The following is a 72,089-nucleotide window of genomic DNA, read 5'->3' on the forward strand; positions in this document are numbered from 1 at the left end:
TATCACCTTTCGGTAACATCTGTTAGATATCATACCGAGAGTGTTCAAGACGGTGAAGAAGCCCTCGGTTCCTAAAAGTTGAAGTCTCGGTCCCAAAGACGCAAAGGGGGAGATTGTTGGGGCTTATTGTGTTGCGTCTTAGGGCTTTTTGTATATATCCGGATTGGGCCTGTCCATCCATGATTTTCTATTAGGGTTAGACTATATATATGCATGCATGTATGCATTATGTTTTACACGTCTAATTAATTACGCTTGAGTTTTGTAACCCTAAACATCTCTACAGTTGAAGTTCTTAATCGAGCTCTTCTGAGGTGTTGAAGCATTAATCATACAACGTATTCGAGCCATATTCTTGTTCACTTTACGTACTTTCTTGTTTATGTATTTAGAATCAATCGATCCTGATAGAACTTTATTATAACAATAACAAACCACATGATTACCAACATGAATCCCCTCTCCAATCCCTTAGATCTTCGCTCCTGTCAGCTTAACGACCTTCCGACCGCCTTCTAGACCCTTAAAATAGCTTCTCTAAGGTTTCTTGTCGACCAAGGATCAATAAAAGTCGTAAATCCCTCTAAAAATCGTCCAGATGCTCGAAATATTTAGATTCCCGAAAATCTGATCACCATGACGTGGTAATGGCACCACGTGGTGGTCCTCGTGTATATCCTGTATCTCCAAGTCAGTCTCAATGATCACGAAGTTTCGATTTACCACGTCGTGGTGGTGTCACCACATCATGGTAATTGGGAATCAACATTTTCTAAAAACTGAAAAATCGTCTAAAATTGTGTTTAGTTTTCATATCATTTTGAATCTCGTCAATCGGAGTTACGATTCATGAGATATGGCCAAAACACTGATAAGGGGTCAAGCTCTCCAACAACATCCTTTTTGCGTCTTTTTAGCTCATTTCTCCTCTTTTTGCATTCCAGCTCCCATTTTAACTGCAATTGAACATTTCAAAGCGTATTAAGTATCTTTTAGTTCTTAATAACATAAACCTTAATATAAAATAATAAGAAAATGTCATAAATATATGCATAAAACAGACGTTATCAAACTACCCCACACTAGCCTTTTGCTTGCCCCCAAGCAAAACTGATTTTTAATTTACCAATATCACATAAAACAATCTATTTTAAACCTAACTATTATCCCAAGTCTGGAATGCATGTATTTGTGTCTATAATTCTTAAAAACTCCCCATTCCTAAATACTCACAATCATTATGAACCTTCACCCTTTGTTTATACGACACTCATTTTTGCAACCCTCCGAACCCATCCTCATAAATCTTTCTTAACCTCAAGGTATTTTGTTTAAGCTACCCAAACATACATAATATCTAGAAAAATTACAACTTTGATATCACATTGGAGCTCTTGGAACTCTTCACTTCTTTGATATTTTCTTTTTGATTTCTTTGAATTCACCACCTTTTTGTTTGATTTTTGGTATCTTAAACTTGTTTTGATTCATCAGAATTTTTGATCTTTTGATCTTCATACTTTGATAGCTCCCAAATTCTTACACTTTTTGGTAATTTCTCTCTTCTCTCTCTCTCTCTCTCTCTCTCTCTCTCTCTCTTTCTTTCTTTCTTTCTCTCTCTCTCTCTCTCTCTCTCTCTCTCTCTCTCTCTTTTAATATCTCACTTTTTTTTCACTCAAGTCCTACATGCTTAAGCAAGGGAGCTTAACTTCAACCTTTATTGGTTAGAGGTATTAGTCTAAGTGCAATGACTACATATACTCTCCTGGATAGATTTCAAGTATAGGCGGCAAAATGTGTTATGCCATATAAACTACCAAATTCTCTTTCATATCTCATGACTTTTCACTAGGAATAGGAAGCCACAATACACTATAACATGTGTTGGCTCGGGTAAACATTTGGACTTGCATCAGATCATCCCAGACAATATTAGCAATTTTTTTAATTATCACTAGATTTTCCTAAATTAAACTATTATTTCAAGTTTATAAATTTTTAAATTTTTCCTGATCTAGAAAATTTTAATTTTCCAATTTAAATTCCTTTTTCGACCCCTAACCCACATTTATTTCATACAATGCCCTCATTATATGCATGAAACTATAAAAAAAGTAAAAAGGGAGCAAAAGGAACAGACTCCCCTGGGGTAGTAGTGACAAGATCGAATGGGGCTGCTAGAAGTTGCTCCATAAAATTGTTGGAAGTCTGGAAACTGGAAGTGCTGCTTCTGAAGGTGTTGGATAATAAAAACAAGAATTCCAACTTCTGAAATGTGGTGCAAAGGATTTCAACTAATGCAATGTATAGTGACCACGACATGGGAAAGTGTCGACCATGTCGTGTCTTTGAATGAGGAAAAAATCGTATCGCGAATAATAGCATGTCCACGACATGGCAAGTAGTGGCCACATCGTGGTATCTAGAATGACAGCCTCCTCTCACCATGAAAAACTCCCCCACAACCTAGGAAAGTGGCAACCATGTCATGGCAACCGGGATGATACTTTTGCTTCGCGTCGAAATAAAACTCCATGGTGTAGGAACAACTCATCCATGTCATAGGAATCAATGTATAGTTAGAAATGCCACTCTTCTAAATAATAATCTCTCCAAATATCGACGTGCACCCCATACTTATTAAAAGTCGTGGCTCTCAATTGTAAACTTCAAACTCTCACACACTTTTTCCTCTCGTGACAAATCAAAATTTGACCCAAATTGTTGAAATTTTTGAAAGCATCCGAAGGGTAAAAATTCTACAAAGATCAAAATAACTAAAAAGGATATCACGATCACTCATCTTCGTTGAAATCAAGCTACAATTGTTGATTAAATCCCTTGCATGCAAGAGGTGGTTTGTGAAAACAAAATTTTTTGGGACCTGTCAGACTGTTTCCTTTGTTTTCTTTGCACAATTAACTAATAGGTAGAACAATAGTTGACCCAACTAGTCAATGGTAGCAAGAGTTCGATCCTCCACTTAACCACCTCGATACGCCTTGCTATACTATGTCCCGTGCATTGAGTTGGACAAATCACCAAAGTAGTAGACTAGAAAAGTCAAGAATTCCCTAATTATTGAAATCTGGAAACCCGTGCAAAAAGTAAAACCAAGCAATGCGTATGATCAAGAATTCCTACAAATAAGAACAAAAACTTTCCCGACAAGTGACATGATATCAATGAAAAAAAACTAAAAATTAAAAAAAAAACTAAATTAATTGAAAACTGTTACCCGACAACGACGCCAAAAACTTGGTGTGTGATTTATATATATATATATATATATATATATATATATATATATATATATATATATATATTGCTCAAGTTTTAAATTTATAAAACTGAATTTACCGCAACCAGACTAACACACACACTAGGCAGTGGACCTAATCGTGTAATAGTATAGCTGTGGTAAGAACATGCGTCGAACACTAGGGGAACGGTGGTGAATTAATTTGGAGTTTTTTTATTATAGGTTACACTAAACACACGAAAGCAATAAAGAAATGTTTTATTAAATACTTTAAATACCACTTAACATCAAATATTAATAAACTGATTGAAAGACAAATTTCTTTAGGTACTTAGATAAATCATCTCAAATTAATGGTTAACTACTAACATCATGGATATTTATTCATTATTCACCGATTCCTAATATGACTAGTGTCACGGTCATAACAACTAATCATTTGATTTCAACACAACTATTAATTCATTGATCAGGTGAACAAGCAATCATGCAAATCAATATTCAGTTCGTATTAAGCAAGATTTGATCTTATTTAACCCTAATTGTAATAAGAGTTAAATCATGTAGAGAATGGTCATTCTATTTATGCACACACATTAAAGTTCATTACTTTATCTCCTAACCGTAGGTTTTGGTCAAAACTCTAGTCATAATCACCAATGGTTACTGGACAACTATGATTTGAATTAACACATCTATATAGTCCTCTAAACTTTATTAATTCAACAATAGGAAACAAAGAAACAATCTTTAACACATATGAATCTTCAATCAAACTTGAAAAAATAAATTAACTAAGAATAATCAATCCAAATAGCAATTAAACCATAAGTACAAAGATTCATTCAATCATAAACATAAAGTAGAAGGTTTTAACACCTAAATAATAGAGTAAAAACATAATGGCAGCACAATGGAATGCTACCTTGGTAACGATAACAAACCAGATGATTACCGACATGAATCCCCTCTCCAATCCCTTAGATCTTCGCTCTTGTCAGCTTAACGACCTCCCGACCGCCTTCTAGACCCTCAAAACAGCTTCTTTAAGGTTTCCTGTCGACCAAGGATCATTAAAATTCGTAAATCCCCTCTAAAAATTGTCCAGATGCTCGAAATATATAGATTCCCAAAAATTTGATCACCATGACGTGGGAATGGCACCACGTTGTGGTCCTTGTGTATATCCAGTATTCTCAAAGTCAGTCTCAACGATTGCGAAGTATCGATTTACCACGTCGTGGTGGTGTCACCATGTCATGGTAATTAGGAATCAACATTCTCTCTGAACACAAAGACTGTCCAAAATTGTGTCTAGTTTTCATATCATTTTGAATCTCGTTAATCGGAGTTATGGTTCATAAGATATGGCCAAAACACTGATAAGGGGTCAAGCTCTCCAACAACATCCTTTTGCGTCTTTTTAGCTCCTTTCTCCTCCTTTTGCATTCCAACTCCCATTTTATCTGTAATTGAACATTTCAAAGTGTATTAAGTATCTTTTATTTCTTAATAAGATAAAAACATAGTATAAAATAATAAGAAAATGTCATAAATATATGCATAGAATAGACGTTATCAACTCATTACTTTGATCAAGTTTATCCCTTATGCATAATAATAAAAGTATTAATTACATTACTGATAAACTACTTACTGGAGAAATGTATAAAGATGGATTTATCGTCTTGGGTTGTTGGATTTCAGAAAGCTATATGCCAAAATGATCCCGCCCTCTGACTTTTCTTGATTGGCGGATCCTTACTTGATAACCTTGAAGTATATATAAAAAAACCTTCGAATATAGAGTTATTAATAAACTCAAACCCTCAATGAAGACACTTATACTTATAAACATAACATACAAAAAAATCCATAGGAACAGAAACTCAAGAGTTTAGGCCAAATACATTATCTAAGTTGGTACAGTACCACAGCCAAACCACAACTAGACTTAGCTTGCGCACCTAAGTTTTATTATTGTCTGACCGACGCACAGATATACTTTGATACTCTAGCTGGTAATCTAAATTATTGAGAATTATTTGGATTAGAGACATAGTTCTAATTCTCATATCCGACATATATTATGTAGGGCTTCACTGGAAATACCATTAATATCTATTATATACTTATAATTAAAGATTATTTTGTATATAAATCATCATGCTATTTCTCATAAACATCTATCATGTTTGATGTCTTATGAAGGATCACGGCAGACCTAGTAGATTGGACGACGATACCATGGGTAGAGGAGAATCAGATGGTGCCCCACTCGCCTAAGCCCAAGGATTCTCCTCTTCCTGAGCTTCCAGTACCACTATCTCCTTTGACCTCAGACGAGGAACCCTATGAGGAGGACGATCCCTCAGACCAAGCTGGAGATTTTGATGAGCCAGTTGATGTAGAGACTGAGCCTGTTGAGGAGGAGACTGAGTTGGTTGATGTGGTGACTGAGTCGGTTGATGAGGAGATAAACCTCATGGAGGATAAAGTTGATTACTCTGAGTGGGAGGATAAGGGGACCGAAGAAGAGAGAAATCCAACCAGAGAGCCTAAACCATCCATAGAGCAACAAGTTCCCCACCCTTACCAGCCTTTAAGATATACTGACATACTTATAATGGTCCTTCTGTCACATACACGCCACGAAAATCCATACCTATTCGTAAGCGGAAGCAAGGCACCCCACCACTAGCATCTCCAGTAGCCCCAAAAAGAGCACCTCCGACTCCGGCCTGGGTAACATAACTACGAGAACGGAGAGTAGAGGATGAAATACCATCCCAGTTTGAGGTCAGAGATTTATCACGAGCTCGACAACCCACTCCACCCCGTGAGACATCTTTTGGTCCTGTTATGCCTAACTTAGTTGCTCGCATAGCACGTCTCGGTCATCAAATTCGCATCATCACTAACGAACTAGAGATTATTGAGGGGAACTCTGCAAGTCCTTGCAATAGAATTCAAAGCTTAGAAGAGGATCGAAGTTTATATGAGGAAGCCATACAACTTATTTTTGATCATTTGGATTCTATCCAGATACAGCTGCTGACCCAGGAAACTCAAATTTTAGGAATGGAGCTTATGGCACATGTTATGGAGCATTGGGTGATTGCATCTGAGGCCAGAGCTTATACGGCTGAGATGAGAGCCGAATCTCTACAATAACAACTCACTCACCTAGTTATTGTACTAGGTACTTTTCTAGTTTTATGGTAGACTCACCTGGGCGGGTTGTGCCCAGGGATATTTTTGGGTTAGGGGTACAGGGAAAAGTTGGTTTATAGTAACCTTGATACCTACTTTTGGGTATCATATTTTATATGATAGTATAAAACTTTTCCAACCATAAACACACTAACTTTTGTGGTTCTTGTAACCAAATTTTGGGAAAAACCAATGTATATGTACAAAGAAATGTTTATATATGAAGCAAGTATTATTACCAAAACAATGTGTATATTAAATGTTGTAAGTTGACATTTGATCATAAACAACTTAGGAATTGGTAAAGATTCTGGAAATACTTACAACGAAATTCAATAAACATATATGATCAAACAAACTTATCCATTTGTTTCTTATAATATTTTATGAATAAGAACTATTTGAGTATTGTAAATTACACCATATTAATCTATAAAGGATTTTTACAAATTTACATTAACTCTTGCGAATGAAATAGTCATTATTAAACATATATGTATGACTTAGGAAAAAGTTTCAGATGACTAACACTTTCTTTGAAATAACTCTAATAGAACTAAAGAATGCCTCGAAGACGAGTTACCAGACGCAATCCTAGAACACCAACACTAACACCTACCCCGAATCCGGCCGGTAATGGACTCAGCGACTATTGAAACGTTGGTTGCTCAACGTGTCGCGTATGCTCTGGCTAACTATGAAGCCAACATGAACACTGGATTCGGAAGCGGTGATGGAAATAGAAATGGAGGTGGAAGTATGTAACATCCCGAGACAAGTACATCTCATTAACCCTTGTTTTATTGTAGTTATCAAGTTTGGCCCTTTATTTGAGAAAATGTGGTAGCTGAGTACGCGGGGCGTACGTGTGTGTGTGCTCAGCGTACTCATGTGCATGATTTGGACGCGAAGGCCACCTAGTACGCTGGGCGTACTAGGCTGAGAGTGAAAACCCTAATTGAAGGGTGTTTCCTTATTTAAGGAACATGATGGCCTCATTTTTGGCCACCATTTCCAACCCTCAACCGTCTCAAAAACCTAATTTTCGTCCTTTGAGCTTGAGTGTCCATTTGTGAGCTTCTAAGTGTTCTTTTGATATCCTTGGAGTGAAGAAGGTGCATTGAAAAGGATAGAGTTGGAGTCCAGGCTTTGGATCTGAGCTTTTCGGTGGTTGGAGCCTCAATTGAAGGTATAAAGCTCAAAGCTTTCTCATCCTTTTTGATTTGTGCATAATATGGTCCATTTTAGATTTTTTTGGTCCCAAAGTTTGAAGCTTTATGAGTTGTTAAACTCCAGAGCCTAATATCCGTCCCTTTGAGTGTTCTTAATGGAGTGGATTCATAAAAACGGAGTATTGGATGTTAAAACCACTCCATGTATGAGATATGAGCATTTTTTAGAGTAGAGAGTGAGAGTTTTGGTGTTTGGGACTTTATTAGCCATGCAAAGGCTTAAAATCACGAACTTTATGGAGTATGAGCCTTTAGGAAGTCCATATCTAAGAGTAGAGCTATGGTCTTAACGGGTTAAGACCAAGAGGGTGGAAAGAACAAGTCTGGGACGTACGCCGAGCATAATCCCAGTACGCGCAGTGTAGGGTCGAGGATCCCCGATGCATGCATGGCAGACGTAAAGGGGCTGTACTGTGACATCCCCAAAATCACGGCCAGAAAAGACCGATTTTGTTTATGCTTTATTTGAAAATCAAAGTAACATTTTAAATAAAAGTGTTGCGGAATTTGTCCCAAAACAAAATATGATAAAGATTTATCAAAAGCATTTCCATAGAAATGTATTTCATTAAAAGACTTGGGATGTCATGTTCGTACAGATCAAAAGCATAAACAGTACAATATAAGCCTTACTACATTATTTCATATCTACAGGCCTATATCCCTAATCCCTCGTCCAAACATCATATCTATGCTCAAGCGCCACAACCTGTAATACATAAAACTGAGTGGGTGAGGCTTGGGAGCCTGGTGAGCACATAGGGTTTTCAACCCACAATAAATAAGTTATTTATTTTCATCAATCAACGATAACCCGATTACCCGTTCTCGTTATCCTCACTTTACATCCCTAAACACCTATCATAAGGGACTTAGCCTAAGGATCATCATCGGGATGGACACTACTGCTAAGGGGATTCCTTAGCAATAAATGTCCTAAAGGCAACCATGTGGGGGATGGAGTACACACCAGTGAACACATCGTTCACAAACACCTACAGGTTGCGAGCCTGCTAGCGTTCCACTGGACTATCTAGAAGAGTCTGTGGTCGTCATCCATACTCCGCTAGATGACAGAATCAACAAAATCAACATCGAGGCGTCTCATCATTTTATCACACATCACCTATTACATCTACCCATATTTTACCCCAACATTTTTGTAGATAAAAAAAATACATATACAGTTCAAGTCATTGAAAACATGTATAACAATGTTCATCCTGCATAGATAGCAAGTATTTAGATAATATGCACACATAGCACGTAGTTTATATAAAATACTTCATATCTATGTGTAAGGTGAAAGTAACTATGCACTCACCTGAGTAGGTGGTGACTCAGCACTTGGACAGCACTTCGTTACTCTTAACACACTTTTCCTTCGGCAAAACCTAGTATCATTGCCACTAGGGTTTAGTTTAATATTCACCGCGACTAATTAGTAGTCTAGCTATTATTACTATTATATAAGCGTTAAATGATACTTATATAACTCATAATAATAGCCCAAGTATTTATTATAAGGTCCTAATAACATTACTATATTAAAACATAAGCTAAACTAAAGATAGGTTAGGCGTAGCTCACTTACAGCGGGTTTTCTTTGAAAACCGGGCTTCGCTGGTGCAGCGTTCCTGAGCCGAAAGGCTCTTTTCTCAGGACTTCGGGAGCCTCGGGGCTTCCTTCGGGTGCTAGACTCCGTCGGCAAATTTTCGACCAATTTTCTTTATATCCACGCGTAGGTAAAATCAAGATCTACAACTTTCATTTAGACTCCGTCGGCAAATTTTCGACCGATCTCAAATTTAACAGTAGGAGGCGTTTAGACTGTTAATTGACCGCGAAGAATTCGTAACTCCTTCATACGAACTCCGTTTTCGTCCATCTTTTTACCGTTGAGTTCCTATTAATGAGATCTTCAACTCTCATTTAGGTCGCGTAAGCCAAAAACCGCTCGAACTAAAATTCGAGTTTCGGGTCGTGCACTACTATGCCGAATCTTAGAAAAATCATAACTTCCTCATACGAATTCAGATTTGGGCGTTCATTTTATCGACGCTCTTAGTTTAACATATTCTACAACTTTTGTTTAGATTGCTAAGGCTAAATCTCGCTCTATCGTAAATTCACTATTTACACTTCCTGGTGCCGTGCCGGTTTTGCCGAAAAACTTCGACGAGCCATAACTTCTTCGTTATAACTCGGATTTCAGCGTTCTTTATATGTACGGAAACCTTGAGACATATTCTAAAACTTTATATAGAGATATCAGGCTTATCTCATACTTTAATTTTGAGGCTTATTTTTGTTCTTTATTTATAATTAAATTGTAAGCACATAAATACACATAATTCACATAATACTCAAATATTTCATCTTTATTACTTCAAGAAGAGTTACAATAGTTGACCTAGACTATTACATTGATAAATATGCTTAGCCCTGAAACCCGGGCGTTACATGTACGCCCAGCGTACATGTTGTAGTTGACTTTTGTTGACTTTTAGGGTTTGGTCAGCTTATGGTCTATAGAGGCCATGGAAGGGTAAAATGGTCTTTTATCCTTCTATGAGTTAGTAGAGGGTTTAACCTAGCTTCTTTGATGGTTTTTTACTAATTAGGGATGATTATCGTATGTGTTAGGTGGAGGCTAGACCGGTGATTCGTGTACGAGGTTTATTTGCTTGCTTACGAGGTGAGTCTTCTCACTATACTTACCACGAGTGGTACTGTGAGTGACCGGAGGGTCTTGTATGCTTTATTAGTATTGTGATATCTTGCATTATGTGATTGTGATTTATGCTGCGTATTGTTCTGAGCTTTATTGAGTTAGGACCGGAGGGTCTACCCGAGTTGTGGGACCAAAGAGTTCCACTGAGACACTTTGATCGGAGGGTCCTATATTTAGATATAGCCATGAGAGTCTAATGAGATGTTTGTGGTATTTTGGGGAACTCACTAAGCTTCGTGCTAACCGTGTTATGTGTTATGTGTTTCAGGTACTTCTCAGGATCACGGGAAGGCGCCGACTTGATTGTACACATGAGGCGGAGTCATGTTTTAAGGATCCTAGATTGTGTTTAAATAATTTATGAACATGTGTTTTTGATAAATTGTCATCTTGGAGATTTGTGAGCTATGTTTATGAGAATTATGTGATTTTTAAAATGAAATTTTTGTTTGAAAATTTACGGTGTTACAAGCTGGTATCAGAGCCTTGGTTCGAGGAATTTGGATGTACTCTCGGGTATGTCTAGACTCATACTGAGGATTTGATAATTTTTTTCAAAAGAAATTATTTTTATAAAATCAAGTAAGAGTTTTAAGAGAAAAACGAGTTGGAGCAGTGTGTACAATCAGCCAGAGCCTGAATGGTGATTTCCCAAAATGCTCTTACTTAATTGTATTATGAGATATATATGAGATGTTAGGGATGCATGCTAGATGATAGGCTAGGTATTTCATATTTAGGGCTAGAATTGTCTGATTTGTGATGCCTTAGCCTATGAGTTGCTACTATCTGTTAATTGCCTTAAGTATGTGTTGAGTAGGAGTATCTAGCAAGAATCAATTAGAAAGAGTTCCGAGTCGAAGGATAATCTAGGAGAGATACCTAGATGAGCATATGAGGGGTCTACTGAGAGAGTACTCTGTTGTTTATGAGAGATAGAGTATTTGCAAATTGGGATCCTAGGATGAGGACTTGGGGTGACTACAGGTTGGTGTGGAAGGTAGTATTGGTCCCGTACTTCTGAAAGCACCGGATATGTATGCAACCTAAGTAAGAATCCTTAGGTTGCTAAGGAGCAAGTAGGGACGGGTAATCGAGTGTGAGTATACTTGAGTTAGTCTCTGATGATTTTCGTGTTGTGTTTCAGAGACATCATGGTGGGTACACGCCACAACCTTGGGAGTAGTGGGACCCGTGATGAGGAGATCCGCATGATGATTCATTAGGAGGTGGCTGCAACCATTCGAGAGGCAATACCGAAGATGTTTGGGTCTATTAAGACCACCCTGATTGAGTCATTTGATGAGGGGTATGTTGCTGTTACGGAGGCTGCTGCTGTTGCAATCACCGCAACCATTGGCACTGCTAGGCCACAGGGAGGTGACTCATTGTTGCTACAGGAGTTCAGCAACACGAAGCCACCAGAGATTGATGGGACACCAGATCCGATTGTTGCAATGATATGGATCTCCGATATTGAGGGGTGTTTTTACACGTGTTCATGCCTCGAGCACCTGACAGTTCGGTTTGCACTGAACTAGCTTCGCTTGGGAGCTAAGGACCGGTGGAAGTTTGTGACAGCCAGCTTCACCCCTGCAGATCATGCTATAGTGACATGGGAGGGATTTACACAGTTGTTATGAGACGAGTATGTTCCCCCAATGGAGAGGGAATGGTTAGCCCAGGAGTTTCTGTCTCTCAAGCAAAAGACAAAAACTATGACTGAGACCACGAGGATGTTCCATGAGAGGGCGCTATTTTGCCCTGAGCATGTGTCTACTGAGCAGGCATGTGTGAGCCGATATTTAAGCATACTCAGGAGGGATGTACGGGAGTTCGTGGAGAAATTGTCATACCGGACATTGGATAAGGTCCATACCAATTCCACGATAAGGGAGATTGAGCTAGAGTTGCAGACCATAGAGGAGGAGGAGTCCTGGGGTGGAGACAAGAGACCGACATAGTCATAGCCAGCGACGAAGTGGGCAAAGCCCGCTGATACAAGAGCTGGGGTCCAAAAGGGCCGCACTTATGGTAAGTGCGGCAAGAGTCACGAGGGATCATGTCGGGTAGGGATTTGCTACAAATGTGGTAAAGAGGGGCACATGGCGAAGGATTTCCCTAATGGATTTGCAGTTTACTTTCACTACAACCAGACCATCCATCAGAAGACGAGTGCCCTCAGCTCATTCACAGATCAGTGCAGGGTTCTGCTCCTGCTGCTTTACATGCTCCTGATAGTCGGCCAGTGAAGGCCGAGGCACCGAGAGCTCGTGGGAGAGCTTTTCAGCTGACAACGGAGGAGGTCCACACAACACCTGTTGTCGTGGCTGGTATGTATTTTCTTATTTCTGTTATTTTGATACTTTTTATGCTTATACTGTGTTGTATATAGGTAATTTTCTTGTGACTTCTGTACCTTCTTTGGTGTTATTTGACTCGGGTGCGAGTTGATCCTTTGTGTCTTTAGCTTTTAATCGTCACATCAGTATCCGACGTGAGGCGTTGACTCGACTTCTGAGGGTTTCTATAGCCGACGAGCATGCGGCTTTTGCTACTGATGTATTCCGAGGATGTGTACTAGAGATTTTTGGTGTTTAGTTCCCGATAGACCTGGTACTGATCACGATGGGTGATGTCTATGTCATAGTGGGCATGGATTGGTTGAGTCGCTTTGGAGCTGTGATCGACTATGAGCGTCAGATGGTGACCATACGAGACCCTAGTGGGGGAGTGCTTGTTGGATTATTGTCTAAGTCCATAACTATATTTGGTATGTACTGTACCCGAGAGTAGCATGGTCCATTTGGGTTGCATATTACCAGGACAATTTGATAGGATCGACATTTGAGAAGAGGTTATTTATGATTTGTTAATATATTATAAGTTCTAATATATTAATATGAAATCAAATTATTTAATTAGTATTGATCAATAATTAGTTTGGAATTAATTTTGTGATCAAAAGAGACTAATTAAATAAACGGGGATTGATTTGGTAAATCATTCATTCTTATAAAGTGGGCTTATGATCCATAGTTCTTTATGTTGGACTAAACCCATGTGGTGACCCATGGATACTCCATGGAGGTTAAAACCCATGGAGCCTAAGGAATGTGGAATGTAATGCACATTAGGGTGGAACCCTAATTAAGCCACACTATATAAGAAGCCCCTTAGCCTAACAAATTGGGCACTAGTTCTTGAGAGATCATTGAGCCATTTTTGGTGTGAGGATATTCTCTCAAAAGTCGTACTTTATCCAAAGGTGTGTTGTGATACCATTTGAGGCATTCATACTATTGGTGCTAAGTTCTTAAAGGCCAAGGCTTTCAACTACAACAAAAGGTATGTCATCTAACTAAAATTTTGTAATATTAATACCCCATTGTATGCTAGTTAGGATGATGCTTTGGAAAATTGAAAGTTTGCATGTATATTAGAGAAAACATAGATCCAAAGCATCTAGGGTTGCATGTACACCATAGGAGTGTTAGAATGCTCAAAACCCTTCAGTGGTATCAGAGCCTAGGGTTGTTTTCCATTATACTTGATGTTTTATAAGGTTTCAAAGTAAAAAAATCAAATTTGTTTCCTTCTGCTCAGTGAACTTGCCGAGTCCACTGGGTGACTCGCCGAGTTGCATGCATTTTACCTTGGACTCGTCGAGTCCAGTAATGGGCTCGACGGGTTGGCCGTCCAGAAGTCAGATTTTCGAGTTTTAAGGCTGGAATTGGACTAGGATCATTACCCTAAATTGTTTTTGAACTTATAAACCTGTTTTGATGTGGTAATGATCACGTTTATCCAATATAAAAGATAATTGTCAAAGTTTCATGTTTTGTATTAGTTTAAATGGTTAGGCTAATTACATGAAATTTGTTTGATATGAATTGTCCTATCTTATGAGTTTAATTAGATCATAGGAAAATTGTTTGATTTTCTTGTTAGAATTTTTGATCTAATTGTTTTTGATGAAATCTATAACTTGTCCCTAAGTTATGGAAAGTGAAGATTCTCACTGTTAAATTTCATCTTAAATGGTTTTATGTCTTCCATAACTTGTCCTCAAGTTATGGAACATGAAGAGTCCTTTTCACAAATGTTTTATGAACTCCGTAACTTGTCCTCAAGTTACGGATTTTCAAGAGTCTTTTCATTAAAACCTATACTAAACTCATAAGTTATGGCAACCAAAAGTTTTGAATAGTTCAAAACTTGCCCTCAAGTTTTGGAATTTGAAAATTCTCACCTTTGAACGCTTTAATACCAAACCAAACCCCAGAGTTTTAAAAGTTAAAATTCTACCCTTATACTTTATATTATTATAAGCTTGATAGTTATATATATATATATCTATCTATCTCTCTCTCTCTCTCTATATATATATATATATATATATATATATATATATATATATATATATATATATATATATATATATATATATATATATATATAAGACAAGTCAGTCTTACCGTTAGTAGGCCTCATTCACGAAGCCGGTCTATAAGGGGGGTATAAGGTTACTGCCTATAAAATGGCAGTTTAATGGGTGTCCACTCTCACCCACCGCTTCCTTCATTGGTTGAGGGTCGTTAGCCGAACATGTAGGATAGGACATTAATTCTCATTATAAGTATAATGATAATTATAAAGTAACCAAACTTTTATTAAATTCTCAATCTTAGTTACTTTAGGAAAAATGTGAATATGGTGCTATTCTATAAAATTGCACTTTGTATCTTGTTAAGTCGCTAGTGGAGTGTGTGTGGTTAACCGGCGCACTAATCTGGATTGAAAGTGCGTAGCAAAGGGTACCTTGATGTTAAATCAGAATGGAGCGTGTGTGGTTAACCAGCACATTGATTAAGTGATTGTAACATTTGGTGTACCAAACTAATTTGCATGGTTATTCACACCTTGTTTGTGATCCTCGGCATCCCAGTCACAAACTTGAAGGGAACAATCGGGATTTAAACATGCCATTGAAAGTTTCAATGAATCTCAAAGGATCTAGGATTTTCAGTTAAACTAAAACCTAAAATTATTTTTTGTTTTTCATGATGGAAATTTGTAAATCATCATTTACCTACCTTCAAATATTCTACAATTGGATTACGACATCCCTCTTCCGAATTGTAAAATATTTTGTTGGGTCCTAGCCTTAATATTTCATTTGGGTGTTATATTAAGGACTTAAATCAACTAACTTGAATTTCTCCCATGTAGATGTCTAGTTCAGATAACTATGGTCTTCCCAAATCTTTTGGAATAAGCTTCCCTCTTGAAGATGATGTTCCACGATTAGATCATGGAATTGGAAATCATATTTCACTTCCTCCACCTCCTCCAATAATTTTCCCTGACCCATAAGCTAGAATACTTGAAAATTTCAAGGTCAATCAAGCCCTACTTGCAATGAAACATCAAGATGGAAGACTTGTGTGTACTCATGTCTTGGATGTGAAGTCACATATTGACAGGCTGAGAGTATCGGGTGTCATTGTCTCAAGGAAGTTGGTTGTTGAGTGGGTTCTTCAATCACTTCCTGAGTCATATAGTGACTTCATTAAGGACTACTATATGACAGACCATGACATGACCCTTATTGATCTTAACTATTTGCTTGTTGCTGTTGAATCAGAATTGATTTGGCGCACTGGAAAAGAAAATCTAATTGTAATATCTACATCTCAAACTTCCATGGGTATTGACAATGGAAACATTGGAAGTCCAGAAAAGATTTATTTTCCCAATGGAAAGGGATCGGCCATGGTCAACCTGGTTGAACAAAAGGTAAAGAGAAAGGTCAAGTCTGAGATAGTCCCATGTACCATTTTCAAAGAGTCTATATGTTTCTATTGCCAAGAGAAGGGGCATTAGTTGAGAAGCTGCCCCGACTACCTAAAAGATCTAAGAGAAGGTAGAATAATTTTTTTTACTCTGATTCAGGTAAGTCCACTATCTAACTATGTTAAGTTCCTAATTATTGATTCTTAATACAAGATGTGACAAGGTTGAAACTTGATGTTTTGTAGGATCATTAAAAGGAAGGAAGCTTAAAAGAAGAGTATATTGAATCTGGTCGCGAAGATGGATTTCAATCGCATGGTTCGATGATTGGATTTTTTAGCTGCTGCTTAAGAGTTATGATAGATTGCTTAGACATTTGTAATAACATAGTTTTCATTTGTAATTGCATTGTAAGGAAAAGTTTTTTCCGCATTTTATAAATAAATAAAATTTTGTTTTTTATTTTATATTATATCTCCTTACAATGGCATTTGTGAAAAAGTGATGTTTGTATGTTTCTATTGTAACGACCCATAATTCAGGACCAAAAATTTCGTTTTATTTAAGTTATTACATAAAACTATCAGTATAAAACAGTCATAATAATATCTCATGTCAAACCAGTGTCAATAATCAAGCATGTCATCATAAAATAATATCATAGTGTAATCTTAAAGATCTCATGTGCGGAAAACATAGTGTGATGCGTTGCGATCGAACGACTCCTTTCCTTTGAAAATGAAGTACCTAAAAACCATAAAAAAAAACCTATAAGCACGAAGCTTAGTCAGTTTTCCAGAGCATACCATACACACAATTCACATATCACATATCCTGTTAGCTATAAAAGCTACCTGTATCACATATCCTGCTAGCTATAGAAGCTACATATAACATATAAGTCATGCATACAAAAACCTATAAGAATGCCATGGGCCACCCCACATGGTCTTTACCTAGGACTGCCATGGGCTACCCCACATGGTCTTACATCCAATGCCATGGGCTACCCCACATTATCTTTACCTAGGACTGCCATGGGCTACTCCACATGGTCTTACATACAATGCCACGGGCTCCCCCCGGGGTCTTCATGCAAACATAAGATCACACATCATATAAAAGCACATAATAGCACATATACCATAAACACATAATGGGCCGGCCTTGGTGCCTTAGACCCATGGGTATGGTGAGAAGACTCACCTCACACTGCTGAAGTCCCGCGGATGAACTTCCAACTGCTGGTTGCAGATTCCCGAACTGCCAACATCAAACAATACCCAAATTAATAATTGGGTTCCAAGCCCAAGGTCCGAATCGCACTCCAAAGGCACAAAAGACAAGAAATGGGCCAAAGCCCAACATATGGCCGCATTTTCCAAATTGGGCCCACACCTCCATATGGACTTATTTAAGGCCCAACCAATCATTCTAGTCCAAACATTGGGCATTCTCATGGCCCAACCTCTCATAATCCTCAGGGTCCAATTGTAGCCCACTTATGGCCCAATTTTCCCAATTGGGCGCAAGCCTCTCTAACGGGTCTTATTCTAAGGCCCAATGATTTCCTAAGTCCATAACATGCTCCCAATTGGCCCATTAAGGACCACAACAACTTAGTTCAATAAGTGGCCCAATAAGAACCCAATTCTAGTTAAGGTTTTTCACATCAATGTAGATTAGGGTTAAGTGTCCCTACTTAACCCATTAAGGACTTAATCTAATAGGTCCAATATTTCCTTTAAGTAAATTTGCCATTATTTGTTATTAATATTTCAAGTTCATTAAATAATCCCGATGCGGTCCCGATAAGTCCCAAATTAGGGTTTCGTGGCATTAGGGTTTTCCAAACCCTAATTTAGGGTTTCCAACCTATCTTAGCCCAATGGACCCAGTAGCTAGGTCCTTTGACTAATTAGGGTTCATTAGGCCCCTTATGATTTCACTAAGCCCTTTAGTCATCTATTTGGGCTTTTAGGTACATTAACCTTCATTGGGCCATTAGGGTTTAGTAGGCCCATAAGCCTCATTGGGACCATTAGGGTTCGATGGTCCCTTTGTCCAAATATCCAAAGGAGTCCCAATCCAACAAGGCACACCGCCACCCGACATGGCGGCCGGTGGCGGCAGCCACCACCGTATGGTGGTGGTTTGAGATTTCTATTATTATTTTGGCACCATTACAATGTACAACTCAATAATACACACACACACACACACACACTAATAATAACACACACGCACACACACATCCACCCTTGTGGTGGTCGGTGGTGGTAAGTGGTGGCAGCCACCACCTCACGGTGGTGGTGGTGGCTTTTTTGGGCAAATAAACCCCCCACATTTCCCAGCTTATAGCAGCACCCATAACCCATATAACCTGAGATGCAACACAACAATAGTACATGCACCTCCTTGCCCAAAAAATAAACTCAACACCCACCTGTGGTGGTGGGCGGCGGTAGAAGGTAGAAGGACTGGCGGCAGGTGGCGGTGATTTGCGACGACAGCGGTTCCACAACGGCTATCTGCAATGGTTGAAGTAGCAGCTCGAGTAACAGAATCGAGCCATGTAGTGGCGATGGTCGTGTCTGAGAAACAGGGATCACCGTGAACAAAGTCACACCGACAGCAAGAAATAAAGAAGAGAGGTGGCGCGAAATGGCGGACAGCGACGACTATATCTTCACCGTCTCCGCACAACAGGGCAACAAATCTTAGTGGTTCACCTATCGGTTCTTGTTCCAGGCAATAGTGGCGGCTGGAGGCCTCGAATCGGCCTCACCCGCGACGTCATCTCCTCCTCCAGTCCTCGACTGATGCAGCGCTCGATCCTGATTTCCATTGGTGTCTGATATTGCCGGCGACAGGAGTCGTTTGACGGTGCTGGGTGGTCAGAGGTGGCAGCGCCGCCGGAGATTCGTGAGGTGAGAGTGGCGACTGCATAGAATATTAGGTTTAGGGTTTTAGGAGGCCGGTGCATGGTGACGGGTTAAATACCCGTATCTCATACAAAGTTTATTCCATTTGTACAAAATATGTCCCTGCCCCACAAATTCTTTTCACACCCACTCTATAAATTACCATTTGGCCGCCATCAATCCAAAAACTTTTCAATTTAAGTCCGAGTTTTACCCTTTGGCCCTTGCTTCCGTAAATTCTTTCATATTAGGTCTAGTACTTACCAAATATCCCCCTGTCTTCTAAAATCTTTACAAATAAATCCCGAACTTATACTTTAACCCCCCCCCCCCCCCCAAAATATCCAACTTAAGGCATTTGGCTACCCAAAACCAACACCAGGATATATAATTATTAATTTTAGGGCCACCATTCGTTCATTAATTTATTTATTAATCTAGTAAATAAACGGGGTGTTACAACTCTCCCCCACTTAAATTAGATTTCGTCCTCGAAATCATTCCTTACCATTCCTTATGTGCCAAACCCCTCAGGTAACGTGGTCCCCATCCTGGGCACACCCTAGTCTTCCCACGGTAGTTGTGACCAATCTTCGCAAAGCCTTGGAATCCACAGATGAACGAATTCCCCGCAACAAGATAACATCTACCCGATCTGAAATCTGCTGCCTCGAGATGGTCTGAATCCCTGACAAACCACTCATACTGAATCATTATCATTGGACCTAGTCCGTTTATCCCTCAACGGACTACTCAACTTCTAAAAGCTTGAGGTTCCCCCTATAAAATCACAAACCTAATTATCTTTGTAGGCCACTTATACTTGGCTAAGGATCAGATAATCCCGCTGCGATTGACTTAGCAGAACCCAAGCAATCCGTTATTCCATCCATACTTGCAACCCAAAACACAAATACTAATACTGCCCAGAACATTGAAACTGTCTGAACACTAAACTGCCTGAAGCAGTATGTTGCTACATAACTGCTTGCCAAAATCTACCGAGAACTCCCTGGTCTTAATTCGTTCACTAATCATCTGAAATACCAGGTTCCGGCCTGGCTGTAGAGTCAAAGGACTCCCACTTAGTCGCCTCACACGACTTCCGAACGAAATCCTTCTCTGGGCTAGTTGTCACTAGTTATCATGCCACTGTGACTCTAACAACTTCCTGATCTAACCGATTGGGTCCATGCGTCGAATCCTGTCATCATCAAATCCAAATCTAAAAGTGGTTACCACCTAACTAATGGTAGACTTATATCACAATTAGCCTCATTCAGTCCATTGCTTTCCTGATCTCATAATTGTAATGGCGTTCCTACGGTCTTATCACTGACTCAAACAAATCTAATCCATCTGGGTAATCCTAAAATCCAATTCGTGGATTTCCATATCCTCCCTGATACACCCGACTGGTGGGTACTACTATTCCTTTCGTGTCGTAACAACGTACTCATGCTATCTATCAGCCCAGTGAACGCTGTTGCTACACCCACAAAATTACATCACTCTAACACTAACTACTAACCTTGTGAATGCTACGACTACACCCGTAGACTTACAACACTTTGAATGCTATCTGCTGCTAGTGAACGCTACAGCCACACCCACAGTCTTACAACACTTTCCATACTACCTAGTCACTAGTGAATGCTACGGCTACCCACGCAGTCTTACAACACTAACCATGAGTGAATGCTACGGCTGCCCCGTAGTCTTACAACACTTACATACCAACTGACCATTAGTGAATGCTACGGATCCCCTGTAGTCTTACCACACTTTCATCCTAACACAACCGTAGTCCAATACCTTACCCCTAATCTATCGATTGAAATGCATGTAGAGTCAATCACACACTCGACCGATCACTCGAACTAAACCTATTTCATGACTTGAGTCCCAACCTGCTTCCCCAAAATTTTCTTTCAAGCCCCCAAGAAGATGCGATTCACATGACGGGGAGTCTTACCAGACTCCAAAATCGTACAACCCTCAAACCGAATAACCACTTGGGCCGCCATTTTCCCTCGATGGGGGACGAGAAGTTGATCCCGCTCTCATATATGTCCCTGTCCTGAATACATGTGCGGTTCTCCCCCACTTAGATTCGACTAAGTCTTCGCAATACATGGGATTTGAAGGATTCCCGATCCTTCTTACTCTTTAATAACGAACTGCTGACAACCTATTTCTCATCCGTGCGAGTGCTCTATTACGGGCCCAAATCCCCAAGGACCACACACTCCTAATGACCAGACAAACACTTCCCAAATCTCAACGAGACTAATAATCTCAGACGCCTTAAAATGATGCCCCACTTACATCTTGAGGTTCGAATAACCGATGTCCAGGCCAAGGCCTCAACATTAAACCATTTACCCTGACGCTTCTAAAAGACGACTCGAGCATAATGGTTGAGTTACCAATCCTGACCCTAAGCCTTCCGCACTATGTCCTTGAACCGATTCCGACCATAGACCCGAATCACATTGAACGCTCCAAACCAGCAAAGAAGGAAACGACCTTTCAACAACCACCTTGTAACTTACGGTATAAAATGGCATATGACAATGTTTGAAGGTATAATCCAAACACAAGTAGGGAAACAAACTCCCTTGAAACGATAAACTACTAGAACTGAACTGAATCTGGCCCTGCTGGCCTCTCACCAGCTGACTCGAACTCTTAAGTCTCCTTCCAGGACCCTCCAATATAGGCACCTTATATTTTTCCCTCTTCCCAACATGCTCCAAACTAATCCCTACTCTTGAGCTTTAGAAATCATATCATTCAGGGTCTCGCACCCTGACACACTCACCAGCTCAATCGTCAACGGTTGAACTGCATTAGTTGGAGCAACCTCTGCTCTATACCGAGCTACTAACCATCCCTAAGACCTAGTCTACCAATGCCGAAAGTGCAATAGATCACATAATCAATCCTTGCCGCCTCATACAAGAGATCCAAGGCAAACTCAAAATCCTGGCAGTCCTTCCACTATCTGCCTCACCACTGGAGCCAGGACCAAACCCCGGTCCTTCTCCTTGTGTGCTCATCCGCATTCTGCATCACAGCTATTCCCACATTCCAATCATAGTCAAGGATTCTCCTTTCTAGGCTACTTAGATTCTCCAAGACTCTCACTGATTCAAGTATGGATCCTGTGTTGTAACACCGAAATTTTCAAAACAAAATTTTCATTTAACATCGCTTATCTCTTTAACACTTTTCATAAAAATCTCATTTTTTATTTAAATTACAATACATGACTCTTTTGTTCAATCAATTAATAAACCAGGATCCTCAAAACAAACGATTCCTCTGGTGTGTACAATCGAGCCGGTGTCGTCCCATGATCCTGAGAAAACCTGAAACATATAACACAAAACACTGTAAGCACGAAGCTTAGTGAGTCCCCCAAAATACCACTCTAACACATATTAGCCACTCGAGGCTATAATCTCTGTTGACCCTCTGGTCAGTATGTCTCAGTGGGACCCTCCAGTCCCAACTCTCTGTGGGCCCTCTGGCCCTAACTCTATGGACCCAAAGGTCCTAACTTTGATAACTCTGAATCATGCGTATCACATATCACAATAAAACTCAACACATAAATAGCATCAAATACACAGACACATAATTCTAAAAGTACCACATATAACACATATTAGCCACTCGAGGCTATGACTCTGTGGGCCCTTGGACCCTAACTCTGCGGACCCTCTGGTCCTAGCTCTGTGGACCTTCTGGTCCTAACTCTAATATACACACAACATAAATCACATAGAAATAATGCAGTGCCACACATCACATAGATAGCATACAATAACTCTGTCACATAACTTTGCTACCACTCTAGGTAAAGTATAGTGAGAAGACTCACCTCAACGAAGTCGTATAAACTCTCGTGCGCAACGTCCCGACCTGGCCTCCTCCTATTATTCCAATAACATCCCCGATCAATACTCTCTCATTGTCTCAGCTCTAAAGATTGGGTAGAAGACCATTCTACCCCTCCCTGAACTCTCTTAAAAACCCTAAGGTCAAAGAAAGTCAACTCAAGTCAACGGTCAACTCTAACCAGACTCGGCGAGTCCATGCGTGTCTTCTGACTCCCCAAGGCCTCACTCGACTCGTCGAGTGAACCTTCCACTCGACTGGTTTCCACTGGATTCGAATCGCGGGGCAACCTGACTCGACTCGTCGAGTCTACTTATGGACTCGCCGAGTTGCTTACATGATCATACTCAAACGACCCTCTGAGGTCAGATCTATTACTCTAATCCATAGATGCAACCTTCCCAAGCTCAATAAATACGTAAAGGCTCAAACTTTACGTTCATGCAACCCGCATATAGCCATAAATGGAGAAATAACCCTTAAAATGATAACCTTAGCTCCAAACTCATAAAGGACTGCATAAAGCTGGGGAATAGGGACTCTCTGGACCTCTCAAGGTCAAGATCTGAAGATATAGACACAAGAGGGCACCAAATACTCTATATCTCTTACCAAAAGAAGAGAAGAAACCCTAGATTCATGAAAACTATCACCCAAATGAAGATGGACATGAATCCTTACCTCTGACAACAGCTCTGAATGAAATGATGGAAGATTTGAGTCCCACAAGACATCCTAGCTCGAAATCCATCCTTCCCTTTGCTAAGACACACCAAAAGATGATGAATTAGCCCTCCTATTGCACCACATGCTTTCTCTCTACTCTCTAGGGTTTCTCAGGGTGTAATGGCCGCAAATGAAGGCCATAAGGACCTTTAAATTGGTCCCAAACCCGAGAAATTAGGGTTTCTCTGCCCAGCACGTACTTGGTGAGTCCCTCCTCTGACTCGTTGAGTGCACTCATTAAATTCGCGTGAGAAGCCCGACTCGACTCGGCAAGTTTGATCCTCAACTCATCGAGTCTCTCCTTTAATCAGAAGATTAAGCTACACCATAATAACTCTAAAAAATCCGGATGTTACAATTCTCCGCCACTTGAAGTAGATTTCGCCCTCGAAATCATTCCTCCGCAAAAAACTCTGGATACTGCTCACGCATCTCTCGCTCCGGCTCCCAAGTCAGCTCGGACCCCTTCTGATGCTGCCACTGGACCTGCACCAGGGGCACTTCCTTGTTCCTCAGAACCTTGATCTTCTGATCCATAATCGCAACCAGTCTCTCAACATAGTTCATGCTCGCATCCACCTGAATATCCTCTAATGGTACCACTACCGACTCGTCGGCTATACACTTCCTCAGCCGCGATACGTGAAAGGTGTCATGAATCTGGCCCAACTTTGTAAGTAGCTCCAACCGGTAGGCTACCCTACCTACCCTCGCAATCACTCAGAACGGGCCAATATATCGGGGTCCCAGCTTGCCCCTCTTCCTGAACCAGATCATTGCTTTCCAAGGAGATACCTTCAGGAGTACGAAGTTACCGAACTGGAACTCGAGCTCTGACCGTCGACTATCCGCATAACTCTTCTGTCGGCTCTGGGCCGTCAGCAACCTTTGTCTGACCTGCTGAATCTGCTCGGTCTTCTGAAGCAGAATCTCTATACTACCCATCACACGTTGCCCTACCTCTTCCCAGCAAATGGGAGTCCGACACCTCCTCCCATATAACAGCTCAAAGGGTTGCATACCAATGCTCGAATGATGGATGTTGTTATAGGAAAGCTCAGCCAAGGGTAAATACGTGTCCCAACTCCCTCCGAAATCTAATACACATGCCCGATGCATGTCCTAGAGCGTCTGAATCGTTCACTCGCTCTGAAGTGTCCTCAGACATCACCATGATTAACTCTAGCTCATTTCTCATATCCCTCTTCGATACTGAGCACCAGGTCAACTTTTGACTCCACAACTGAACCTCTAAAGGTCACCCATAACATGATCCAAAATATCTCACTAACTTCCTCCTCGTGACCACTATCCCGGCCCAGTGACACGCAAGTCACGATATTCTCTTTTCCTCATACGAAAAATACAATCCAACCGAGGATTGACTCAACTCTAACCTCTGGTGTCTGTTGCGCATCTCGCTGAATCTCCCGACAGAGACGGAGACCCTAGTCTCGCCCCCAGTTCAACCACCAAGCTCCAAAAACTCAATACTATGGCTACTCAATCCTAAAACTCTTCCGCATCATACACTGATCAGAGAACACTCCATCATCACACTCTCTTGCCGTCTAGTGAGTACTATGGTTCCCCGCAACATCACGACAACCTCTCGATGACTAGTGAGTACTACGGCTCCCCGTAGTATCACAACACCCTCTGACTAATGAGTACTACGGCTCCCCGCAGTATCACAACACCCTCTGACTAATGAGTACTACAGCTCCCCGCAGTATCACAACACCCTCTGACTAATGAATACTACGGCTCCCCGCAGTATCACAACACCCTCTGACTAGTGAGTACTATGGCTCCCCGGAGTATCACAACACCCTCTAACTAATGAATACTATGGCTTCCCGTAGTATCACAACTCCATCTCTCTGACTTGTGAGCACTATGACTCCCCGTAGCATCACAACGCCACACTACGTCCACTAACTCATGCTCTGCAGACTATCATAGATAGCTGCACATACTCGACCCGAATATGCATCACAGACTCTGGCGGCAACAGTCATAACAAAATACCTACCTCTGCGGTGATCCACTTTCTTAAATAATCCCTCTTGATGCCATTACTCGAAGGGCTCCCACTAGAACCGTAGATACACGATACACCACTAGTCGTTTCAAACTCAAGATTCAAAATAACTCCGAAATCGGGACGTTATACCCGAGTACCACGGAACACCATTATAGAACATCACAATGTCTTGCCTCTACCACTGATCTCCTACTCCCAGCACCATACATATACAACAATACATTTCCTCTGAACCCCATAAATAATTCTTCATTTTATCCAATGCGCAACTTTAGTGTATCCAAACAGTCAATTGGAATACAAAGAAAGCGCTAACGCTTCAGAACACACTGATGATGCTCCAAAACCCTTTCCTCTACTGCTAAAAATCCAAGCAAGAATACACATACCAGCTCAGGAGCTGGATGCTCGATAATCTTCTATCCACCCCAAAAGGGGCATAAACAATCCATACTTGGACCCAAAAGTTCTCAACTGCCCATACCATCATTACGAGCCTTCCACTTGAAACGACCCTGATCACCACCAGATTCCTGACCATTATCCACCTATCGTGGAGACACCCATCCCTTTCTCATACATATACCACATGCATTATCTCGCTCTGCACCTTTCCTTGATCACCAACGACCCTGGTCTCATGAATTCGAGCCACAAGTTTCTGTATCCAACCCCTAACCGCTCTTGCACAAATCTCTGGTTCCCTTAATAAATACCTGGTTCTCCCCCACTTAGGGTTCGGACCATCACCAATTGACGCATCAACAATCTACCCCACAGACGGTTTACACCAAAAACATCACACCTACGCTTGGAAGGTGTCACACAATGCCCAATGATCTCCCCACGTAGAGATCAAGAAACCCTAATTACCCTCAATCTCCGATGAAATCCTCAGGAGCTCTTCATTACGACTGCCTCTAGCCATTCGAAGTCTCATACCATCCCAATACCGAACATCTCAACTGTCCAGTACTATCACTGACTCTTAGACTGAAACAATAAATCATCATACTCCCCATCCTCGACTTCTCAACCCCCGTTCCAACACATGAATCATCACAATAATAGGGACTCCACTTCCATACTCAATACTCATCATAGACAGAAGAGCCACCGCTCTGATACACTCGACTGGATTACCCGTTGATACAGCTACCACACGCCCTACTATACTCAATTAGGGTGTAATGTGGTCCTTGACCATCTCAGTCCCCCACTGACTACCTGCTCATGGTAGATCATTTCCTCGCGGCAGACATGCTGCCTGATACTCTGGTGCAAAAATTGTCATCAATGTCAACCCATAGGGTTTACTCCTAAACCTAAAACTGGAATCTCATGCCTCTCCTACTTCCCACAAGAAACATAAATAGCACCCATCAGGTCACAGAAGGTGACATCTCCTCCATCAGCTGATTGCTCACTCAGACCGCAATCCCCCATAAATGCCTTCTCTGCTAATGCCCGAGTCTTGCGACTACATCTGACATCTTACCAAAATACTCTGAAATACTCTCGACCTCCCTCTCAAGGGATGCCTCTTCAGACTCAATCATGTCCCTCAGGCCTAAAACCCCATCGCCTCCAAATTCCAGCAATCAATCCTGGCTGGACAACCGGAGAATCACAAGCATCATTTGCTAAGAACCATGGTACTCAGCCCATGACATCTCTTCTCAATCTACTACAATATATGGTACTCGAACCATAACATCACTCCTCAATCTGCTCCGATGAATTGTACTCGAACCATAACATCACTCCTCAATCTGCTCCGATGTATGGTACTCGAACAATAACATCACTCCTCAATCTGCTCCGATGTACGGTACTCGAACCATAACATCACTCCTCAATCTGCTCCGATGTATGGTACACGAACCATAACATCACTCCTCAATCTGCTACTTAGAACCTTCAGAATACTCCCTGTATCGAGTATGGGTCCTCTTCTTTCGGTAGTACGGGCCCATACTACCTGCCACATCTACCCATACTTTCCACACGGACCATTCCAAAGCTCCTAAGTAGCTGCTCAGCATTCTCGTTCACTAATTCCACTATGCGTGCTCGCTCCTCAGCGAAATGCTCTACTCCGCCAACGTACTCATCTGACTAAGGTTACTCCCTAGGCTCTTCCTTGGTCCTCCCACTTCTCTGCCATCAGCTGCTGAAGAGCTCCTAATGATGCAAGCCATCTACCTCCTGAATATCGTCATATTCACTTGGTAGCTAACTCCCATCATCGAGAGTTCCACAAAGCATGAAGCAAGTAGCATTTGGGCATGGAAGAATACATAGGACTTACTCTGGGTGATAACTCTGCTTGATCTGCTCATTCTTAAAAGTATCACCGAACTCTGCAACTCTACCCCTCGCGGGTAGTAACTATTCCTTCGATAAGCACCACAATACTCATCTAGGCATCTCTCCTAGATTACTCTTCTACTCAAATCCCCTAAAAGGATTCCAACTGAATACTCTCACTCATCACATGCTCAAAAGCACGTCACATATAACAGCAACTCCTAGGCTAAGTCATCACAAATCAGGCCGCTCTAGTCCTAACATATGAAATACCTAGCCGGTCTCTAGCATGCATAATATCTCATAAAATGTATCATAAATATCTCACAACACAAAAGTAAGGGTATTTTGGGAAATCACCGTTCGGGCTCTGGCTGATTGTACACACTACTCTTTCTCGCTTTCTCTTTGAACTCTTATTCTCTTTAGAAAATCATTTCTTTGAAAACTTTTCTTACTTCCTCAGTTTGAGTCCAGATTTACCTGAAGGTGCATCCGAATCCCTCAAACCAAGGCTCCAATACCAACTTGTAACACCGAAATTTTCAAAACCAATTTTTCATTTAAAATCGCTTATCTCTTAACACTTTTCATAAAAATCTCATTTTTTATTTAAATTTCAATAAATGACTCTTTTTTCAACCAATTAATAAACTAGGATCCTCAAAACAAACGCTTCCTTTGGTGTGTACAATCGAGCCGGTGCCGTCCCGTGATCCTGAGAAAACCTGAAACATATAACACAAAACACTGTAAGCACGAAGCTTAGTGAGTTCCCCAAAATACCACTCTAACACATATTAGCCACTCGAGGCTATAATCTCTGTTGACCCTCTGGTCAGTGTGTCTCAGTGGGACCCTCCAGTCCCAACTCTCTGTGGGCCCTCTGGCCCTAACTCTGTTGACCCAAAGGTCCTAACTCTGATAACTCTGAATCATGCATACCACATATAACACATATTAGCCACTCGAGGCTATGACTCTGTGGGCCCTTGGGTGCTAACTCTGCGAACCCTCTGGTCCTAGCTCTGTGGACCTTCTGGTCCTAACTCTGATATACACATAGCATAAATTACATAGAAATAATGCAGTGCCACACATCACATAGATAGCATACAATAACTCTGTCACATAACTCTGTTACCACTCTAGGTAAAGTATAGTGAGAAAACTCACCTCAACGAAGTCGGATAAACTCTCGTGCGCAACATCCCGACCTGGCCTCCTCCTATTATTCCAATAACATCCCCGATCAATACTATCTCACTGTCTCAGCTCTAAAGATTGGGTAGAAGACCATTCTACCCCTCCCTGAACTCTCTTAAAAACCCTAAAGTCAAAGAAAGTCAACTCAAGTCAACGGTCAACTCTGACCAGACTCAGCGAGTACACAGGGGTGACTCGGCAAGTCCATGTGTGTCTTCTGACTCCTCCAAGGCCTCATGCGACTCGTCGAGTGAACCTTCCACTCGACGGGTTTCCGCTGGATTCAAATCGCGGGGCAAACCGACTCGACTCGTCGAGTCTACTTATGGACTCGCCGAGTTGCTTACATGATCATACTCAAACGACCCTCTGAGGTCAAATCTGTTCCTCTAATCCATAGATCCGACCTTCCCAAGCTCAATAAATACGTAAAGGTTCAAACTTTAGGTTCATGCAACCCACATATAGCCATAAATGGAGAAATAACCCTTAAAATGATAACCTTAGCTCCATACTCATAAAGGAATGCATAAAGTTGGGGAATAGGGACTCTCTAGACCTCTCAAGGTCCAGATCTGAAGATATAGACACTAGAGGGCACCACATAATCTAGATCTCTTGCCAATAGAAGAGAAGAAACCCTAGATTCATGAAATCTATCACCCAAACGAAGATGGACATGAATCCTTACCTCTAACAGCAGCTCTGAATGAAATGATGGAAGCTTTGAGTCCTACAAGACATCCTAGCTCGAAATCCATCCTTCCCTTTGCTAAAACACATTAAAGATGATGAATTAGCCCTCCTCTTGCACCACATGCTTTCTCTCTGCGCTCTAGGGTTTCTCAGGGTGTAATGGCCACAAATGAAGGCCATAAGGACCTTTAAATAGGTCCCAAACCTGATAAATTACGGTTTATCTACCCATGACCTACTCGGCGAGTCCCTCCTCTGACTCGTCGAGTCCACTCATTAAATCCGCGTGAGAAGCCCGACTCGACTTGGCGAGTTGGATCCTCAACTCGTCGAGTCTCTCGTTTAATCACAAGATTAACCTACACCATAATAACCCTAAAAAATCGGGATGTTGCATGTGCTTTCAGTAGTATGGGCCCATACTACCTTACACACCTATCCATACTTTCCTCAACAATCCTCCCGAATCCTCTATGTCACCTACCCCATTGATGCACTAAACATCTGCTAAACAACAAAACAATATCCATCGAAGCACCTCCTAGGTTGCCCCTAGGTTCCCAACCTCACTAAAGCACCCCACTAACTCATTGAAGCATATCCAAGACTTTCCTAGGTTCCCAATCGCGCCCTGCCATCAGCTGCTGAAGAACTCCCCATGATGCTAGCCATCTACCTCCTGGATATCGTCACATCCACTTAGTAGCTGACTCCCATCACTTAAGAGTTCCACAAAGCACAAAGCAAGCAACATTCATGCAGTTGCACTCCGACCCAAAGAATTGCCATAAAACATTCAGTCCACATATCGCAGCTTGCAATATCGATATCTATCAATCCTCACTGTCGGCTACCTTATGCATGCAAATTATACACAGAACAGGATCCAATAGACTGTTGAATAATAGACTCTACCATAGGACCACAACCAAACAAGGAACAGGAAATAAGGCCAAATCTATTTTTCTAAGGCTATAAGAACCTAACCGTATATAATTTTAAAAGCATACACATAGCAGTTAAAAATACCAATTATCATTCTCATTCCAGGGCATCTAATATTCCAAGGCTACAAGCATCACATATCAGTCCAACCTATTGCTAACTACTTGGCACTAGCATGCAAGTCTACCAGCTCATACAACATATACATGCCTCTCCCTTAGCCCTAACTAGCACGCGAGTCACAGATTCATAAACCAAGTCATAACAGACAACATATGTGGGTATTCTAGGGAAACTTACTTGAGCTCGGCTGATTGCACGCATCACACACATTGTTCTTTTCAAAGTTCTTTTCCCTTTTTAGCTTCTTTTTCAAATTCCTTTTTGTAAAAAAATGATTTTCTTTTGGAAAATTTCATACCAAGTCCTCAGTCTAAGTCCAGACACACCCGAGAGTGTGCCCGAATCCCTCAAACCAAGGCTATGATACCAACTTGTAATGATCCAAAATTCAAGACCAAAAATTCCGTTTTATTTAAGTTATTACATAAAACTATCAGTATAAAACAGTTATAATAATATCTCATGTCAAACCAGTGTGTCAATAATCAAGAATGTCATCATAAAATAATATCAGAGTGTAATCCCAAAGATCTCATGTGCGGTAAACATAGTGTGATGCGTTGCGATCAAGCCGACACCTTTCCTTTGAAAATGAAGTACCTGAAAACCATAAACAAAACCTGTAAGCACGAAGCTTAGTGGGTTTCCCAGAGCATACCATACATACAATCCACATATCACATATCCTGTTAGCTATAAAAGCTACCAGTATCACATATCCTGCTAGCTATAGAAGCTACATATAACATATAAGTCATGCATACAAAAACCCGTAAGAATGCCATGGGCTACCCAACATGGTCTTCACCTAGGACTGCCATGGGCTACCCCACATGGTCTTACATCCAATGCCATGGGCCACCCTACATGGTCTTTACCTAGGACTGCCATGGGCTACCCGACATGGTCTTACATCCAATGCCATGGGCTACCCCACATGGTCTTTACCTAGGACTGCCATGGGCTACTCCACATGGTCTTACATCCAATGCCACGGGCTCCCCCCGGGGTCTTCATGCAAACATAAGATCACACATCATATAAAAGTACATAATAGCAGATATCCCATAAACACATAATGGGCCGGCCTTGGTGCCTTAGACCCATGGGTATGGTGAGAAGACTCACCTCACACTGCTGAAGTCCTACGGATGAACTTCCAACTGCTGGTTGACAGATTCCCGAACTGCCAACATCAAACGATACCCAAATTAATAATTGGGTTCCAAACCCAAGGTCCGAATCGCACTCCAAAGGCCCAAAAGACAAGAAATGGGCCAAAGCCCAACATATGGCCCCATTTTCCAAATTAGGCCCAAACCTCTATATGGACTTATTTAAGACCCAACCAATCGTTCTAGTCCAAACATTGGGCATTCTCATGGCCCAACCTCTCATAATCCTTAGGGCCCAATTGCATCCCACTTATGGCCCAATTTTCCCAATTGGGCCCAAGCCTCTCTAACGGGTCTTATTCTAAGGCCCAATGATTTCCTAAGTCCATAACATGCTCCCAATTGGCCCATTAAGGCCCACAACAACTTAGTTCAATAAGTGGCCCAATAAGAACCCAATTCCAGTTAAGGTTTTTCACATCAATGTAGATTAGGGTTAAGTGTCCCTACTTAACCCATTAAGGACTTAATCTAATAGGTCCAATATTTCCTTTATGTAAATTTGCCATTATTTGTTATTAATATTTCAAGTTCATTAAATAATCCCGATGCGGTCGCGATAAGTCCCAAATTAGGGTTTCGTTGCATTAGGGTTTTCCAAACCCTAATTTAGGGTTTCCAACCCATCTTAGCCCAATGGGCCCAATAGCTAGGTCCTTTGACTAATTAGGGTTCATTAGGCCCCTTATGATTTCACTAAGCCCATTAGTCATCTATTTGGGCTTTTAGGTACATTACCCTTCATTGGGCCATTAGGGTTTATTAGGCCCATAAGCCTCATTGGGGCCATTAGGGTTTGATGGTCCCTTTGTCCAAATATCCAAAGGAGTCCCAATCCAACAAGGCACACCGCTACCCGACACGGCGGCCGGTGGCGGCAGGGCGGCAGCCACCACCGTATGGTGGTGGTTTGAGATTTCTATTATTATTTTGGCACCATTACAATGTACAACTCGATAATACACACACACACACACACTAATAATAACACACACATACAGCCACCCTTGTGGTGGCCGGTGGTGGCAGCCACCACCTCACGGTGATGGTGGTGGCTTTTCCGGCCAAATAACCCCCCCCCCCCCACACACACTTTCCAGCTTATAGCAGCAGCCATAACCCACATAACCCGAGATGCAACACAACAGTAGTACATGAACCTCCTTGCCCGGAAAATATACTCAACACCCACCTGTGGTGGGCGGCGGTGGTAGAAGGACTGGCGGTAGGTGGCAGTGACTTGTAACGACAACAGTTCCACGGCGGCAATCTGCAATGGCTGAAGTAGCAGCTCGAGTAACAAAATCGAGCCATGTAGTGGCGGTGGTCTTGACTGAGAAACAGGGACCACCGTGAACAAATTCTCACCGGCAGCAAGAAATAAACAAGAGAGGTGGTGCGAGATGGCAGACAACGGTGACTATATCTTCACAGTCTATGCGCAACAGGGCAACAAATCTCAGTGGTTCACCTATTGGTTCTTGTTCCCGACAATGGTGGCGGCTGGAGGCCACGAATCGGCGTCACCCACGACGTCATCTCCTCCTCCAGTCCTCGACTGATGCAGCTCCCAATCCCAATTTCCGTTGGTGTCCGATATTGCCGGCGACAGGAGTCGTTTGACGGTGCTGGGTGGTTGGAGGTGGCAGCGGCGCCGAAGATTCGTGAGGTGAGAGTGGCGGCTGCATAGAATATTAGGTTTAAGGTTTTAGGAGGCCGATGCATGGTGACGGGTTAAATACCTGTATCTCATACAAACTTTATTCCATTTGTACAAAATCAGTCCCTTCCCCACAAATTCTTTTCACACCCACTCTATAAATTACCATTTGGCCCCTAACAATCCAAAACCTTTTCAATTTAAGTCCGAATTTTACCCTTTAGCCCTTGCTTCCATAAATTCTTTCATATTAGGTCTAGTACTCACCAAATATCCCCCTGTCTTCTAAAATCTTTACAAAATAAATCTCGAACTTATACTTTAACCCCCCCCCCCCCCCCAATATCCAACTTAAGGCATTTGGCTACCCATAACCAACACCTCGATATATAATTATTAATTTTAGGGCCACCATTCGTTCATTAATTTATTTATTTATCTAATAAATAAACGGGGTGTTACATCTATGTTAGCAATATGAATTTGATTCATTCATTTGTGGCAGTGTCGAGAATTTTCCAAATAAGGAAAGATTCTCATCACCCCTGTTTCAATTGGACAGAAACTTCGAATCATGCAACTCATATTGTGTGATGAATGAGAACGTTCGTCTTTGGGAAATTAAGACTAATTCTTGCTCACATAAATATGTGAGTCAAGTGAAGGACTAGGAGATTGGGTACACTTGGTTGTGTGCTGGCAGGTCCACTACAAAGATCAATAAGACTATTCGTCATGATTTACTAAAAGCTAGTATATATGGTTATGCTTAGAAGTTTAAGTATAATTCTAAAACATTGAAATAGTTTCAATGTATGGCAAAACGAATGAGAAGAATCAAATTAGGCAGAAAGATAAAATTTTCTCCAATCTGAAAATATGAGAGTGTACTTTAGTATCGTGTTTTATGATCATCTTAATGATTATGGAAAACCATATCTCAATTGATTCTCTAAGGACATCTTTGTGCATTCATATGGCTAGGAAGAGGAATCATGAATTGTTAAAATGGTTAAATCAATAAAATGAGTCACACTTCGTTCCAAAAACAAGTCTTGGAGTCATACTACAAGATTGTGCCTTGAGTGACATAATCTTAAGAAGGTTTAAAACAGTCATCAAATGTAGAGTAAAATGTTTCTTACTCTTATACATTTGAAATTGGTAAGTTGTGATGTCTTGGTAAGGACAAAGACCAACTAAGACTAATTGTGTGAAGTGTTTATCTTGATAAGAATCCACACTAACTCTTGAATGTTTGTTTGTCAAGGAATGATTCTTGACAAGGAAAACTTATATGTCAAGAGGTAAGTGGGTGTCTTAAAGATCTTGAAAAATTTCTAGAACTAATAAAGAATAAACCTACTATTTTTTCACTAGCACACGACTTGAGGTTTGTAACCTATCGTGTTAACATATTCTTGTTTTCGAGCCCATTCCAGTTAAAAGTTGACTATGCATGTGAGTTCTATGAGTTCTCAATTGTTTGCATAAGGCAAAGAACTTGGATCATTGAAAGTTTCATTGATCAGTCAAGGTGAGCTGCATAACAACTTGGAAGACATGGTAGGCCCTTGTGCTACTTGGTGGAAAGAAATTAAGATATAACATGTTCAGTCCATAAGAGTTTGGATTTGTCACTAATCTTTTCTTATGATTATGGTTATGACAAATTCACATGGATAGGAACACATACACCATAAAATCTAAGTGTCATAAGGTTTCTCTCCGCTTCATGAAAATGACTGTGAAGAAATGCTTTCACTAAGTAGATTTTAAGGACATGACAATTGTGATAGTTGCATTCTCAAACTCAATTATGATCACGACATCCCTTTTCAAAATTCAAATTGTGACAAATGGAAAAAGGTCTAAACATTTAAGACTTATTGTTGTAAGTTCTTAAAACTGTTTAGACATAGATGTGAGCTATCTAAGGAAAGGTGTATGAGGTTGAGAAGCCTAGATAAAGTCTTATCAAAGCATCTCATATCAGAAATCTGAACTTTGGTAAGAAAATCAACGAAATATTGGTTTCTAGAAGTCCAGCTGATTTTTGAATACATGTAAAAGCTAGTGGCATCATAAGTGTTATGCTAGTAAGATAATAATTATTATGCTAGTGGGAGCATAATTATTATGGATAGTGTTGCAAGTTAGAAATGTTAATTATAGAAAAACAAAAGGTTTCAAATCGCAAAGTTGCAGGGTTTGAAAAGTTGCTTTGCTATAATTAAGGGAGAGAAAATTATACTTCATTGCTAAAAGCTTAGATTGAGTTTTTAGTCAAATTTAGTCTAATATATATGAATGTTATGTTGGAATGATTCAACATCAGGAAATTCTATATATGCAAATGTTAATTGCATTCTCAAAATTTGATTGTGATTACGGCATCCCTCTTCATAATTCGGATTATGAGAACATGGCAAATAGAAATATTGTAGCAAAAGACTAGTCAAGTATCATGTCCTTATAAATCGTGTCGAATATGCTTCGGGTATAGGATTAATTACATGTGCTATAATATTTATCTGTTTTAAATTTTCCAAATGCCTAGGGCATTAAGAGGGAAAAAAGAATAGAACCGGATATGACTAAAGTGATTAAACAATTGTTAAGGGCAATCTAAGGTTCGCCAAGGATTGGTCTCTTGTAGTTGGAAGTATAAAATGGATGGACCATATTGACATATTTTGAAAAGAGTCAACTCTTTTTCAGAAGTGATAGTCAAAATGGGAATATAGAAATATTTCCATAAGTGGAAGTTATTCTTTAAATCTGTGTAAGATTAGAAAACTAAATGCAAGAAGGATGTTCAAAGGAATGTACTTTGAATTTGAGACTTCTTCTCCATGGAATTGCTCTCCATTGGAATACTTTGTAATGTCTGTTGCCAAGTCTCTATAATTTTTGTGTATAGTAATTACAAGAGGATCATTGCATATGAGTTTAGAATCTATCAAATTACATTAAATGTCAAGAATTTGATATTCTTACATTTACAGTAATGATTTGGAATTATGAAATGAGCATCATTGAAATGTTGTCAATTGATCTGTTTCACAAAGTAAGAATCATAGATAAACATAGTGTGCATGCTTGGAGAATGGGACAACTATTGTTTTAATTCAAGTATTAAGTTGATTATTCGAAACATTATACAATGAATAATGAGTAATTAATATGGGATTCAAAAATTTTGTGGCCATATAGGATTAGTATTATTCTTGTGTTTCACTTTGCATGTTTTGACTTCCCGAATAACTATGTTATTCAAGCCATCCACAATCGATCATACTTTGGAAGTAGGTATTGAGGCAAGACTTTCATGAATGGGTCTGTAGTTTGTCTAGGTGTTTTAGACATAGCTGCATTGTTCATTAGTGCTCCTGGAATAATCGAGCATTGGATTCAACCCACGCTCATCTGAACCACATGATGGATTTTATCATGAGTGATTGTGAGACGGTAATATCTTATATTCTTGAAACCAAGACATGTGAGTTGTAATTTACAAGTCGGTTGCACATTGACATATAAACGCACTAATAACTTGGTGTTGTAAAACGTATTTTTGTGGGTAATTTGGTGAGTAAGTACAAGAAATCATTTGGGTCGAAGTTTATCTGTTCCTTTTACCTCATGTGGATAAAAGCAATATCTGTGGGGCCCTCGATGATATAGTGATGACACCCCTAAGTGCTTGGACAAGCCTGGACTGATTTTATTTGTTCAATTAGTCAGTCATCATAAGTCGGAAATCAGGAAAGAATAGATGGACAGAGAGAATGATTATAATCCATGTCTTAGTGCATATGATATCTAGAATGGAGGAATATATGATCCCTTATCTAATGGACACGTCATTGACTAGGTCAGAGTTCGACAACGACTTTTAAGAGCTACCATTGCTAGTCGGGTTGTGGAGTTGTACTTGCAATAATAGTTATTAGACTTATCAAACTAGGAAACTGTTGGATTAGTGTCTAAGTCCATAACTATATTTGGTATGTACCTGGGTCGAGAGTAGCATGGTCCATGTAACATCCATATTCCCAGGTACATTATTTATTCATTTATTTTGGAGATTTTGGAGGGACTCGGCGAGTTGAAGCTTAGAATCGCCGAGGAGGGTCGTGAATTCTATCCGGGTTAATGACCGGACTCGACGAGTCGACTAGTGGACTCGGCGAGTCCGTGCTGTTTAATGAAGCCCTAATTTCCGGGGATTGAGACCTATTTAAAGGGGCTTATAGTCACCATTTGTGGCTACCAGACCCCTGAGTGAAACCCTAAGCGATTTAGAGCATTTATGAGGAAGAAGAGGCCATTTTTGATCCTTGTGTGGGTGTCTTTTCAAGAAGAAGGTGACCAAGGCAAGAGGGGACTGAAGAGGGTGCTAATTTGTGGATTTTAGAGCCTACGGACTTCATATTGAGGTAAATATTCGATCCTTCTTCATTTTTGGTGTTAATCTTTGAGAGTTAGGGTTTCTAGCCCCTTTAGGTTATGAATTGTGGAGCAATTGGTCCCTTCTTGTGTTGAGACTTCGAATCTAGATCCAAAGAGGTCCAGAGACCTTATCTCCTTGATCTTTATGGGTGACATTCAGTGATACGAGCTTAGGGTGACATATTAAGGCCATTTCTTCAAAAAGAGCCATTAGATCTTTGCATGGGCATCAAGATCTAAACTTTACATGTTTATTTTGCTCAAGGAGGTCAGATCTATGGGTTAGAGGAACAGATCTGACCTCAGGAGGTCATTTCTGTTGAGCATGGCATGAACTCGCCGAGTCCTAAGAACAGACTCGACGAGTAGGGTTAGGGTTCCCCGTAGATCACTTAGTTGGTAACTTGTCGAGTTGGGGGAATGACTCGGTGAGTCAGATGGAATTAGAGGACTGGAGTTCAAGGCGGAACTCGCCGAGTTCATCATGGGACTCGCCGAGTTGAGTCGGGGTGGCCCCGCGATTCATGCAAGGTGTAACTCGCCGAGCAGGGGAAAGGCTCGACGTGTCAAGTGAGACTAGAGAGATAGTGGACATGTGTAGACTCGCCGAGTCGCCCAAGTGCACTCGACGAGTTGGGTCAACGTTTGAACGTTGACTTTTGTTGACTTTTAGGATTTGGTCAACAATGGGGTATTTGAGTCAAGAGAGGGGTAAAATGGTATTTTAGCCTTCTGAGGGTTCCAAGAGAGGGTTGAGTCTAGTATCGAGAGTTATATTTATGAGAATATTTACTTTATGTGATTAGGCAGAGGCTAGATCATATTTCTACCGAGTCAGAGATTTACCGAGACATCTGAGGTGAGTCTTCTCACTATACTTTACCTAGAGTTGTAACAAAGTTATGTGACAGTGTATTTTAGAGTTATGTGCCAGTATATTTTTATGCTATTTATGTGTTGAGATTTATTGTGATATGTGATATGTGATATGCATGATTCAGAGTTTTCAGAGTTAGGACCAGTGGGTCCATACAGTTGGGACCTTTGGGTCCATAGAGTTAGGGCCAGAGGGCCCACAGAGAGTTGGGGTTGGAGGGTCCCACTGACACACACTGACCAGAGGGTCAGCAGAGTTATAGCCTTGAGTGGCTAATATGTGTTAGAGTGGTATTTTGGGGAACTCACTAAGCATTTATGCTTACAATGTTATGTGTTATGTGTTTCAGGTAGCAGCGATGATCGCTGGAAGGCGCCGGTGTGATCTGTACACACACCCGCGGAGTTTATTATGATTTGATCTTGGGATTTGTAATGAGATAATGTTGATACATTGTTTTCTTGAAAGTAATTATGAATGAATTTATACGGTTTTAAAAAGTGAAAAATTGTTTTAATTTTTACGGTGTTACAAGTTGGTATTAGAGCCTTGGTTTGAGGGATTCAGATGCATCTTCGGGCATATCTGAACTCAAACTGTGGATTTGAGAATTTTTTTTGATAATAAAACAATTTTTAAAAGAGTAAAAAGAGTTTTGAGACAAATAGAGTAGAGGCGTGTGTACGATCAGCCAGCGCCCGAACGGTGATTTCCCAAAATACCCTTGCAATAAGTGTTATGAGATATATTATGCTATGATATATGATGAGTTATGTTAATGCATGCTAGAGTAGACTAGGTATTCTTATTAGGACTAGAGTGGCATGATATATGATGCCTTAGTCTAGGAGTTTTGCTGCTAGAGATGCTTGATAATGTTTAGATAGCAACGAAGAGCTTATGAGAGTTCTGCTAGTGAGTAGCATATGATTAGAGAGAGTAAAGTACTTTGGATTTGGGACTCTGGGAGGAGGACCTAGGATGAATGCTGATGTGGTGTGGATGGTAGTATTGGGCCCGTACTACTGAAGACTCCGGGATAGTGCGTAGTCCAAGTAAGAATCCTTAGAGTACTAAGGAACAAGTAGGATGGAGTTATCGAGTGTGATTATACTCGAGTGAGTCCCTAATATTCTTATGTTGTATTTCAGAGGGAGATCATGGTAGGGACACGCCATACACCAGAGAGCAGCGGTACGATTGATGCGGATATCCATAGGATTATCCATGAGGAGGTGGCTACGGCCATCAGGGCAGAGATACCAAAGATGTTCGGGTCTATCAACACCACACTGATAGAGACATTTGACGAGAGATACACTGCTCTTTCTGAGGCTGCTGTTTCTACGGCCACTGCAGCTATAGCTGCGACTAGGCCGCAAGGTGGTGATGCGTTGCTGTTCTGGGAATTCAGCAACACAAAACCACCAGAGTTTGATGGAACCCAGGACCCGATTGCAGCGATGAGATGGATATCAGAAATAGAGGGGTGTTCATTTACTTGCTCATCTCCATAGCATTTGAGGGTCCGTTTTGCATTGAACCAGCTTCGCTCGGGAGCGAAGGACTGGTGGAAGTTTGTGACGACACACTATACACCTGCTGAGCTTACTGCAGTGACCTGGGAGAGGTTCACTGCTATGTTCCGAGATGAGTATGTTCCCCAGGTGGAGAGAGAGAGATTGGCACAAGAGTTTCTGACCCTCAAGTAGGGTACCGAGTCTGTTATAGTGATTACTCGGATGTTCCATGAGAGGGCGATGTTCTGCCCAGAGCACGTGTCCTCCGAGCAGGCACGTATGAGCTGATATCTGAGTGTGTTGAGGAGGGATACACGAGAGTTCGTGGCGAACTCGACGTACCGGACATTTGCTGAGCTTCAGACAAATACCCGGAAGAGGGAGATAGAGCTGGAGACCCAGGCTAGCGAGGAGGCTAAGTCTCAAGGGAGGGAACGGAGACCGGCACAGTCTCAGCCGGCAGCCAAGTGGGCCAAGCCCGCTGATTCGAGATCTGGGAGTCAGAGGGGCCATACTTGTGGCAAGTGCGGAAAGAGCCACGATGCAGGGTCTTGCTACAAATGTGGCAAGGAGGGGCATATGGCCAAGGATTGCCCCAAGGGGTTTACAGTATGTTTTCACTGCAACCAGACAGGACACCGGAAGGCAGAGTGTCCACAGTTGCGAGGGAAAGCACAGGGAGCATCTCAGGGATCTGCCCCTGCTGCAGTGAGAGCTACCGATAGTCAGCCCGCAAAGGCCGAGGCACCGAAGGCACGAGGGAGAGCCTTCCAGTTGACCGCGGAAGAGGTCCGCGCAGCGCCCGATGTTGTGGCTGGTATGTATTCTTTCATGTATTTATTTTTTATGTTGAGATATTGTGCTTATATTATGATATGCGTAGGTACTTTTCTTGTGAGTTCTGTACTTGCCTTAGTGTTATTTGACTCGGGTGCGAGTCGGTCTTTTGTATCTTTGGCTTTTAGCCAACACATTAGTATTAGTCGAGAGGCGTTGAGTCGACCTCTGAGAGTTTCCATAGCTGATGAGAGAGTGGTGTATGCCATAGAGGTGATTTGAGGTTATGTACTCGAGATTTTCGGAGTGGAGTTTCCGATTGACTTAGTTCCTATCGCGATAGGAGATGTCTGTGTCATCATGGGCATGGACTGGTTGAGCAGATTTGGAGCGGTTATCGACTGCGAACGACAGCTAGTGACCATACGAGACCCTAGTGGGGGAGTTCTTACGGTGTACGGCGAGGGTACACGTTCTGGGTCGGCATTTTGTTCAGCCGCTAGAGCGAGACAGAGTCTACAGTAGGGCTGTAAGGGATTTGTAGCGTATGTGATGGATACGAGGGTTGATTTAGAGAGACCGATGTCAGTTGATGAGGTTTCGATAGTGCATGAGTTCCCGGATGTATTTTCGGAGGAGTTGTCGGGTGTGCCTCCTGAGAGGCAGGTAGAGTTCCGTATTGATTTGGTTCCGGGGGCTGCGCCTATCACCAAGGCGCCCTATCACCTTGCGCCTCCAGAGATGCAGGAGTTATCCTCGCAGCTTCAGGAGCTGCTGGGGAAGGGGTTTATTCGGCCGAGCAGCTCGCCGTGAGGAACACCTATCCTTTTTGACAAGAAAAGGGATGGTTCACACCGGATGTGCATTGATTACCGGGAGTTGAAAAAGTTGACGATCAAGAATGGTTACCCGTTTCCGAGGATCGACGATTTGTTCGATCAGTTACATGGAGCATCTTGGTTCTCCAAGATCGATTTGAGGTCTGGATATCATCAGGTGAGGGTGCGAGATAAGGACATCCAGAAGACAATGTTCAGGACTCGTTACGGGCATTACGAGTTCGTGGTGATGCCTTTCGGGCTCACCAATGCATCGACGGTGTTCATGGATCTCATGAACAGAGTGTGCAGGCCGATGTTGGATCGCTCGGTGATCGTGTTCATCGATGACATATTGGTGTATTCGAGATCCAGAGAGCAGCATGAGGACCATTTGAGAGAGATCCTCGGAGTTTTGAGATCAGAGAGGCTTTATGCCAAATTCTCCAAGTGTGATTTCTAGTTACGAGAGGTCCAGTTCCTAGGACACCTCGTTAACCAGAAGGGGATATTGGTCGATCCGGCCAAGATTGAGGCAGTGATGAGTTGGGAGGTGCCGAGGTCACCTACCAAGATCAGGAGTTTCCTAGGTTTGTCTGGTTATTATCGAAGATTTATCAGGGATTTCTCCAAGATCCCCGTGCCACTCACCAAGTTGACTTGGAAGGGTGTTGCTTTTTCATGGGGCCCAGAGCAACAGGCCTCCTTCGAGACACTTCGCCAGAGACTATGCAAATCCCCGGTGTTAGCCCTTCCGGAGGGGATGGAGGACTTCGTAGTGTATTATGACGCATCGATATCAGGGTTGGGAGCGGTGCTTATGCAGAGGGGTCATGTGATAGCATATGCATCGAGGTAGCTGAAACCTCATGAGTTGAGGTATCCCACCCACGATCTGGAGTTGGGGGCAGTGGTGTTCTCCCTCAAGATCTGGTGTCACTATCTGTATGGGGTTCGGTGTACCATATACACGGACCACAAGAGCTTGAAGTACCTGATGGATCAGCCCAACCTGAATATGTGCCAGAGGAGATGGTTGGCTGTGGTAAAGGATTACGACTGCGAGATCCTGTACCACCTGGGCAAGGCTAATGTTGTAGCCGATGCCCTGAGTCGTAGGGCGGAGGGCGCCCCGATGCAAGATGTTTGCATGAGATTGACAGTGATGACTCCGGTGTTGGACACCATTCGTGGGGCCCAGGCTGAGGCCGTTAGACCGGAAAACCGTAAGAGAGAGCGGGTTATCGGGCAGGTATCAGAGTTCGTTACCGATATCCGAGGGTTATGACATTTCAGGGTCAGATTTGGGTACCACTTGTAGGCGGAATGCGTACCTTTTTGATGGAGGAGGCACATCGATCGAGGTTCTCGATCCATCCCAGGGCCACTAAGATGTATTTGGACCTGAAGAGAGAGTATTGGTGGCCCTATATGAAGAGGGATGTCGCATGGTTTGTAGAGAGATGCTTGACCTGTCGTAGGGTTAAGGCCGAGCACCAGCGTCCACATGGTAAGCTGCAGCCATTAGAGATTCCCAAGTGGAAATGGGAACAGATTACCATGGATTTCATCACCAAATTGCCGAGGACTGGGAGAGGTGTTGATGCAATTTGGGAGATTGTGGACAGGTTGACAAAGAGTGTCCACTTTCTTGCTATTAGTGAAAGCTCTTCTACTAAGAGGCTGGCAGAGTTGTACGTGAGAGAGGTGGTATCACGACATGGAGCATCAGTCTCGATTGTTTCAGATCGAGATGTGCGTTTCAGTTCCAGGTTCTGGAAGAAATTTCACGAGGAAATGGGTACGAGGCTGCATTGTAGTACCGCATACCACCCACAGGCTGACGGAAAGAGCGGGCGGACGATTCAGACGCTCGAGGACATGCTTCGGGCATGTGTATTGGACTTCGGAGGCAGTTGGGACACGTACTTACCCTTGGCTGAGATTTCCTATAACAACAACCATCATTCGAGCATCGGTATGCCACCCTTTGAGCTATTGTATGGGAGGAGGTGTCGGACCCCCATTTGCTGGGGAGAGGTAGGGAAACATGTGATGGGTAGTACAAAGATTGTGCTTCAGACGACTGAGCAGATTCAGTAGGTCAGACAGAGGTTACTGACGGCCCAGAGCCGTCAGAAGAGTTATGCGGATAGACGACAGTCAGAGCTCGAGTTCCAGGTCGGTGACTTCGTACTCCTGAAGGTATCTCCTTGGAAAAGAGTGATCCGGTTCAGGAAGAAGGGCAAGTTGGGACCCTGATATATTGGTCCATTCCGAGTGATTGCGAGGGTAGGCCGGGTAGCCTACTGGTTGGAGCTACCTACAGAGTTAGGCCAGATTCATGACACCTTTCACGCATCATAACTGAGGAAGTGTATAGCCGACGAGTCGGCAGTGGTACCATTAGAGGATATTCAGGTGGATGCGAGCCTGAACTATGTTGAGAGGCCGGTTGCGATTATAGATCGGAAGATCAAGGTTCTGAGGAACAAGGAAGTGCCCCTGGTGCAGGTCCAGTGATAGCATTTGGGGCTACCAGACCCCTAAGTGAAACCCTAATTTTCGGGGATTGATACCTATTTAAAGGGGCTTTTAGCCACCATTTGCGGCTACTAGACCCCTGAGTGAAACCCTAAGTGATTTAGAGCATTTATGAGGAAGAAGAGGCCATTTCTGATCCTTGTGTGGGTGTTTTTGCAAGAAGAAGGTGACGAAGGCAAGAGGGGACTGAAGAGGGTGCTAATCTGTGGATTTCAGAGCCTACGGACTTCATATTAAGGTAAATATTCGATCCTTCATCAGTTTTGGTGTTAATCCTTGAGAGTTAGGGTTTCTAGCCCCTTTAGAGTATGAATTGTGGAGCAATTGGTCCCTTCTTGTGTTGAGACTTCGAATTTGGATCCAAAGAGGTCCAAAGACCTTATCTCCTTGATCTTTATGGGTGACATTGAGAGATATGAGCTTAGGGTGACATATTGAGGCCATTTCTTCAAAAAGGGCCATTAGGTCTTTGCATGGGCATCAAGATCTAAACTTTACATGTTTATTTTGCTCAAGGAGGTCAGATCTATGGGTTAGAGGAACAGATCTGACCTCAGGAGGTCATTTCTGTTGAGCATGGCATGAAATCGCCGAGTCCCAAGAACAGACTCGACGAGTAGGGTTACGGTTCCCCGTAGATCACTCAGCTGGTAACTTGCCGAGTTGGGGGAATGACTCGGTGAGTCAGAGGGAATTAGAGGACTGGAGTTCAAGGCGGAACTCGTCGAGTTCATCATGGGACTCGACGACTTGAGTCAGGGTGGCCTCGCGATTAATGCAAGGTGTAACTCGCCGAGCAGGGGAAAGGCTCGACGTGTCAAGCGAGACTAGAGAGATAGTGGACATGTGTAGACTCGCCAAGTCGCCCAAGTGCACTCAACGAGTCGGGTCAAAGTTTGACCGTTGACTTTTGTTGACTTTTTGGGTTTGGTCAACAATGGGGTCTTTGAGTCAAGAGAGGGGTAAAATGGTCTTTTAGCCTTCTGAGGGTGCCAAGAGAGGGTTGAGTCTAGTCTCGAGAGTTATATTTATGATAGTATTTAATTTATGTGATTAGGCAGAGGCTAGATCATATTTCTACCAAGTCAGGGATTTACCGAGACATCTGATGTGAGTCTTCTCACTATACTTTACCTAGAGTGGTAACAGAGTTATGTGACAGTGTATTTTAGAGTTATGTGCCGGTGTATTTGTGTGCTATTTATGTGTTGAGATTTATTGTGATATGTGATATGTGATATGCATGATTCAGAGTTTTCAGAGTTAGGACCAGTGGGTCCATACAGTTGGGACCTTTGGGTCCATAGAGTTAGGGCCAGAGGGCCCACAGAGAGTTGGGACTGGGGTCCCACTGAGACACACTGACCAGAGGGTCAGAAGAGTTATAGCCTTGAGTGGATAATATGTGTTAGAGTGGTATTTTGGGGAACTCACTAAGCATTTATGCTTACAGTGTTATGTGTTATGTGTTTCAGGTACCAGCGATGATCGTTGGAAGGCGCCGGCATGATCTGTACACACACCCACAGAGTTTATTATGATTTGATCTTGGGATTTGTAATGAGATAATGTTGATACATTGTTTTCTTGAAAGTAATTATGAATGAATTTATATGGTGTTAAAAAGTGAATTTTTTTTTTTAATTTTTACGGTGTTACAGTCCATTTGGGTTGCATATCACAAGGACAATTTGATAGAATGAACTTTTGAGAAGAGGTTATTTATGATTTTTAATATATTATAACTTCTAATATATTAATATAAAATTATATTATTTAATTAGTATTGATCAAGAATAAGTTTGGAATTAATTTTGTGATCAAAAGAGACTAATTAAATAAATGGGGATTGATTTGGTAAATCATTCATTCTTATAAAGTGGGCTTATGATCCATAGTTCTTTATATTGGGGTAAACCCATGTGGTGACCCATGGATACTCCATGGAGGTTAAAACCCATGGAGCCTAAGGAATGTGTAAAGTCATGCACATTAGGGTTTTCATGGTGTAACCCTAATTAGGCCACACTATATAAGATGCCCCTTATCCTCCAAAATTAGGCACTAGTTCTTGAAAGATCATTGAGCCATTTTTGGTGTGAGGATATTCTCTCAAAAGTTATCCTTTGCCCAAAGGTGTGTTGTGATTCCATTTGAGGCATTCATACTATTGGTGCTAAGTTCTTAAAGGCCAAGGCTTTCAACTACAACAAAAGGTATGTCAACTAACTAGAGTTTTGTAGTATAGATACTCCATTGTATGCTAGTTAGGATGATGCTTTGGAAAACTAAAAGTTTGCATGTATATTAGAGAAAACATAAATCTAAAGCATCTAGGGTTGCATGTACACCATAGGAGTGTTAGAATGCTCAAAGCCCTTTAGTACTTATGGTGTATGGCGAGGGTACCAGATATGGATCAACTTTTTGCTCTGCTGCCAGAGCGAGACAGAGTCTACAGCAGGATTGTATGGGATTTTTGGCGTACGTGATGCATACGCGGGTTGCTATAGCGAGGACAAGTTCTATCTCCGAGGTTCCGATACTGTGTGAGTTCCCAAATGTTTTCCCCGAGGAGTTACCGGATGTGCCTCCCGAGAGTCAGGTGGAGTTCTGGATTGATTTGGTTCCAGGGGCAGCGCCTATTGCCAAGGCACCATATTGCCTTGCGCTGCCAGAGATGCAGGAGTTATCCTCATAGCTCCAGGAGTTGCTGGGAAGGGGTTTTATCAGACCGAGTAGCTCACCGTAGGGAGCATCGATCCTTTTTGTCAATAAAAAGGATGGTTCACACCGGATATGCATCGATTGCCGGGAGTTGAACAAGATGACAGTCAAGAAACGTTATCTACTACCAAGGATCGTCAATTTATTCTATCAGTTACAGGGGGGATCTTGGTTTTCCAACATTGATTTCAGATCTGGATATCATCAGATGAGAGTTTGTGATGAGGATATCCAGAAGACGACATTTAGGACTCGTTATGGGCACTATGAGTTTGTGGTGATGCCTTTCGGGCTCACCAACACACCGACAACATTCATGGATCGCATGAACCGGGTGTGCAGGCCCATGTTGGATCGATCGGTGATCGTGTTCATCCACGATATTCTGGTGTGCTTGAGGTCCAGAGAGCAACATGAGGAGAATCTTCGAGAGATACTTGGGGTATTGAGGAAGGAGAGTGATGAATCAATGAATCGAGTTCGAATATTAATCAAAGTATGAAATCAGAAAAACAAGTATGATTGAACACAAATGTAAATAAGATTTTTCTCTTCAGCTTTATTACGCTTCGTAAGTTTTACAGAGAGTAGATAAAGTGTTCTATCTTCTAACTCTAGTAAATGATCCTATTTATAGGATACTCCAAGCGTACAAAAAATATACTAAGGACTAAACATATAAGCTTCGAATAAAACTACCTTAGTAAAATACATTATATGTCATACGAAGAGTACAAAAGACTGTGACTCATTACAACCCAAAATACCCTTACATTCTCCCCCTTTGTAAACAGAGTTGAAGACTTCAATTTGTAAGAAGTTGGATTGAGTACAACATAACTCTTCGTATTTCTGTATACCAATTTATAATCTTCTTCAGCTCCTTTTTGTCTCCTTCATTATTCTTCTTGCAATGATTCATACAAACAATTAAGTTCGTATATTGTGAAGTCGAATACCTTTCTACTTCACTTGCTTGAAACAAAAACTTCTTAGATCTTCCTGACTTGTCCTTCCCAGAAAAGACTAAACCAAAAGGTTTCAAGCAAATTTCCCCATCATCATATTTCTTTAGTTCTGCTTGTTTCTTCGAAGGATTCATCGAAGCAGTGATTTCTAGACCCTTCGTTGTAGCTAACTCCACAACTGTCATTGCCAGACATTCATAATAGTTTTTGATGAAGATTTTTTTATGTGAGTAACTCCCAGCTTAAACTCATCAGGCTCCGTGTTATGTAGATAAGAAAAAGTCCTTTCCTTCAGAATTAATGCAACTTGTATAAGATCATACAAGTTCATCAATGGAAAGTGTGCAATTGTAAATTCACACACATTTCCATTCGCCCTTACCACCATGTACTTTAAAATTTGGACTGTTTCTTCGAAGATCACATCCTTCTCTATACTTATTACTTTCTTGATCTTCGTTAAAGACCATACCTCCTCAGCCGGCTTTGCAAGTACATCATGAAATCTAATCTTCATATGTGTTCCTTCATCCTTCTCCTTGAATTTGCTTTCAGCTTTAAATTGTGGAAGATTTGCATAAGCCAGTATAGTTCTTGCAGCTTCACATAGAGATCGATTTCTTCGCTCAACAACACCATTTTGTTGTTGTGTATATGGAGATGAAAAATTATGCGAAATGCCTTTATCAACTAAAAATGAATCAAGAACATTGTTCTTAAACTCAGTTCCATGATCACTCTTTATCCTTCGAACTGTCTTCTTTAGCATCTTTTCCATTTGCTTGATAAAGTCAATCATGAGTTGGGCATTTTCGGATTTAAGCCTGAGAAAATAAACCCACGTAAATCTTGAAAAATCATCAACAATAACTAAGATATACCATTTATTGTTGAGAGTTGAAACTGTCAAAGGACCACATAAATCAATATGTAAAAGCTCCAGTGGTTTAACAATCTTCGAATCAATTGTGATTGGATGACCTTGTTTATGTTGCTTGCCAACTTCACACGATGCACATAAAGAATCATTATCAAATTTAAGTACAGGTAAACCTCTTACCAGATCTTGAACAACAAGTTTGTTAATGTTCCGAAAGTTAAGATGAGAGAGTCTTCGATGCAATAGCCAACTCAGATCTGAAGCAGCTTTCGAAAGAAGACAAACAGCAGGTTTACCCACAATTGGATTAATGTCCAAAGTAAACATATCACCCTTCCGTTTGGATTTCTGCAAAACTTCTTTTGTATAAACATTCGAAATAATGCTTCATTCTTCGTTAAAAAGTACTTGATTGCCAGTGCCTACCACAAGTTGTGATACACTTATCAAGTTGTGTTGTAAGCCTTCGACATATGCAACACGATTCACCGTGAATTGTCCATTCGTGATTTTCCCATATCCTTTGACTTGGCACTTATGATGATTTCCAAATTTTACCTCTCCACCATTTATTAAGCTTCGAAAATCACGCAAGTTCTCCTTCTTTCCAGTCATGTGACGAGAGCGACCACTATCAATGTACCATTTGTTATCGTATTGATTGTCACAAAGTATCTGCAATCATTGAAAATTTTTTGGTACCCAAGGCTTTTTGGGTCCTTGGAAATTAGATTTCAACAAAGAATAACTGTTGACAAAATCACAAAATTTAATTTTCAGACTATTAATAATGTTGACATCTTCATTTGTAGGGATTGAAACATAAGGTTTTGTTTGTTTCGTATATATACTTACAACATCCTTCGCATTCTGAGTTTGTGATTGTTTGGTCTTCGCTTTTATGACAGGTTTCCATGTTTTTACCAAGATATTCGAATCCTTTCATGGCGAACTGCCATTTGAACAGGTATTTACATACTTCTCATATGCTTCATTGATTTGATCTTTCGAATATTTACTTGATTGATAAGTTTTTCCTTTTCCTTTGAGCCAGTGATCAATATTTTTTCGTGAAGTTATCCCTTTTTCATACGAAGCTTTCAGTGTTTGCTTCTTCGTAAGATTAGGAAAATTTGGCTTTTGAGGAACAAAATCAATTTTTGGTTTTGAAACAAATGATTCAGCATAGGAAGTATCAACTATTGATTTAAAATGTTGTCGTTGAGAAAACTTTGAAAACTTTGGAATGTTATATTTTGTTACTTTTGAAAACTTTGGAGTTGTTTTTATTTCAACCTTTGAATTAATTTTTGGACGATAAACTTGTTCTCCTTTTGAAAAAGATGAGTTTTTCACTTTGAAAATATATTTTGGTGATTTTGATTCAGACACATTTTTCTTTTTGTCTGAATGTTTCTCTGAATGCACTCACTTAACTGATTTTGACAAATCATTTGATGGTTTTCGAGACTCGATAGTTTGCCAAAATATTTTCTTTCTAGCTTGTCTTTTTGAAACTTTATTTTCTTTCTAAAATTTGTCAATTTGTTCTTTGAATTCTTTTGAATTTAATTTTACCTCACTTTTTTTTTCTTCAAAATTTGGTTTGTTGACTTGTTTTGCAAGTTTTGATTTTTCAACCCATTTTCTCTGAGATTCTTGTCTTTAAAAAATATAGGAATTCTTTGTTAAGTTGTTTTGAAAAGTGCTTTGATTTGAGAAGAATCCCTCGTTTTATGTTTTCAAATTATCTTGTTCCACCAATTTCTTGAATTCTGGTTTGACTTTTTCAACATTTCCAGTTGTTACGAATACTTGATTTGGAAATTGGATACACCACTGTATTTGTTTCAAGATAATGAGCACCTTGTTCTTTCAACAATTTTTCATACTTTTGTGTATCACCATACACCGATCAACTACAATTCGAGGAATGTCTTTATCTTTTGAAAATACATTTTCCTTTGAGAGTTCCTCATCTTTTTCATCATCACTATCAGCTGTTTGACTATCTCGGATTTCCACAAAGTTCAAATCACAAACTTTCGAAGTTGAGGGTTGTTTCGTACCATTCTTAACATACAAATCATTAACTTTTTCTTTCCCTTTAGATGAAGATGCAATATTAATAATAGACAACTGAGAACAATCAACATCCTCAAGATCACTAAATTCACTAATATTGTCAAAATTATCTTCAATATTAGCAAAATTAGATTGAACAATGGATGTTGAAGCTTCAGTGTTTTTCAAAAACTGAATTTGTTCAGACTTAGTCAAAGTATCATTTACAATTTCACCTAATTCAGCAGCATCAAGATTTTCATTTACTTTGACAATTCCAAATTTATATCTATCATCAGGAACTTTGTCAAATTCAGCTATTTCTTTCTCACAATCATACGAAATATTATCTACCTTAGCGCTTTCGTAAGCTAAAAAAGGCAATAACTTTCTATGTTGTTCTCTACTTATGTCAGAAGAATGATGTAACTCTGTTAATTTCCCATACAATCTCTTAGCTGTATTGCAATAAATGTTCCTTTGTGCTAACAACAATTTTATTTCTCTTGACAAATTGTCCCTATCAACCATAATGTTCGTTATCTGAAGTTCTAAACAATCTACTTTCGTGTTTTTCAAATCTAATTTCTTCTCTGCTTCTAACAACTGCATAGATAGCTTCTTAGCCTCATTGCTAGCAGACACCACAATTGAATCATAATAAGTAACAATTTCATCAAAAGATACCAACTCAGAATTATAAGCATGTACGGGAATATTAAAAGATTCAAGAATGTTACGTACCTTTGTTGTCATTGGAGATTTGTATGCAGTCTTTGATACGAAGCATCTTCCTTTCACTTTGTATTGTTCTTCATCAGATTCCTCCTCCATTTTTGCAAACATCCCTCTATGTGTTGGATTGCGCATATCCTCATCATCTGATCCAGATGACCAGATCTGATAAGTTCCATCATCATCTTGTTCTCCCATAGAAACCAACGACAAGTTCTTCGCCTTCGCACGAACTTCTTCTAATCTTTCATCATAATAAGATTCATCTTTTACCTTATTCTTCTTCTCATCTTTCTTCCTTAACATGCAGTCATTGGCTAAATGATTGGCACCATTACAATAATGACAGTCAACTCCAGCATCTCCCTTTAACTTCTTTTCAATCTTTCCCTCAATTGGCTTCAAATCCTTCTTCTCTTCCTTCTTCTTCGCATCATTTACAATTTTATTTACAAAACTTCCTTTAATATTAGATGACTTGATCTTCGAATTGAATGGATTTTTAAAGAACTTCTTGACATAATTATTTGAATAGAATGCAATTGCTTCATCATCAGAATTCTTGATGAACCCTTCTTCTCCATCAGAATTACTTTTCTCATTAACTTCTTTCTCATTCATTTTCGAAACCAATGCTAGTGGACCTCCTAAACTTGTCTTCGTTTCTTCAGCAATTTCGTTCACTTCATTTCGTGTGACTTTAACGGATTGTACACATCATTTAGAGTTGATGTATCAAAGCTCTGTTGATTTTTGACCATCATGCTTACATTTCGCCATTCCTTTCTCAAACCCATAACAAAGAAAAGATTGAACTCCATAACTGATCTTGTGATTCTATATCGGTTGCAATGAAAGATCAATTCCTTTAGATGATCGTAATATGCCTTAATAGTTTCACTTTCTTTTTGTTTGAAGTCTTTCAATTCAACCAATCATTGTTTCACAAAATTTACTCTTGTCTTCTCACTTCCTTGAAATTTCTCCTTTAGATTGTTCCAGATTTCCTTTGCAATTTTACAACTCCTCACATAGTTGTAAACTACTGGAGGCAAAGCTCTCGCAACTCTCTCATACATCTCTTCTCCAGCTTTTTCATACGTTCAGTTTGATTCTCTACTCCAGAACTTGCAGAAGACGCTCCAAGTGATTGAACATTCGACGGAGGATTGAGATTAACATAAATACAATTCCACAATTCTTCAACTAAACCATTGAGATAATCCTCCATACGAACAGCCCACTGATCGTAATATTCAGGAATTAGCATTGGAATTTTTGTAGAAGATCCTAACAAATGAGAGAATGAAGTCATGGAATTAAGATTGAAAGACGCCATTGATGTACGGAAGAAAACTTTGAGAATTTAGATGAAAACTTGAGATTTGTAACAACAAACTAGTTGATTCAACTTGAAACAACAAGGATAACACTCGATTCAATAATTCAAGTGCAGAATCGAATCACAAACTTAGATCTAATGAACTTTTCACTTTTCAAAAAGTGCGGAAACTTTTAAATCAGAAATTGATTTAAAAACTTTTGAAAGAATAAAAATCAGATCAGAGAAATGACTCCTGCTCTGATACCAATTGATGAATCAATGAATCGAGTTTGAATATTAATCAGAGTATGAAATCAAAAAAACAAGTATGATTGAACATAGATGTAAATAAGATTTTTCTCTTCAACTTTATTACGCTTCATAAGTTTTACAGAGAGTAGATAAAGTGTTCTATCTTCTAACTCTAGTAAATGATCCTATTTATTGGATACTCCAAGCGTACAAAAAAATATACTAAGGACTAAACATATAAGCTTCGAATAAAACTGCCTTAATAAAATACATTATAAGTCATACGAAGAGTACAAAAGACTTCGATTCATTACAACCCAAAATACCCTTACAGAGAGGCTTTATGCCAAATTCTCCAAGTGTGATTTCTGGAGTGGAGGACTTTGTGGTTTACTGTGATGCATTTATATAAAGGATGGGTGCGGGGTTGATGCAGAGGGGGCATGTGATAGTGTATGCATCGAGGCAGTTGAAGCCCCATGAGACGAGGTATCCTACCCATGATTTGGAGTTGGGGGCGGTAGTGTTCGCCCTGAAGATTTGGCGTCACTATCAATATGGTGTCCAGTGTACCATATACACAGACCATAAGAGTCTGAAGTACCTTAGGATTAGCCCAACTTGAAATTGAGACAGAGGCGGTGGTTGGATGTGGTTAAAGACTATGACTGTGAGATCTTGTATCATCCGGGCAAGGCTAATGTGGTAGACGATGCTTTGAGCCATAGAGTAGTGAGTGCTCTAATTCAAGATGTTTGTATGAGAATGACGGTGATGACTCCAGTCTTAGATACTATCCGAGAGGCCTAGGTGGAGGCCGTGAGACCGGAGAACTGCAAGAGGGAGCAGGTGATCGGAAAGGTTTCTGAGTTTGAGACAGATAGTCCGGGGCTTATGACCTTCCGTAGGCGGATTTGGGTGCCCTATACAGGTGGAGTTCGACACATACTGATGGAGGAGGCATATAGATTGAGATTCTCGATCAAACCGGGGGCCACTAAGATGTATTTGGATCTGAAGATACATTGATGAATAGGGATGTGGCATGGGTAGTTGAGAGGTGCTTGACATGTCGCCAGGTTAAGGCGGAGCACCAATGTCCATATGGTCTGTTACAGCCTCTAGAGATTCCCCAGTGGAAGTGGGAACATATTTCCATGGATTTTATTACCAAATTACCGAGGACTGCGCAAGGTGTCGACGTAATATGGGTGATTGGAGACTGGCCAAAGAAGAGCGCTCACTTCCTTGCTTTTAGCGAGAGCTCTTCATCAGAGAAGTTGGTCGAGATTTACGTGCGAGAGGTGGGGCATGACATGGAGTGCCGACATCGATAGTGTCAGATCGGGATGTGTGTTTTACTTCCAGGTTCTAGAAGAAGTTTCATGAGGAGTTGGGTACCCGGTTGCACTTCAGTACAACATACCACCCACAGACAGACGGACATAGTGAGCGTACGATTCAGATGATTAAGGACATGCTGCGTGCATGTCTTATGGACTTCAGAGGAAGTTGGGATACTTATTTGCCCTTGGTTGAGTTTTCGTACAATAACAACCACCATTCCAGTATTGGTATGCCTCCCTTTGAGCATTTATATACGAGGAGGTGTCAGACTCCCATTTTTTGGGGAGAGGTAGGGTATAGGGTGATGGTTGGCACTTAGATGGTGCTCGAGACAACTGAGCAGATTCAGCAGGTCAAACAGAGGTTACTGACGGACCAGAGTCATCAGTAGAGTTACGCAGACCGGCAACGATCCGAGCTAGAGTTCCAGGTTGGAGATTTTCTCCTCCTGAAGGCATCTCTGTGGAAAGGGGTAATCCGATTCAGGAAACAAGGAAAGTTGGGCCCTAGATACATTGGTCCTTTCAGAGTGATCGCCTGAGTGGGTAAGGTAGCCTACCGATTGGAGCTACATGCAGAGTTGAGCCAGATTCATAACACCTGCCACGTGTCTCAGCTGAGGAAGTGTGTAGCCGATGAGACGGTGGTAGTACCCTTAGAGGACATTCAGGTAGATGCGAACTTGAATTACATTGAGATACCGATATCAATCTTAGATCGGAAGGTGAAGATTTTGAGGAATAAATAGGTGCCCCTGGTTCAAGTCCAGTGGTAACATCGGAAGGGATCCGAGTGGAATTGGGAGCCGAAGTCCGAGATACGCGAGCAGTACCTAGAGTTGTTTCTGGAGCATGACTTCGAGGGCAAAGTCTGATTCTAGTGGGGGAGAATTGTAACATCTCGAGACAGTTACATCTTATTAACCCTTCTTTTATTGTAGTTGTCAAGTTTAGCCCTTCATTTGAGAAAATGTGGTAGATGATTACACGGGGCGTACGCGTGTATACGCTCAACGTACTTATATGCATGATTTGGATGCGGAGGCCACCTAATATGCTAAGCGTACCAGGCTCAGAGTGAAAACCTTAATTGAGGGGTGTGTCCCAATTTAAGAAACATGATGGCCTCATTTTTAGCCACCATTTCCTGCCCTCAACCCTCTCAAAACCCTAATTTGCTTCCCTTGAGCTTCTAAGTGTTATTGTGATATCCTTGGAGTAAAGAAGGTGCATTGAAGAGGACATACTTGTAGTCCAGGATTTCGATCTGAGCTTTTCTATGGTTAGAGCCTCAGTTGAAGGTATAAAGCTCAAAGCTTTCTCATCCTTTTTGATTTGTGCATAATATGGTCCATATTAGGGTTTTTTGGTCCAAAGTTTGAAGCTTTATGATTTGTTGAACTCCAAAGCCTAATATTTTTCCCTTTGAGTGTTCTTAATGGAGTGGATTCATAAAAATGGAGTCTTGGACGTTAAAACCACCCCATGCATGAGATATGAGCGTTTTTTAGAGTAGAGAGTGAGAGTTTTGGTGTTTGGGACTTTATCAGCCATACAAAGGCTTAAAGTCATGAACTTTATGGAGTATGAGCAAAGTCCAGATCTGAGAGTAGAGTTATGGTCTTAACGAGTAAAGACCAAGAGGGTGAAAATAACAAGTCTTGGATGTACGCCGAGCGTAATCCTAGTACGCGCATCGTAGGGTCGAGGATCCCCGATGCATGTATGACGAGGCAGTACGCCCAACGTACACATTGAAGTTGACTTTTGTTGACTTTTAGGGTTTGGTTAACTTATGTTCTATAGAGGCGATGGAAGTGTAAAATGGTCTTTTATCCTTTTGTGAGTTAGTAGAGGGTTTAACCTAGCTTCTTTGAGGGTCGTTTACTAATTAGGGATAATTATCGTATGTGTTAGGTGGAGGCTAGACCGATGATTCATCTACGAGGTTTAGTTGCTTGCTTACGAGGTGAGTCTTCTCATTATACTTACCAGGAGTGGTACTATGTGTGATCGGAGGGTCTTGTATGCTTTATTAGTATTGTGATATCCTACTTTATGTCATTTTGATTTATGTTGTGTATTGTTTTGAGCTTTATTGAGTTAGGACCGGAGGGTCCACCCGAGTTGTGCGACCGAAGGGTTCCACTGATACACATTGACCGGAGGGTCTTATATTGAGATATAGCCATGATAGGCTAATGAGATATGTGTGCTATTTTGGGGAACTCACTAAGCTTCGTGCTTACCGAGTTATGTGCTATGTGTTTCAGGTACTTCTCAGGATCACATGAAGGCACAGACTTGATTGTACACACGAGGCAGAGTCATGATTTGAGGATCCTGGATTGTGTTTAAATAATTTATGAACATGTGTTTTTAATAAATTGTCATGTTGGAGATTTGTGAACTATGTTTATGAGAATTATTTGATTTTTAACATGAAAACTTAGTTTGAAAATTTACGGTGTTACAAAGTATCTCTAATATCAATAATGGAGGAGGCCAGATAGCCCATACTTACAAAGACTTCATGAAATGCAAGCTGAAGTCTTTTTACGAAAACGAAGGAGTCGTCAGACTAACCCAGTGGATCGAGAAGATGGAGTCAGTGTTTGAAATAAGCTTTTGTTATGAAAACTGTAAAGTAAGATTTTCTGCATGTACATTTGCTGATGCAACCTTAAGATGGTCGAACAGCTATGCCAAAACACTAGGCATTAGCAATGCTAATGCCATGTCATGGGGAGTGTAACACTTGGTTCATGTACTATTCAATTTTAAGCATTTTAGGGTTTTTGACTAGAACTTGACGAGTTGGGGAGCTCCAACTTGTCGTGTAGGGATCATTTTGGACGCAGGATTAAGGGCCTACTCGATGAGTTGGAAGGCATCAATTCGACGAGTTGACGCTGGAAAGGAAAACCCTAAATTTCAGGGCTTGTACCCTATTTAATGGTCTTAAGCCTCATTAGTAGCTTCCCTTATCGCCCCCATCATCCAGAGAAACCCTAGTTCACCCATTTCATCTCATTGTGTGTGTGAGAGAGCTTGGAGAGTGACTTTTGGTGCTCTTTTGAAAGGACCTAGAAGCTTAAAGAGGTTAGATTGAGTAGAAGGCAGTAGATCCGGGAGTTCCTCCAGTGTTGCAGCTATATTGAAGTATAAATTTGAAACCTTGGCCTTTTATTGCTTAGATCTTCTTCTATGAAAGTTTATGGTTATTATTAGCCTAGTTTGGGACTATTCTTTGATTTGAGCATGAGATAAAGATTTGGCTTCAGATATGGATATCTCAGAGCCTTTGTGGACTTAAAGTTGCCAACTTTATCAAGTCTTGGCCATCCTTCATGCTCTAAGACCCTTGATAAGCTTGTTTAAGCATTTTTAGCTCTTTGATGCCTTGCATGGATGTAAAGTTAGCAACTTTACGTGTTAACTTAACCTTAGGGGACTGGATAGTTTGGAGCTTTAGATTCGACTGAAAATGGCTGAATAGGTGAAGACTGGGAAAAATCGACGAGTTGCCCTGGAAACTCGACGAGTTAGGACGAGTTGCCCTGGAAACTCGACGAGTTAGGACGAGTTACCCCGCTTTTTGGATACTAAGTGAACTCGACGTGTTGATGAGACAAATCGGCGAGTTCGCTAGGCTTTTTCGTGATTTTCAGAACAATAAAGGAACACGACAAATTGCTAGATGCACTCGACGAGTTGGGTCAACATAGAAAGTTGACCTTGACTGTTGACCGTGGTTAACTAAGATTGACCTTAAGGGTATCTTTGGTATTTTAGGATTTTGACAAAGTTAGTCAGATGCTGTTTGTAGGCAGTTGAGTTGGAGCTGTGGATTGGGTTTTACTTTTACCATTTCAACATTTCTTGAGCGGCGAGTCTCCTTACCATACCAGTAGGTCTAAGGTACCAAGGCCGACCCATTCAGTTTGTTGTAGTGTTTATTGTGGCTTCCTTGCTGATATATCTGATATGCATGTATATGTGATTGTGCTAGTACTTTATTGACTAGATATAGAAGACCCCGGGGGGAGCCCGTGGCAGTCGGATATTAGACCATGAGGGGGAGCCCATGGCATTCCAGGTAAAGACCATGAAGGAGAGCTCATGGCAAGTAGTTAAGACCATGTGGGAGTAGCCAATGACATGTAGGTCTAAGACCTTGGGGGAGCCCACAACATCTTGGAGTAAGACCCTGGAGGGTGTCCAAGACATCCCTATATGTTATATATGTGCTATGTAGCATGATAGTTATTTTTGTGATATATAGTATGCTAGTTGACTTCGTGTTAATTTCATGGAATTCCCCGGGGGAGCCCGTGGCAGTCGGATATCAGACCATGTAGTGGAGCCCATGACATCCTAAGTAAAGACCATCGGGGGAGCCCATGACATGTAGGCTTAAGGCCCTAGGGGGAGCCCACGACATCCCTATATATTTGTATGCATGGCTTATGTGGTTTATGTAGCTTATATAGCTAATATGGATTGTCTGATTATGTGGATTGTGTGGGGTATACCTTGGGGAACTCACTAAGCGTTAGCTTACAGTTTGTTGGTTATTTCAGGTACTTTAGAGTCTAAGGGCAAGGGCACGGCTTCATGGCACGACATGTACTCTCTAGTGATTTATTTGGGGAAACTCTGATATTATAAATAAATGTTTTGATGTTATGGATTTTGAAAACAATTGTGATCGGTAATTCATGTTCATTAGAAATGATTTTATTGTTTAAAAATGAAAATTTTTATTGGAAAAATTGGGTCATCACAAGTTGATATTAGAGCCTTGGTTTGAGGAATTCGGGCACACTCTCGGGTGTGTCAGGACGCAAACTAAGGAAATGATAAAATTGTTTTCAAAAATGAAAGTTAAAACTTCTTAAAAATGAAAAAGGGAGAGTGCAATGCGTGTAATTGGCCGAGCTCAATTAAGTGGTCCCCTAAAGTGTTAGCCATGCTATACTAATATTTGGATTATGATAGTTGAATGGATTTTGCTAGGTGTATGCTTTAAAATTTATATACGGTTAGGATCCTTAGAATGATTGATTTGACCTTATTTCCTATTCTTTGTCTGGTTGTGGTCCTCTGGTAGAGTCTGTTATTCGAAAGTCTATTTGATCATGTTCTGTGTATAATTTTCATGTATAGGGCAACCTGTTATGATTGATTTAAGTTATGGCTTAATGGGATTGAGCAAATCTTAGGATAACCTAGGATTTGAGTATGCGGTAGTTTAGGAATTATGTTTTGTTCCGGGACGAATTAGAGTTATCAAGTAGAGCCTTGGGGAAGTTACAGGTAGGTGTGGAAGGTAGTATTGGGCCCGTACTACTGAAAGCAAAGGACCTGTAGCCGAAATAATGTTAGATCTAGAAGCTCTAAGGAGAACCGGTGTGGAGGGATCCCCTTTTTGGACAATTGATAACTCTTTCTTATGGTATTTCCGATCAGAATGGTGGTGACACGACATGTAGCAGGGGGATCAGGATCAGGATCCAGATCTGGGTCGGGCGACGGTACAGAGCCCATTGACAAGAGGCTGCGTGAGCTTATTGCAGCCCAGTTTACGAGGGGCATCCTTGAGTTACCCCAATGATTTTTGGGAAAATCAAGGAATGGATGATGGAGATCATGGAGGTGCTACTCAGGGCTTTCTGAGCTAAGATTGATGCGAGCCAGGTCGGGGCCCGAACTACCTCGTTTAGGGAGTTCAAGGCGAGTGTAGTCGATGCTGGGTGGCAGACATGGAGAATGCCCAACGCATGAGCTTTTTTCCCGATGTGGCAAAGGTGGGGTCTTCCTCATGTATGTTAAGGGACCGAGTCAGGGATTGGTGGGAGGAGGTGACTAGCTAGGTGGGAGCAGCCGGTGCGGCTGAGATGACATGGGCGGAGTTTCTCAAACACTTTGATCTGGAGTTTGCACCATTTATTGAGGTGCAACAGTTAGTGAGGGAGTTTCTGGAATTCCACGCAGAGATCACCGCCAAGTTTCGGGAACGATCACTGTTGATCCCGCAGTATGCTGTGGATGAGGATATGAGGAGGACAATGTATCATTCCATGCTGAGGGATGATATATGTGAGTTCGTGAGCTTTACAAGGTTCAAAACGCTGAATGAGATGGTGGAGAAGGCTCTAGAGCGGGAAATGGAGTTGGAGCTTCATACCAAGCAGAAGCCAGAGTAGGTTCAGACAGTTGTAGGTCAGGCTAAAAATCCTAAGACCTCTGATTCCTCTAGTAGGGGCCAGCAGGGCCATGGCTAGCGTGCCAAGTGCCAAGTGCAGCGGGCTTGGGATGTTACATATGTGGCCGGTCGGGCCACATGAGCAGGGATTGCCCCAAGAAGGGCTTGATTTTCTTCCAGTGCAACCAGACTGGCCATAAAAAGGCCTATTGTCCGAGGTTGCGGGGAGGAGGAGGAGCAGTGGCGGTGCCTACGCCCGCCACAATGAGGATCACTGATGGCCGCCTTGCCAAGGCGGATGCTCCTACGGTGAAGAGCCGTGCATTTCAGTTGACTACCGAGGAGGCTCGGGCAGCGCTAGACGTCGTGGCTGTTACATATCTTATTTTTCCTGCTTGATATCGATTTTATTGCTTATGTGTATATACATGCTCCAATCTAGGGACCTTTTTGGTCAATGGTATGTCGACTCATGTTCTTTTCGATTCGGGACCTACCCGATAGTTTGCATATCTTGTGCTTAGCAAGAAGTTTTGGGATGCTCCGGGAACCTTGGATTCCCCGTTTAAGGTTGAGATTGCGGATGACCACACCGTGAGTGCTGCGAGGGTATATCGGGACTGTGTCCTGAATGTGTTTGGAGAGAGGTTTCATGTTGATTTGGTTCCGATTCCATTGCGATGGTTGAAGGTGATCGTTGGGAGGGATTGGTTGGGGGCCAATGTGGCCATGATAGATTGAGAGCACCAGCTGGTGAGAGTTCGAGCCCCAAGTGAGGGAGAACTGTTTATTCATGGAGAATGGGCCTCACAGGGGAAAACCATCTGTTTAGCTGTGAGACTTAGGAGAATTCTCCATCAGGTTTGTTCGGGATTTTTTTGTAGCGTTTTGAGCATTCTAACACTCCAAAGGTTTACATGCAACCCTAGAAACCTTGGATCTATTTTTGTCTAAAATACATGCAAAATTTGATTTCCAAGGTTTTTAATCCTATCTAGCATACATGGGGAACTTTAAACATAAAAGATAGCTAGAAATACATACCTTGTAGTGATTTGGATTCCTTGAAACCCTTGTGAGCCTAGAACCCCAAGTGTGATGCCTCAAATGCCTCACACAACACCAAATGCTATTGGAATGACTTGAGAGAAATGTAGAACACTTCTAAAATTGGCTTGCCCTCTCTATTTCTTAGTGTAGTCGATGTTGGTGTACATAAGGGTGGGTCCTTATATAGTGTGTTACAATTAGGGTCACACCATGTAAACCCTAATGTGACTTGACTCTTCATGTTGAGTCCATTTGTGTTGCGTGTTGGGCTATATATTATGTATCCGGATTGGGCCTGTCCATCCGTGTCTATCTAGATTAGTTTTGTTGTTATCTAGATTAGCTGTTAGGGTTATAGTATATATATATATATATATATATATATATATATATATATATATATATATATGCATGCATGTATGCATATATTGATAACGGTGATTAATTACGTAGATTCTTGTAACCCTAAACACCTCTACAGATTGAAGTTCTTTATCGAGCTCTTTTGAGGTGTTATCACATTAATTATACGACATATTCAGTGCCATACTTGTGTTCTTTATTACGTTCTTATTTAATATCCTGCTTAGAATCATACGATCCTAAAAGAACTTTGTTCTAACAATTGGTATCAGAGCAGGAGATTGTGTGATCAATACACATTACTTCTGTATTCATAATACTTTAGGGTTTCTGCTTTTATCGTATAAATAGAAGTTGTCGTCTTCATATCGACGACAACTCTGTTTTTGATAAAACACTAATCTCAAGTTTACAGGTTTGATTCTAGCAACTCACCATGTCTCACGATGATTCGCATACAAACCCCATAAACATCACAAACAGCATCGGATCAACAACTAGAGTACCCATACTCTATACTCAAGACTACGAAGTATGGGCTCATCACTTTGAAGATTACGTGGTTGGATCTGAAGACAATGGTTATCTCATCTGGAAAGCTATCACTCGCGGACCGTTTGTACATTCGGGAACAAACATGACTGTTAAGTCACAAATGGATTACAACAAGCTGGCGACGGATGTTGAGAAGATGCCACAGGATGAGAAGGTCAAGCTCTTGTGTAACGTTAAAGCCATGCGAATGATAAGATTCGCCCTACAATCTGACACCTTTCGGCTAGTAGGTTCATGCACAACTGCTAAAGAGATCTGGGATAGGTTGAAGGAACTTTAATAAACTGATGAAGACCTGGAACACTCCATTCAAACTCTGTTGCTGTCAGAATTTGGAGTTTTCGAACAGAAACCAGAAGAGAAGCTTGTACAGACCTTTGATCGGTTCAATCATCTCCTCAGTAAGATGATCAAGCATGGGATAGAGAGAAAGATGATCGAGCAGAAAGTAACGTTCATGAATGGGTTGAGACCAGAATGGATGGATGTGGTTTCCACTGTGAAGCCGCGTGAACAGTTCAAATCATACTCGCTGGCGAAACTAGTTGGTATACTAAAGTCTCATGAAAGTGTTGTAACCAAGGAAGCGAAAGTGATCTCTAGTGTGGGATCGTTGGCTCTTGTTTCTAAAGGAAAAAGTACAGCAGAAGAAGAAGAAGAGTCAGACATGTCAGAATGCGACCTTACAAGTGAGGAGTATGCCTTGATGGTCACAAATCCAAAGAAATTTGCAAGGAGAAAATTTCCCGTCAGCAAGAACCGAAACTGGCAGGGAAGTTATAGTTCTAAAATGATGAAGGACGAACCAAAAGTCTCCTCTCAAAAGGATGAAGAGAAAAAGGAGAGCAAGCTTGCAGGAGACTCTGGATATGACTGCAACTATTGTCACGACAAGAACCATTTTTCCATAGATTGCATGTTGAGAAAGATGGCTGAGAAAAGAGAGGGTGAAGATGATGAGGCGTATTATATGCGAAAATTAGAAGAAGTAAAGAAGAAAAAGGCATCCAACAGCTCGATGAATGCCTTAACCGTATAGGAGAATGCAAGGGAAGATGAGTTCGGTGGTGTAGAAGTCTGATCAACCGACTCTAAAGACGAAGAGGTAAGAAGGCCCACTCATGGAGGTTCGGGTGGAAATTGCTTTATCGTCACTGCTGGTCCATCAACCGAAAGTGCAGATACGGAACCGAACCTGACAGATAACAAGTGCTTTGCGGCCAAGCCGGTGAGTGAGAAGATCAACGACTGCGATCGATTGATCAAAAAGGTACATTCTATCCTTGAGTCTCTTAAAATCTCAAAAACTAATTATCAAGAAGAATTAAATGAATTAAACTTTAAATTTTCTAACCTAGGTAGTAGCCTCATTCAAACCCGCTTAGCAAATTCTAACCTAACTGACCAACTCAACAAGGTGTCTTTGTAGTGGTGTTGATTATGATGGCATGTGCGGAATTAGAAAGAGCTAGTGATTCATCATACAAAATCAAGAACACAAGGAGTAAATAAATCTGTGTAAGCTCTTATTAGATCTAGAAAGGATATACAAATGGATTTGTATACAAATTCTTTCTCTAGTCTAACACTCCATATGGACTCTTACATAATGGGAGTCACTCACTTCCTATTTATAGGAAAGACTCAACCCATTTACACATACAAAGAGGAAAGCCTAAAACATTACATCCAAGCATGACTTTGCACCCTAACATTCTCCCCCTCAAAGTTAGGATTGGATGTCCGGCTTTAATCTCCAACGAGCTAGCGCGATCAAGACCAAACTCCGCCTTGAAGTAACACCAGTCTTCAAATCCGCAAATGAATATTCGACAAACCCGAGAAGCTTCGAATACCCATCATTCTCCCCCTTTTTATAATCAAAAAATGATTATTAAACCCACTAAGGATGAGAAGCGCCCGAGGAATAGTCTTCACGATACTCCCCCTTGATGTGTACCAAAAATGAATCACCAAAAATCTTGCACGGAAAAACAATCACGAAAAAGCCACAAAAATTTCCAATTTATGAAAAATTTTGACTTTTTGGGTGAAAGTTGCAAGATTTTTCAAAAACCGGGTAGAAATTGTCACTTTCTGAAACTTGCAGGGACCCGTTGCGCCAAAAACAATCAAATATGCGAAACTCTAGCCCATTTGTGAAACCGGGCATAAAGCGTAAATTCGCACAAATTGCAGGGACCAAAACTGAAAATTCTGCATTTTTTCAGCTTATATTACCCATTTTGCGAAGTTGGGTATAAACTGTCAAAAATGCGAAACTGCAAGTACTTGTTTTGACAATTTCTGTATGTTCTTCAAACTTGTGAAGTTGGACTACTTGTGTTATTTCTTGAAAAGAGCAGGGACCAAATGCGAAATTCTTGGCTTTCTTCTTCATTGAACTGGTAATAACAGGGAATGCTTCGCATTTTCATTCCCACACCCTTCGCATCCCTTCGCATGTTCCACCCAATTAATCAAATGCGAACTCTCAATTGGAAAATGCGAACCCGATTCATTAGACAAGTGTGTAAATCAAAAATAATTTTGAATAATTGCTGAAACTCATCCGAATGCGAACTCATGTTTTTGTTCTGAATACAGTTCATATAATCATCCATGTTTTTGAATAATTTTGAAATCCCAAATGCGAATTCAACTTTGATCTTATATGCGAAAATCAATCTTGATCTTTAAGTTTATTCACCAAATGCGAATCCATAAAGTGAATACAATTTTTGAATCACCCATATGCGAATCACTTTAAGACCCAGATGCGAACTCAAGACCGGACAAATCAATGTGTTCATTCATTACTTCAATCGGAATCAAAAGAACTCACATAAACCAATCTTTATAATGATTCACCAAATGCGAAGTGAATACCAAACTGAATCTCCTTCGCATTCGTCTTATACCCTTTAACAACATTCTTCCCTGTATACATAAATGAACCCAGCAATCGACTCCAAAATTTGCGAAATTAGACTAACATCGATTTCAAATCTTTGAATCTTAACTCAAATCGATCGTTATTCCTTCGTTAATGATTCCAAGTCGTCGACACCAAAATCAAAATTGCAACTCCGAAATCATCGATTAAAAAAAAAACTTCGTTCCTTTGCTTTTAGCGTGCCAACCAAAACCTGTTGGTACTTCTTTCTTTGTTCATTGATTCAAACTCGAACTCACGGATCTTTGAAATCGATTTCAACAAAGAAACACATCTTCAAGAAGAAATCGAATTTTAACTTTCAGATTTCGATTTTGTCTTTTGATCGACTATCAGTGCTTTAGACGACAAACAACAAATCGAATACTTTCAAATTGATCAATATTTCGCCTTCGATCAACGACTCCTCAAACATCAAAAATCTCAAAATCATCAGTCATCAATCGATCAATTCAAAAAGATAATACGATCGATAAATTCAGATTTATCAAGAGAAAAAATCAATCGATCGATCAATGAGTTGAATACACCATTTGATCAAGAATTCAAATTTAATGAATCGATTTTAGAAAAATGATTCAACAAATCAAATGACGATGTACGAAATTTATACAATCGTTTGATAAACCTATGAATCAATATTCAATGTGAGAGAGAGATCAAGAAACTCAGATGACGATGTACGAACTGAAGATCTAGAAAGCAGATGATGTAAAAGATATGCGAACATTTTGAGTTTTGGGCTTAAACGAATGAACAGTAAAGGATCAATATGATTATTTGGGCTACATCAAATGAACAGTAATCACAAATCAGTTTGGGCTTGAATTTTGATTAAAACATGAACAATAGACGACTTTTGATTTTGTTTTTGGTTGAATTTGATCAAAAAAAAATTTGATTGGATCAACAATGAGGTTGAAACGGATTTGATCCAATGAGGCAAACTGATCAAAAATGAAAAACGTAAAATACGAATCGAAATCATGGAAGTTTTGGAATCCATTTGAGAATTTGAGATACCTTTTTGACGAATCGAGATCCACTTTCAACAAACGAATCAAATTTGGAAGATCTTGGTTCTTTTGTCGGAATGAGAAAATCTCCAAATCGAACATTGTACCACCCACCATGCGAGATGTACAACTCGTTCTTCGCGTTCTTCGTGTTCTTCAACAAACCAAGAACATCTTCAAAAGAACCACTAACACATTTGGGTTTTGACTTCAAATTCAATGCAACCTTTGGAGATTGTTGCTTTGGAACCCAAATTTGTTTCACGGATTTTGGCTTCACAACATTTGACGATTTTTGTGAGTAAACCCGCTTGTTGTTTCGATTCATCTTCTTCTTCTTTTTCTTTCTCATCTTTTTGCATCTTGAAGACTTGACGCCATGAACAAACCCACTTTTCTCAACATCAACTTTGTGAATTTGAATCAAATCTTTTGGAGTTTGATATTTGTGAATTTCTTGAACCACCGGCTTCCGATAAGGAATCATTCCTTCAAATGAATCACAAGAACACAAAATATCATCGGTTTGAACTCCAATCGAGCAAAAAACTTTTTCATCATGAGAATCAACTTGAACTCCTTTTTCTTGAACATCAAGAACATCACATTGAACTCCATTGTTAAGAACTTCAACAAACTTAAGAGCACGAAGATCATTTGGGTTTTCAATTAGAGAAATGTATTTCTTATTGAACAAATCTCTTTCTTCTCCTTCTTCTTGATTTCTACTACGAACTAATATGGACAAGGCAATTTTATTCAACCATGTAACGTTACAAATTGGTTGAAATACCAAGCATCCATGATCATCCTTCAAACCTCCATAAGAAACCAAATTACCCCATGAAATCAATTTGCTTAACAACAACCCATAAAATTGATCTTCATTGACTTTGTATTTCACATCTTTAACGATCACAATCCAAGAATCATATGGCAAACCCACCATGATCACAAAAACTTGAAGAATTCTAGAGAGAGAAAGTGATTTTGAATGGGTTTTCTAGAGAGATAAAGTGATACAAACAAGTATTCTAGAGAGAGAAAGTTGAATTATGGATCAAATCAAAGAAAAATTCGACTTCTAGAACACAAAAACACTCTCTAAACACGAAGATCAATGAAGAAAAAGAATCACCAAATCAAAATAGCCATCAAGGATCAATTCTTGATGAGATTCAAGAACACCCGCTCTGATACCAATTGTAGTGGTGTTGATTATGATGGCATGTGCGGAATTAGAAAGATCTAGTGATTCATCATACAAAATCAAGAACACAAGGAGTAAATAAATCTGTGTAAGCTCTTATTAGATCTAGAAAGGATATACAAATGGGTTTGTATACAAATTCTCTCTCTAGTCTAACACTCCATATGGACTCTTACATAATGGGAGTCACTCACTTCCTATTTATAGGAAAGACTCAACCCATTTACACATACAAAGAGGAAAGCCTAAAACATTACATCCAAGCATGACTTTGCACCCTAACAGTCTTCAAAAAGTGAGGAAAGGAGAATGTGGATTGAGCTGAAGGAAGAAGAGTTAGTTAGAGCTAGGGATGAATGTATTTCTTTGCAAAGGGATAATTTAAAGTTATTAATACAAAGAAATGTTTTCTGTTTAATTGCGAAGCGTCTTTATACTAACATTGGTCAATTACATTTAAGCTGTGAAATTGGCAAGAAAATTCATAAAATGATTTTGCCCTTTCTTGAATTTAAGGAAGATGAAGTTATAGCAAAATGTGAATCAGAGGTGTCATCTGAAGAGACATCAAGTTCGTATAGGCTAGGTTTGGATAAGATACAAACCTTCATCGATTCTAAGGAACATAAGAGTATGTTAAAAAATATCTTAGATGAAAATGATAGGAAAAAGATTAAAACTGAAACTATACAAACATTCGATCTTTCAAATGCCAAAATAGTTCAAGATAATAAAATAAACTTAGATAATTCGTCTGAATTTGATGCGGAAAGCGAGATGAGTGAAATCTCAGTAGAGGATGAAGTTGATTGCTCGAAGTTTATGAAACATGAAACCGAGAATGAAAAACCTCTTCTATCAGAAAACTCCATTGAGTTTGCTCGTCTGTTAAAAGAACATAACCCAAAACTCAAGGAAAAGGTCGTGGTCTATCAAAAGGTTCAGACCGTGCCAAATCAGGTTTATGCTGTGACTGGGGTCACTCAAAGGCAAACGGCAGAATTAAGAATCATAGTTGACGAAGATAATGCTGAAGGATGCGAAGACTATTTCTGGTCTGCTCCTATTGACAACGCAGACGAGACTGAGGGACTATCTCATAAAACCACATGGAGATTCAAAGGTAGATACATACCATAGCCCATCAACAAACCCTCCGGTTTCGATATTCAAAGCTCAAGTGGAACCAAAGATGGTCCTGAGGAACCAATGGTTGAACCTGATATTCCAATCAAGAGGGAAGAACCGAAAGTTCAAACTAAGAAGAGCACAGAATCTAAAATGAAAGGTAAGACAACTGCAACTCAGAAGGAGAAACCAAAGTCAAGCTTCAATATTCACAAATCTCAGAAGGAGCTAGCTGAACAGAAACGCTTGAGAAATCAGAGATATGCCACGAATTTGAATGAAAGGAAAAAGCATTGGAATTCTCAAAACCCCAACTATGAGCCTCTCAGGAAAGAATCCATGATCAAGGGAAAGGAAAAGTTGAAGGAAAATTTCAGTCCAAATTCCTACTATTCCAAATCCCAAAACCGAAAGTCATGTCTCAGTCCTGAACCCACTTTTGGTCCTCAACCTGGACTCGGTCCTCGACTTAGATTCGGTCCCAATCCTAGTAATGGATCCTCCAAGTCCCAAGTTGAAAAAAATTCTTTAAAGGACATCAAAGGAAAAGGAAAGTTGGTATCATAATATGTGAAGGATAATAAGAAATCCTCCACTAAACCTAGGAAGTACATTCTTGTTATTATAGATGATTTTTCATGCTTCACTTGGGTTTTCTTTCTTAAGCAGAAATCAGATGCTACTCCTAAGCTGAAGGCATTCATCAACCAAATAGAAGTACAACTAAAGAAAACGGTCAGAAACATCAGAAGTGACAATGGTCTGGAATTCAAGAACAAGGATTTTGAGGACTTTCTAGATGATAAGGGGATAACTCACAATTTTTCAGCCCCTTATACACCACAGCAGAATGGGATTGTTGAAAGACGAAACCGCTCGTTATGTGAAGCAGCCAGAACCATGTTAAGTTTCGCTTCCCTACCTTTATACTTCTGGGCTGATGCAATTGCCGCTGCATGCTATACTCAGAATCGGTCCTTGCTCAACAAGAGATTCTCCATAACTCCTGATGAGATCATCAACAATAGGAAGTCGAATGTCAAATTTTTCCATATCTTCGGTTCAAGGTGCTTTATTTTTAATTATAAAGAGAACCGAAATAAGTTTGATGTTAAAGCCGATGAGGGCATATTTCTGGGTTATTCTCTGTCATCAAAAGCAGACAGGGTGTTGAATAAGTGTTCCAAAACAATTGAAGAGACTTATTATGTCACCTTCGATGACAATTATATGTAGAAGGTTCAAAGGACTGAAAGTGCCTTAGGAGACATATTCCCAGAATCTGGACAAGTCTGGGCTCCAATATCCAACCTGTTTGAGGAATACATTCGGCTATTCGATGAACCAGAAAAAGCAATTCATTCAGAGGCAACAGCAGCAGATAACAAACTCGATAATCTCAAGAAGATCATAGACCAAGCTACTAAAGAGATGGAAAGCGAACCACCAAGTACTAACTCATCAACAAGCTTTCCAAACGAAGATTCAACGTTCCGGGGGAAGAGCTCTACAACCTCACAGACAAGCGGGGCTTCTGTTGAGGGGGAGAATCCAAGTTCAGATCCTGCATCTAAAAGTTCAGATGATAGGGAAAACACTGATCCAAAACAACCAAGTGATAGTCAAATCAAGGGGGAGAAACCAACTTCCACAAGAAATGCAGACTATGATGCTGACAGAAATTTCACTTCGCCAGTCGAGGGGGAGAAGGAGAAAGAAAGTGATAGTTCTACTGACGAAGGTGAGGGTGATCTGTCAGATGTTGAAATAGAAGTAGAAGCTGAATTGAATCCAGAATATGATCCAAGCTATCCTCCGTTAGTGAAATGCACAAAAGACCATCCCAAAGAACAAATTATTGGTGAAACCTCAGAAAGTGTTCTAACTCGATCTCAACTGAAGGCGAAACAAAATGCATTATTCTCTAAAGTGGAATTTTGTATGTTCAATTCGTTTATTTCCAAAATTGAGCCGAAAACTATAAATGCTGCACTTGATCATTCAGATTGGGTTCAAGCAATGCAGGATGAGCTCCATGAGTTCGAACGCAATAGAGTTTGGAGGTTGATTCCTACACCGAAAGATGCTTCTGTTGTCGGCCTGTGGGTGTTTAGAAATAAGCTGGACAAAGAAGGGAATGTCATTCGTAACAAGGCTCGGTTGGTTGTAAAAGTTTATTGTCAAGAAGAAGGGATAGATTATGAAGAAACCTTTGCTCCAGTAGCAAGGTTAGAATCTATCAGAATCTTTCTTCAATATGCTGCTCACAAGAACTTCGAAGTTTTCCAAATGGATGTCAAATGCGCTTTCTTGAATGGAGAATTAGAAGAAATCGTTTATGTTGAGCAACTGCGTGGTTTT

This window comes from Lactuca serriola, chromosome 5, assembly GCF_051521515.1.
Source record: "Lactuca serriola cultivar US96UC23 chromosome 5, Lser_US96UC23_V15, whole genome shotgun sequence".
In the NCBI taxonomy this organism is placed as follows: domain Eukaryota; kingdom Viridiplantae; phylum Streptophyta; class Magnoliopsida; order Asterales; family Asteraceae; genus Lactuca; species Lactuca serriola.